The following is a 66,855-nucleotide window of genomic DNA, read 5'->3' as shown; positions in this document are numbered from 1 at the left end:
CCTTGCCAATTTTAAATGGAGGACAATATATTCCAAGCTCACAACAAATGACTGAATTTGGAGCAAACCTATATGTTATCCGTGTGACGGACAAACCACAGTTTTAAATACCTGGCCTGTAGGCAACTATTTTGAACAGCAAACTGGTGTCAATTGGTTCACTGACACACTGAAACAAATTTTTAATGGAGGTCAGAAATGGCAGTATTTTGTGAAAACGTATATGTGATCCGTGTGACAGAGAAAACACAGTTTTAAATAACTGGCCTGTAGGTAACTATTTTGATTTGCAATCTTGTGTCAATTGCTTCCCTGACACACTGAAACAAATTTTTAATGGAGGTCAGAAATGGCAGTATTTTGTGAAAATGTATATGTGATCCGTGTGACAGAGAAAACACAGTTTTAAACACCTGGTCTGTAGGCAACTATTTTGAACAGCAATCTGGTGTGAATTGCTTTACTGGCACACTGAAACAAATCTTCAATGGAGGCCAGAAATGGCAGTATTTTTTGAAAACGTATATGTGATCCGTGTGACGGAGATAACACAGTTTTAAATACCTGGCCTGCAGGTAACTATTTTGATTTGCAATCTTGTGTCAATTGCTTCACTGACACACTGAAACAAATTTTTAATGGAGGTCAGAAATGGCAGTATTTTATGAAAACTTATATGTGATCCGTGTGACGGAGAAAGCACAGTTTTAAATACCTGGACTGTTGGTAACTATTTTGAACAGCAATCTGGTGTCAATTGCTTCACTGGCACACTGAAACAAAATTTTAATGGAGGCCAGAAATGGCAGTATTTTCTGAAAACGTATATGTGATCCGTGTGACGGAGAAAACACAGTTTTAAACACCTGGTCTGTAGGTAACTATTTTGAACAGCAATCTGGTGTCAATTGCTTCACTGACACACTGAAACTCATTTTAATGGAAGTCAGAAAGGGCAGTATTTTCTGAAAACGTATATGTGATCCGTGTGAAGGAGAAAACACAGTTTTAAATACCTGGTCTGTAGGTAACTATTTTGAACAGCAATATGGTGTCAATCGCTTCACTGGCACGTTGAAATTTTTTTTTAAATGGAGGCCAGAAATGGCAGCATTTTCTGAAAACGTATATGTGATCCGTGTGACAGAGAAAACACCGTTTTAAATAGCTGGATTTCTAGCGCTGTAATATGGAAAGGACCTGGCTGTATTCTGCAGTGCCAACAAGCAAATGGCACAGAAAAACTGTGTTCTCTGGATTGCTTTATAAGCAAATAATGAGGATTAAGATCCCAAAAAAATTATTCCTGGCCCCTGAGACCTGGGCCTTTGTCTAGAAATATCTAACAGCAGCAGCAGACAGAACTGGGATGGAGCCTCTTGTCCTTTGTGCTCTGCAGTCTGCTATATACCCTGCCTGCCTATAAACACTGCCTGTCTGATATCTCTTCCGATGGATTAGTCCTCAGAAGGACTGTTTGTTGAGATGGATACGTGTCTCTAATATAGTTTGGTACACCTGCGCTAACTAAAAACAAGCAAATCTCTCCTTAGCTCAGCAGCACCTCTCCCTACTCTGTCTGATCCGGAGTGACTGTGACGAGCAAGGCGGCGCCAGGTCTGAAATACACCTGATGACACTGTGCGGCCAGCCAATCACTGAGTTATGCACATGCCCGTACTGACTGGCGTGTGCATGTTTAGTGATCCCACTGGACCATGAACCGGAGAGTGCCTGGAGGGGGGTAACTAAGTATCTACCCGATCCGACCAAGGTCGCACGACGGCATACGACGCCTGTGCACCAGGGAGGAACCGAGCAGAGGGACCAGGTGCGACTCCAGGTCAGACCCCGGACACGGATGTTGACCCACACCGGGGAATAGAGGAAGAGGAAGGTTAGAGCAAAGGCTGGGTAGGGTCCAGTACAGAATAGGAGACGGGTTCAGAGCCGCAGATGTGGTAATCAAGCAGAGTAAAGCGAAACCGCAGATGCGGTGAACAAAGCTGAGCAGAGCGAAACCACAGATGCGGTGGACAAGGCTGAGCAGAGCGAAACCACAAGTGCGGTGGACAGGGCTGAGCAGAGCGAAACTGCAGAGGCAGTGGACAAGGCAGAGCAGAGCGAAACCGCAAGTGCGGTGGACAAGGCAGAGCAGAGCGAAACCGCAAGTGCGGTGGACAGGGCTGAGCAGAGCGAAACCGCAAGTGCGGTGGACAGGGCTGAGCAGAGCAAAACCTCAAGTGCGGTGGACAGGGCTGAGCAGAGCGAAACCGCAAGTGCGGTGGACAGGGCTGAGCAGAGCGAAACCGCAAGTGCGGTGGACAAGGCTGAGCAGAACGAAACCACAGATGAGGCGGACAAGGCTGAGCAGAACTAAACCGCAAGTGCGGTGGACAAGGCTGAGCAGAGCAGGCAGAAACCACCAGAGCGGTAAGTAAGGCAGAGCAGAGATAAACCGCCAAAGCGGTGAGCAAAGACAGAGCAGAGGGGACAGGGCTCTGTTCACACGGAACAGACTGGAAAGGAAAGGCAGAACCAGATACATACAAGGTACTTGCAAAGAAGTAGAAAGTGGACTCCAAACTCACAAACAGAAGTACAGCGACAACGAGTAGGAGTTAGGTGCAGGTTCAGACTCTGCAGAAAAAGAGAGAAAACGGACACAGAGACAAAACAAGTAAGAGGCCAGGAAACAGTTCAGACAAGAACTGTACTGCAACGAAATACAGGAATGAGCCTAGGTAAAGCCAATTGCTGGTTCAGACACTGCAGCAAAAGGGAGGAAACGGACATAGAGACAAAACAAGTAACAGGTTAGGAGACAGTTCAGACAGGAACTGTTACTGCAACGAAATACAGGAACGAGCCTAGGTAAAGCCAAGTGCTGGTTCAGACACAGCAGCAAAAGGGAAGAAACAAACATAGAGACAAAACAAGTAACAGGTTAGGAGACAGTTCAGACAGGAACTGTTACTGCAACAGAATAAAGGAACGAGCCTAGGTATAGCCAAGTGCTGGTTCAGACACTGCAGAAAAAGGGAGGAAACGGACATAGAGACAAAACAAGTAACAGGTTAGGAGACAGTTCAGACAGGAACTGTTACTGCAGCGAAATACAGGAACGAGCCTGGGTATATGGCCCCCAGAGGCAGAAACGAACAGGCTAGGAGCGTGTTCAGACAGGCCTGGAAATACAGCCTCCAGGAAGGCAGACAAGCAGGGAAAAACAGAACAGGACCTGGCACATTCAGAGTCTAGAAGCACACTGAATGTTAAAGTTGCTCAGGCACCAGTTTGTATGTGGAGCTGGTTTAAATATCCAATGACTGACAGCAATAGGCTGAGGACGAATTAGGGGTGTGCCCACAGCAGCTACAAGAAACAGGAAGTGACCGGGCCGCCGCCATAAGCAGCCAGAACAGAGACAGACAGCTTGGAAAGAAGCCAGGCTAGCAGATTGGACTGATGAACAAGTTTGCGGTCTTGCATAGTGAGAGATGGTGCACCATGCAAGCCTGCCACCAGGTATGTTACAGTACCCCCCCCCCCTTACGCCCCCCTCTTCTTTAAGCCTGCAAGAGTGTTCCACAGAGAATTGGGAGACCAATCCTTCTCTTCAAGCGGATTACCTCTTCTGTCCACTAGAGGAAACAAAACTGGTCTCATCATCTTGGTAACTAGGATGCTTCCTCCCATCAAGCCAACCTCAGCAACAGATGAAGTGGGTGAAGTACCAGGAACAGCAAACAGGAAAGTCTCTGTCCATTTATTATCAGATAACACCCCGGTAGATTCTGGAGACAACTGGAGGTCCTCCGCCTGGTTAGAGGGGTGCGGAGACTCGGGGATCATTACTGCTTCGAAGTACATTTTGCCATGCTTACTAGATGAAGTAGGCGCAGTACCAGGTACAGGGTGTAAGAAAGTCTCACTGCAATTGTTACCAGGTAGCACCCCGGGGAATACAGGAAACAAATGGAGATCCTCCGCCTGGCCTGAGGGGTGCAGGGACTCGGGGGTAACCACTGCTTCGGAGTACACTTGGTCAAATTCACTGGAAGAAGTGGGCGAGGTATCCGATACAGGGTGTAGAAAAGTCTTTCTCTATTCGTTAACAGGCAGCACCCCGGAAGATTCAGGAGGCAACTGGAGGTCCTCCACCTAGTTGGAGGGGTGCAGAGACTCGGGGGTAACCACTGTTTCAGAGTACACTTGATCAAGCTCACTGAATGAAGTGGGCGAGGTATCCGGTACAGGGTGTAGGAAAGTCTCTCTCCATTCGTTAACAGGCAGCACCCCGGAGGATTCAGGAGGCAACTGGAGGTCCCCCGCCTGGTTGGAGGGGTGCAGAGACTCGGGGGTAAACACTGTTTCAGAGTACACTTGGTCAAGCTCACTGGATGAAGTGGGCGAGGTATCCGGTACAGGGTGTAAGAAAGTCTCTCTCCATTCGTTAACAGGCAGTACCCCGAAGGATTCAGGAGGCAACTGGAGGTCCTCTGCCTGGTTGGAGGGGTGCAGAGACTCGGGGGTAACCACTGTTTCAGAGTACACTTGGTCAAGCTCACTGGATGTAGTGGGCGAGGTATCCGGTACAGGGTGTAGGAAAGTCTCTCTCCATTCGTTAACAAGTAGCATCCCGGAGGATTCAGGAAGCAACTGGAGGTCCTCCGCCAGGTTAGAGGGGTGCAGAGACTTTGGTGTATCCTCCGCCTCGATGGATGTATCGCCAGATTCATTAAAGATGCAGAGTTCCTGCTCAGGGACCATCTTCAGTCTGGTTTCTGGGAGGGCAGCAGTTTCTTTGGGCAGGAGAACTGGTGCGCTACCCACACACATCACCCATCGGGGCTGCTCCGGGACACTGGGAAGGGCAACTTCAGCAGAGTCCCCAGGATTAGGGTTGTCCAAGACCATTAGAAAGGCCACCAGGAAGGCCTGCAGGTCAAGGACGATAGGATCCCATGCTTCCCATAGGGGGGTGACCCATTTCAAGTCATCACCCGCTAGGTAGGATAACATAAATGCCACTTTAGACCAATCGGTAGGAAAATAGAGAGGGTAGAACTTGAAATCCAGCATGCATTGCTCCACAAATGCACAGCTTTGTTTAGGATCCCCATAGTACCGTGGCGGATCCGCAGGAACGAGTGCAGAAAGCTCCATTTGAACTAGTGCATACATCGCCTGGGCCATAGTTAGAGAAAAAAAAAAAAAAATTTTTATTTATTTATTTTTAATGCACGTATTCGCTGGAAACAGATTCAAAATGTCTCAGAGAGCGAAGGGCCGTGGGGCTCAACAGGAACCATGGCCTGAGCAAACTGTTATGCACATGCCCGAACTGGCTGGCGTGTGCATGTTTAGTGATCTCACTGGACCATCAACTGGAGAGTGCCTGGAGGGGCATAACTAAGTATCTACCCGATCCGACCAAGGTCGCACGACGGCATACGACGCCTGTGCACCAGGGAGGAACCGAGCAGAGGGACCAGGGGCGACTCCAGGTCAGACCCCGGACACGGCTGTTGACCCACACCAGTGAATACAGGAACAGGCAGGTTAGAGCACAGGCTGGGCAGGGTCCAGTATAGACTAGGAGACGGGTTCAGAGCCGCAGATGCGGTAATCAAGCAGAGTAAAGCGAAACCACAGATGCGGTGAACAAGGCTGAGCAGAGCGAAACCGCAAGTGCGGTGGACAGGACTGAGCAGAGCGAAACTGCAAGTGCGGTGGACAGGGCTGAGCAGAGCAAAACCGCAAGTGCGGTGGACAGGGCTGAGCAGAGCGAAACAGCAAGTGCTGTGGACAGGGCTGAGCAGAGCGAAACTGCAACTGCGGTGGACAGGGCTGAGCAGAGCGAAACCGCAAGTGCGATGGACAAGGCAGAGCAGAGCGAAACCGCAAGTGCGGTGGACAGGGCTGAGCAGAGCAAAACCGCAAGGGCGGTGGACAGGGCTGAGCAGAGCGAAACCGCAAGTGCGGTGGACAGGGCTGAGCAGAGCGAAACCGCAAGTGCTGTGGACAGGGCTGAGCAGAGCGAAACTGCAAGTGCGGTGGACAGGACTGAGCAGAGCGAAACCGCAAGTGCGGTGGAAAAGGCTGAGCAGAACGAAAACGCAGATGCGGTGGACAAGGCTGAGCAGAACGAAACCGCAAGTGCGGTGGACAAGGCTGAGCAGAGCAGGCAGAAACCGCTAGAGCGGTAAGTAAGGCAGAGCAGAGATAAACCGCCAAAGCGGTGAGCAAAGACAGAGCAGAGGGGACAGGGCTCTGTTCACACGGAACAGACTGGAAAGGAAAGGCAGAACCAGATACATACAAGGTACTTGCAAAGAAGTAGCGAGTGGACTCCAAACTCACAAACAGAAGTACAGCGACAACGAGTAGGAGTTAGATGCAGGTGCAGACTCTGCAGAAAAAGAGAGAAAACGGACACAGAGCCAAAACAAGTAAGAGGCCAGGAAACAGTTCAGACAAGAACTGTACTGCAACGAAATACAGGAACAAGCCTAGGTAAAGCCAAGTGCTGGATCAGACACTGCAGCAAAAGGGAGGAAACGGACATAGAGACAAAACAAGTAACAGGTTAGGAGACAGTTCAGACAGGAACTGTTACTGCAACGAAATACAGGAACGATCCTAGGTAAAGCCAAGTGCTGGTTCAGACACTGCAGAAAAAGGGAGGAAACGGACATAGAGACAAAACAAGTAACAGGTTAGGAGACAGTTCAGACAGGAACTGTTGCTGCAGTGAAATACAGGAACGAGCCTGGGTATACGGCCCCCAGAGGCAGAAACGAACTGGCTAGGAGCGTGTTCAGACAGGCCTGGAAATACAGCCTCCAGGAAGGCAGACAAGCAGGGAAAAACAGAACAGGATCTGGCACATTCAGAGTCTAGAAGCACACTGAATGCTAAAGTTGCTCAGGCACCAGTTTGTATGTGGAGCTGATTTAAATATCCAATGACTGACAGCAATAGGCTGAGGACGCATTAAGCGTATGCCCACAGCAGCTACAAGAAGCAGGAAGTGACCAGGCCGCCGCCCTAAGCAGCCAGAACAGAGACAGACTGCTTGGAAAGAAGCAAGGCTAGCAGACTGGACTGATGAACAAGTTTGCGGTCTTGCATAGTGAGTAGTGTTGAGCCACCCCCGTAGTGTTCGAGTTCGGTTCGGTTCGTCGAACACCCGTGTGTTCGCCGAACTGTTCGTCGAACTGTTCGTCGAACACCTTCGAACACCGTTTAAACCAATGGCAGGCAAACAAAAACACATAGAAACACATAGAAAACACCTTCAAAGGTGTCCAAAAGCTGACAAACTGCTCAGAAGACATAACTAACACATGGAAAAGTGACAAGTACATATAGTCATGCGAAAATAAAAGAGGTGGAGGAGTGAAAGGAGGGGGAGACACAGATATAGGCATGTCATGCCCTTCTAAAATCCAAAAAGTGAGAAGCCGACACGGCCAGTCCGTTCCTGACCGTGCCACCTCCGTGTCGCCCGGTTTGTGCCAGAGCCGCGGTGGACCCTGACGGCCAGCCCCCTCTCCTAATACTGGTGCCTGTCCGCTGGTGGGTCGAGCCCCCCGCGGTGGGGGGGAGTAACATCTGCAGAAGAAAGACCATCTTCCAGCCAAACTAACATGTCGACTTCTTTTCGTGGACAATGTGATACGATCCCTTTGTTACGGACACGCCCATCGCTACAAATTCCAGATGAGGCACAAAAACAGCAGGTGCTTCAGCGGATATCAAGTGCTCCTTCAAGTGGGCTCTCCTCCACCTCAACTTCAACATCACAAATACTCCAGTCCTCAGAGGTGTCACCCCAATCGCACTTGCTTCCTCACAGCTCCCAAGTCTCCAGCTGCCCGTCTGAGTATGGGGTAACACAGATGGTTGAGTCTGCACAGCTGTTTACTCATACTATAGCCTGGGAAACGGAGGTCTGCTCCAGAGCTTCTGTTAATCCAGACGAGGAAATGATCTGCACTGATGCCCAGAATCTTTATAAGTCGGATCCAGGACCAGATGAAGAAGGTTCTGAGCATAATGTAGACCCTCGTTCCCAAACTTTAACTCCTGTTGGTGGAGACAATGATGAAGACGATGATGAGACTCAAATACCTGATTGGAGCGACAACTTGACTTTTCGGTCAGGGCAGGAAGAGGTTGGCTTTGAGGACGACGGGTGTGATAACACACAGGGTGATGATGACAATGTTGGAGATCCCACTTACTGTCAACCCACAGTCAGCCAGTCGATGAGGTCACCCGGGCCTTTGCCTGGCCTTTGGGATGTCGCGGTGGTCGGCTCCCTGGCCCGTACCCTGGGGTCACTCTTTAAAAGGGTGGATAATTGTTAATTTTATAAGAGTTTGTGACACCACCTGTGGTATCTGGTGAGAAGCACCAGCGCTGCAGCAGTCCACTGAGGCCCGTGATAAGGCAGCTCGATGGTATAGCTCCCCACAGGTGGAGCTAGGTCTCAGGGCAGCGTATGCAGGGGGAATGCAGGACAGGCGAGACCCAGCTGGGTCAGAGCAAGAACGGAAACGGACACAGTAGTCACTTCAGTACCTTTTACTGGAGGAAATTCAGACACATCCTGGAGCACTGTAGGGTGAAGGGTGCATATCAGGATCCTCCCCAATGAGCGGGTGTAGGGCCTCCTGTTTCTTGCCTCTGCGCAGTAAGTTTCTGACCTGCCTGGAGCTAGGCCTAACTTTGTCTCTGTCCTGTGCTGGCTGACCTTGTGGTAGGGCCTTCTCTTGAAGTTCACGCTCCCAGTATGCGGGGCCTAAGCGTCTCCTGGCTCTGTTACGTATCAGCACCATAGCGATCCTGGGACTTGTAGTTCTCCAGGGATTCCGGTTATGCCTTACTGGGTCATAGAGATCCCGGTAAGCTCGGATCCGGTGTCCGGTAAATGCTTCGGGGTGAGCTGGTTAAGCTCCTCTGCCCCTTATGTACTAACTCGCCACTCGCCTTCGGCCTACTCGGGCCCTCAATAGGCTATACACACTAACGGCAGCTTGCCGCGCTTCACCGATCTTATGACGCTGGCACACCTTAAGCTCTATCTGGGCTCCCTGAATCTAGCTAGCAGGAGCCTCGTGCTCCACTGCTGAACTATTAACTGAGTTCTCTAGACTAGACTGAGCTCCACTGCAGACTGACCTCTCTTAGGCTTCTCTACTGCAGGAACTCTTCAGAGGAACTGAACTGCCTAGCTCCACCTTCCCTATTTATATCCCTAACGGGCTCCCTCTGCTGGTCTGAGGTGGAAGGTGGAGATGTGTGAATGTTTATGGGGGCCTCTTGTGGAGGATTCCATCAATACACTCTTCTAGGATCTGTGATACCAAGCGCAGCGGGGCGTCACAGATGCTATTGACGACGAGGTTAGGTTGCGCCTTCCTGGACAGAGACGGAGTACTGGAAGCACGTCAACAACTGCATCCTCAACCACAACTCCGCCTCTGACCACAAGTCGTAGTGGCTCTTCAGGTCGCATGGACTCTAAGCCTTGCATAGCCTGGGCATTTATTCAGATCGATAAGGATGACCCAACTCGTGTTATCTGTAATATTTGTCACCAAAAGCTAAGTAGAGGCCAAAAAATCCATAGTTTGAGTACTTCATGCATGTACCGTCACATGGATATGAAGCATAAGTTGCAGTGGGAAGCTCACTGTGCTACAATGCGGCCTAGCAGGCTGGGCCAACCACCGTCTGCCCCATCTTGTGCATCCGCGGCCTCTTCATCCTCTGTGACTGGGGGGACAGCAGTCACACATGTTTTTGGACGCAGACCTGCCACCTCTTTACCTGCAACAGCCAGTGTGATTGGCAGATCGTCAGTTCATTGGGAAGTGGAAACACCTGCTGGTGTTGAGAGCTCTCTGACATCGAGAGCACCACCTTTGGATCAAGGCAACCTAACATGTCCGCCTGCATCTTCCTCACAGACCGGCAGTTTGCCAGGGACACCCTACTCAACCCCGTCAAAGCACAACAGCCAGCCCTCGGTCCCTCAGATGTGGACAAGTAAAAGACCATTTCCTCCTAGCCATGAGAAAGCTAAGAGGTTGAATTTCACCATCTGCAAGCTGTTGGCTACAGAAATGCTGCCTTTCCGCCTGGAGGACACAGTGGATTTTTGAGACCTTATGTCCGTCGCAGTGCCCCAGTACCAGATGCCCAGTCGGCACTACTTCTCAAAGAAAGGTGTGCCTGCGCTCCACCAGTATGTCGCACACAACATCACCGCTTCTTTGAGAAACTCTGTGTGTGACAGGGTGCATTTCACCACAGACACTTGGACGAGTAGGCATGGACAGGGGCGTTACATGTCGCTGACAGGGCACTGGGTAACTATGGTGACAGCAGGACAAGGGGCTGCTGTCCAAATCTTGCCGTCCCCGCGAGTTGTACATCAATCCTCTTTATCTAGAAGTTCCTCAACTGCTTCTGCCTCCTCAACCTCCTCTCGGTCCTCCACCTGCACCCAAAGCCTGTCTGGTAATGCCACCTGCTTTCTAACTGCGCACCTCCTTACTATGCTGGCAGCAGGGCTCAACGGCATCAGTGTTTACTTTGAAATGTCTGGGAAATGTGAGTCACACAGCTGAGGACTTGTGGTCAGCTCTGGAGACCCAGTTTCATGAATGGTTGTCTCCACTGGACCTGCAACCAGGGAAGGCCGTGTGCGACAATGCTGCAAACCTGGGTGCGGCCCTTCGCCGGGGCAATGTTACACACGTGCCTTGTATGGCTCACGTGTTGAACCTGGTTGTCCATAAATTTTTAGCCCACTATCCCGGACTAGATGGCCTTCTGCAGAGGGCACGGTCGCTGTGTGCTCACTTCCGCCGTTCGCGTCCCGCAGCTCAGCGACTTACATCTCTACAGAAGTCGTTGGGCCTGCCAGTTCACCGGCTGAAATGCGATGTGCCGACACGGTGGAATTCAACTCTGCACATGTTGCAGCGACTGTGGCAGCACCGACAAGCCCTGGTGCAATACTTTCTGACGTATAGCCTGGGCCAACGAGATCCAGAGGTGGGGCAAATCACACAGCAGGAGTGGTCTCAGATCAGGGACCTATGATGTTGACGCGCCCCCTGGGCTGTAGGGTACCCGGAGCCGGGCCGGTAGACGCTGGGGGTTGTAGTCACTGTGGCGGTGACCCGGTCCGTGACCCAGGGCGGTCAATCCAACGGTAATTTGTATATATGGATTTTATAATGTCCGACTACGCCACCTGTGGAGTGCGGCCAAAGGGGCCGCCGCTGCGGAACAGTCCTCTGAAGCTGGTGGTTTTGCTGCAATGGTATTATTACTAGAGATGAGCGGTGTTCGACTAGAACTGTTCGCCAATCTCAAATTCGAGCTGTTTTGGGCGGTGTTCGAGTTGTTCGACGAACCCGAACGATTTGCAAAAAATTCGGCTGTTCGAGGTTATGTTCGATAACTGTTCGTGCACCAAAAGCGTGTCCTGCATGTCTGGCGCTATTTAGAGCACCAATCATGCAGGGATTGTCTGCCACTCACTGTAATGCCACAGCCATGGTGGTTGTGGCATTACAGTGATTGCCCAAATCGATGGGAACAGTGCCAACAGTGAAACATGAAAAGCCGGCAATTCATCAGCGGCATACACCGGTACACGACAATTTAGAACCGAAAGAATAGAGCTTCACACATAGATTAGATAGATAGAAACATGTCAGTCACATATATACGAAGTACAGTGAAAGTGCTGCTTACTGTACTTGTCATTTAGTGTAAAGGATTTATCAAAAAAAATAATAGTGTTTTCATGCACCGTCTCTTTAAAAAAGCCGGCCGGCAATTCAGCATCTGGACCCGACAATTTATAACAGACAGAATAGAGCTTCACACATAGATTAGATAGATAGAAACATGTCAGTGACATATATAAGAAGTACAGTGACAGTGTTGATAACTGTACTTGTCATTTAGTGTAAAGGATTTATTAAAAAAAATAATAGTGTTTTCATGCACCGTCTCTTTAAAAAAGCCGGCCGGCAATTCAGCAGCGGTACCCGACAATTTATAACAGACAGAATAGAGCTTCACACATAGATTAGATAGATAGAAACATGTCAGTCACATATATATGAAGTACAGTGACAGTGTTGCTTACTGTACTTGTCATTTAGTATAAAGGATTTATTAAAAAAAATATTAGTGTTTTCATGCACCGTCTCTTTAAAAAAGCCGGCCAGCAATTCAGCATCTGTACCCGACAATTTATAACAGAAAGAATAGAGCATCACACATAGATTAGATAGATAGAAACATGTCAGTCACATATATAATAAGTACAGTGACAGTGTTGCTTACTGTACTTGTCATTTAGTGTTAAAATAAAGGATTTATTTAAAAAAAAATTGGCGTGGTGATCCCCATAATTTTAGGCTCTAGCGGAGGTTAACCAGACGGCTGGGGCAGATGTTTGAAGCCTGGGAAGGGGGTAATACCCACGGAGCTTCCCAGGCTACTAATATCAGCCCCCAGCGGAATACCTAGCCTTTACTAGCTATTAAAATGGGGGACCCCCCAAAAAAATGACGTGGGGTCCCCCCTATTTTAATAGCTAGCAAAGGCTAGGCAGACAGCTGGGGGCTGATATTAATAGCCCAGGAAGGGTTCCATGAATATTGGCCCCCTCCCAGGCTAGAAACACCAGCCGTCAGCCGCCCCAGAAATGGCGCATCCTTAGGATGCGCCAATTCTGGCACTTAGCCTCGCTCTTCCCACTGCCCTGTAGCGGTGGCAGTGGGGTAATAGGGTTGGGGTTGATGTCAGCTTATAATGCCAGCTGACATCAAGCCCAGGTTAGTAATGGAGAGGCGTCTATAAGACACCCCCATTACTAACCCCATAGTCAAAGTTAAAAGAAAACACAAACACTCAGAGTAAAGTCCTTTAATTGAAATAAAGACACAATTCTTTATTGTTCTAAATTAAACCATACTTACCATCACGCCCATTCCAGCTGAAGCCAACGATCTCCTGTAATAAAAGAAAAATAATAAAGCAACCTCATCCTCACCTTTCCATGGTTCCCACGACAGCTTCAGCTCTGCTACATCGAGATAACAGGCTGGACCGCAGCAGAACGCTGCCATCCAGCCTGTCATCCCGCAGACACTGAGAAGCGCAGGCATGCTTGCGCTCTGCAGTGTCTGGCTGTGACGGCATAAAGATGAGACGAGTTCATGTCCAATGAACTCGGCGCACCTCATGCACGTCACTGACAGCGTGGGAGAATTCTCCTGCACTCAGCACTTCAGCGTGAGAATTCTCCCACGCTGTCAGTGACGTACATGAGGTCAGCTGAGTTCATTGAACATGAATGAGCTCACCTCATGCACGTCACTGACAGCGTGGGAGAATTCTCACGCTGTAGCGCTGAGTGCAGGAGAATTTTCCCACGCTGTCAGTGACGTGCATGAGGTGCGCCGAGTTCATTGGACATGAGCTTGTCTCATCTTTATGCCGTCACAGCGAGACACTGAGGAGCGCAAGCATGCCTGCGCTTCTCAGTGTCCGTGGGATGACAGGCTGTATGGCAGCTTTCTGCTGCGGTCCAGCCTGTCATCTCGATGTAGCAGAGCTGAAGCTGTCGTGGGAACCATGGAAAGGTAAGGATGAGGTTGCTTTATTATTTTTCTTTTATTGCAGGAGATCGTTGGCTTCAGCTGGAATGGGCGTGACGGTAAGTATGGTTTAATTTAGAACAATAAAGAATTGTGTGTTTATTTCAATTAAAGGACTTTATTCTGGGTGTTATGTTTTTTTAAATACTTTACTAGAAATTCATGGTGGTCATGTCTAATATTGGCGTGACCCCATGAATTTCGGGCTTAGGGCCAGCTGATAATGCCAAGCTGGCCTTAACCCCTTTTTTACCCAGTGAGCCACCGCACCAGGGCCCTGGATGAGTTGGGTACAGCGCCAGAAGATGGCGCTTCTATGAACGCGCCATTTTCTGGGGCGGCTGCGGACTGCAATTTGCAGCGGGTGGGGCCCAGAAAGCTTGGGCCTCCCTGAGCTGCGGATTCCAGCTCCCAGCTGCCTAGTTGTACCTGTCTGGGCACAAAAATAGGGCGAAGCCCCACGCATTTTTTTTTTTAATTATTTCATGAAATTCATGGAATAATTAAGAAAAAAAGGGCTTCCCTATATTGTTGTGTCCAACCAGGTACAAATAGGCAGCTGGTGGTTGGGGGCAGCCCGTCCCTGCCTGCTGTACCTGGCTGGACACAAATATAGTGCGAAGCCCCACGTCAATTTTTTTTTAATTATTTCATGAAATAATTTTTTTAAAAAGGGGCTTCCCTATATTGTTGTGTCCAGCCAGGTACAAATAGGCAGCTGGTGGTTGGGGGCAGCCCATTCCTGCCTGCTGTACCTGACTGGACACAAATATAGGGCGAAGCCCCACGTCAATTTTTTTTAAACTATTTCAGGAAATTCATGAAATAATGAAAAAAAAATTGATGTGGGGCTTCGCCCTATATTTGTGTCCAGTCAGGTACAGCAGGCAGGAACGGGCTGCTCCCAACCACCAGCTGCCTATTTGTACCTAGCCGGACACAACAATATAGGGAAGCCCTTTTTTTCTTAATTATTCCATGAATTTCATGAATTTAAAAAAAAAATACGTGGAGCTTCGCCCTATTTTTGTGTCCAGCCAGGTACAACTAGGCAGCTGGGGGCTGGAATCTGCAGCGCAGGGAGGCCCAAGCTTTCTGGGCCCCACCCGTTGCAAATTGCAGTCCGCAGCCGCCCCGGAAAATGGCGCGTTCATAGAAGCGCCATCTTCTGGCGCTGTACCCAACTCATCCAGGGCCCTGGTGCGGTGGCTCACTGGGTAATAAAGGGGTTAGGGCCAGCTTGGCATTATCAGCTGGCCCTAAGCCCGAGATTCATGGGGTCACGCAAATATTAGACATGACCACCATGAATTTCTAGTAAAGTATTTAAAAAAAACACAAACACCCAGAAAAAAGTCCTTTAATTGAAATAAACACACAATTCTTTATTGTTCTAAATTAAACTCTACTTACCGCCACGCCCATTCCAGCTGAAGCCAATGATCTCCTGCAATAAAAGTAAAATAATAAAGCAACATCATCCTTACCTTTCCATGGCTCCCACGACAGCTTCAGCTCTGCTACATCGAGATGACAGGCTGGACCGCAGCAGAACGCTGCCATCCAGCCTGTCATCCCGCAGACACTGAGAAGCGCAGGCATGCTTGCGCTCCTCAGTGTCTGGCTGTGACGGCATAAAGATGAGCCGAGGTCATGTCCAATGAACTCAGCTCACCTCATGCACGTCACTGACAGCGTGGGAAAATTCTCACGCTGAAGCGCTGAGTGCAGGAGAATTTTCCCACGCTGTCAGTGACGTACATGAGGTGAGCCGAGTTCATTGTCGGCTCATCTGGATGCCGTCACAGTCAGACACTGAGGAGCGCAAGCATGCCTGCGCTTCTCAGTGTCTGCGGCATGGCAAGCTGGATGGCAGCGTTCTGCTGCGATCCAGCCTGTCATCTCGATGTAGCAGAGCTGAAGCTGTCCTGGGAACCATGGGAAGGTAAGGATGAGGTTGCTTTATTATTTTTCTTTTATTGCAGGAGATCGTTGGCTTCAGCTGGAATGGGCGTGATGGTAAGTAGAGTTTAATTTAGAACAATAAAGAATTGTGTCTTTATTTCAATTAAAGGACTTTATTCTGGGTGTTTGTGTTTTTTTTTTAACTTTGACTATGGGGTTAGTAATGGGGGTGTCTTATAGACGCCTCTCCATTACTAACCTGGGTTTGATGTCAGCTGGCATTATAAGCTGACATCAACCCCAACCCTATTACCCCCTGCCACCACACCAGGGCAGTGGGAAGAGCGAGGCTAAGTGCCAGAATTGGCGCATCCTATGGATGCGCCATTTCTGGGGCGGCTGACGGCTGGTGTTTCTAGCCTGGGAGGGGGCCAATATTCATGGCTCCCTTCCTGGGCTATTAATATCAGCCCCCAGCTGTCTGCCTAGCCTTTGCTAGCTATTAAATTAGGGGGGACCCCACGTCATTTTTTTGGGGGGAGTCCTCCATTTTAATAGCTAGTAAAGGCTAGGTATTCAGCTGGGGGCTGATATTAGTAGCCTGGGAAGCTCCGTGGGTATTACCCCCTTCCCAGGCTTCAAACATCTGCCCCAGCTGTCTGCTTAACCTCCGCTAGAGACTAAAATTAAGGGGAACCCCACGCCAATTTTTTTTAATAATAAATCCTTTATTTTAATACTAAATGACAAGTACAGTAACCAACACTATCACTGTACTTATTATATATGTGACTGACATGTTTCTATCTATCTAATCTATGTGTGATGCTCTATTCCTTCTATTCTAAATTGTCGGGTACAGATGCTGAATTGCCGGCCGGCTTTTTTAAAGAGACAGCGCATGAAAACACTATTAATTTTTTTAACAAATCCTTTGCAGTAAATGACAAGTACAGTAAGCAACACTGTCACAGTACTTCATATATATGTGACTGACATGTTTCTATCTATCTAATCTATGTGTGATGCTCTATTCCTTCATGTCTAAATTGTCGGGTACCGGTGTATGCCACTGCTGAATTGCCGGCCGGCTTTTTTAAAGAGACGGTGCACGAAAACACTATTATATTTTTTAATAAATCCTTTACACTAAATGACAAGTGCAGTAAGCAACACTGTCACTGTACTTCATATATATGTGACTGACATGTTTCTATCTATCTAATCTATGTGTGATGCTCTATTCCTTCATGTCTAAATTGTCGGGTACCGGTGTATGCCGCTGCTGAATTGCCGGCCGGCTTTTTTAAAGAAAGCGTCTTCTGAGCAGTTTGTCAGCTTTTGGACACCTTAGAAGGTGTTTTCTATGTGTTCCTATGTGTTTTTGTTTGCCTGCCATTGGTTTTAACGGTGTTCGACGGTGTTCTAAGGTGTTCGACAAACAGTTCGACGAACAGTTCCTCGAACATCCCGGTGTTCGACGAACCGAACCGAACCCGAACACTACGGGGGTGGCTCAACACTAATTATTACTCACCACAGGAAGAGTGTAGCTTCAGGGCAGTGTGGGTGGATGATGGTGGTTGTAGTGCAGGGAGTCAGTAATGAACACAGAGTCCGTGTGATGCAGTCCCAAGATCTTTACTCACAGTTGTTGCAGTCCAGATTACAGGTACCAGAGCTATCTCACCCGTCGTGCTGTGCGTACTCAGTGAGGGGCTCAGTCCACCCCCAGATAGCTCCGGAGTACTTAGCAGGACCCCCTTCTGTGTGTCCTTTCTCTGGCCTTCTCCCTGCACCTCACACCCAGTGACACTTCTATCCGGTATCCTCGGGCCTTGGCGGGCGACTTGTGTTCCGTCCCCTGGGTCCTATGTGGCTACCTTCTTAGTGAGACTGGTGTGGACTTTTGCCTGCAGTACATGAAATGCTGCAGCCTCCGGTTTCTAGTTGAGCCTTGCTGTTTCTCCTCTAGTTGAGGGACCGGATCCCCTTATCTGGCCTGACCCCTCTACCTCCTGGTAGCAGCGGGAGTACAGGTGGCCTTCTGCACGGCCCGTAGCCCTAGGGTCCCTTCGGTTCCTGGAGCCTTCCTGCTCCCACTCCTCTCTTCTCTCCTTCATTCCTGGGCCTCCCAGGCTAGGCCCGCCTCCGGAGCAGAGCTCATGCCGAGCCTCTGCTCCTGTCACTTTTCCTCCTCTGACTGGCTTGCTCTTTCTAAGATGGCTTCCTATTTATACTCTCCCTGTCATGTGCTCCCCTAAGCTGCTCCCCTAAGCACCCACTACATAGGATCCTCCCACCAGCTAGGGACCTGGGACTGTGCTCTCCCTTAGGAGCAATCTCGCCCTAACCCCACTGCGGGTATGTGTTGGATGCAGGTGTTAGGGTCCCGAGCCATACGCCTTCCTTACCTGAGGGTGAGATACCACACCTCTGGGTGAGATGCAGTAACTCTGTGGTGACTGCACCCTCAGGGGCGCCACACACCTTTCTGCACAGTTTTGAAATGGCGACGAAGATGTTTAGTGCTGACGACGATGCCATTATCAGCATAACTATTCCGGTGATTTACATGCTGGAGCACACATTAAACAGAATTCAGAGTCAGGTGGTCGGACAAGAGGAGGTGGAGGAAGTAGAGGAGGAGTCGTATGCGGAAGGGATAACATCTCCAAGGTCCAGATGGTTGGCAGCACCAAGGAGGCAGGCATGGTAGGGTGGGGGAGAGGGATTAAACAGGGCGCATGGTAGTAGCCAAACTGTTGAGGAAGGTGCAGGAGCTGAGGAAGAAGTGGAGGATGAACTGGCGATGGGCATGGAAGACTCATCAGATGAGGGAGACCTTGATCACATTTCTGTTGTGCGAGGTTGGGGGGAGAGGGCAGAGGAAAGAAGCATGATTCTTACCTCGCTACCAACACAACAAGGACTTGGTCCTCCTGGATGCGCAAGACACATGAGTGCCTTCTTGCTGCACTACCTGCAACATGACCCTCAGATTGCAGAATTCGAAGTAATCTCGACTACTGGGTTGCCACACTCTTAGATCCCCGGTACAAAAGTAAATTTGCCGAAATAATTCCTGCCATAAAAAGGGATTGACGCATGCAGGAGTATCTGCAGACGCTGTTGCAGAATCTTATATGTGCTTTTCCACAAAACACCAGTGGTGCACGAAGTGAATCTCACAGTTCTAACTTGCCAACCGCGGGACTGTCGAGTCTTCATCACTCAAACCGTAACAGTAACACAGTATCTGCTGGTAACAGCAATTTTGTGAAATCGTTTCACCACTTTTTTAGACCATCCTTTGCAAGGCCACAGGAGACAAGAAGTCTGACACATAGTCAATGCCTAGAGAGGATGGTGCAGGAGTATCTCCAAGTGAACATCGAAGCCATGACTGTGTCACTGGACCCTTGCTCATTTTGGTATTCCAATCTGGAAAAATGGCCGGAGCTCGCCACTCATGCCTTTGAGATCTTGTCATGCCCTGCAGCCAGTGTTCTCTCTGAACGTGTGTTCAGCGCTGCTGATGGTGTGCTGACAGATAAGCGCACGCGGCTGTCCACTGAGAATGTAGACAGACTCACGTTCATAAAGATGAACAAATCATGGATTCGCAAGGACTTTTCTAATCCTATGTTATCCTTGGGAGGCTAAAATCTTGAGGATTTGGTAATATCACCTCACCAACCGTTTTAAGCAACTGTGGGGCAATTGATGCCACTTAACCCTAGAACGCATGACCATAAAAATCTACACTTTCATATACCTGGGGCCTTTTATGCCCGTGTGCAAATAACATTGAATAACTCAAACTCAAATGACAAACAACTATATACATGAAGAATACCTAGAGTTTCAAAATTCTAACTAAAGTAATCTTGCAGAAAATAGAAAACAATTAACAGGGCGGGACTGCGAGGCCCCAGGTATGCGTTCTAGGGTTAAGTGGTGTCTGTGCCACAATTTTGGGAAAAAATGGAAACTCTTTTTGGAGTCCCCTTGCTGTGTCTTATGTGACGTTGGCATCGTCAATTCCAGGTGGGTTGGTTCGCTCCCCCCCCTTTTAACTGTAAGAAACTACATACACTATGGCTTGGAGTAACACAGATGATTGAGTCTGAAGAGCTGTTTACTCAGAGGTCTGCTCCAAATCTTCAGTGTCTGCTAGTCAGCGTAGAATTTTTAACTGCATCTAGCCTAGGCAATACTTTGGGCGTAGTAGCCCAGCTGCGAAGCAAGCTGCACCGCCTGTGTATCTAATAAGAATTTTTAAATGCATCTAGCCTAGGCAGACTGTGGGGACCCCCAACCAAACCCAACGCTCAGCCCCCCTACCACCCCCCTTTCCTTGACAATACAATAATGTAACTCTTACAACTGGATGGGTGAGGATCGGTCACAGCTTTATTAACTCTTTATACTCATTCCATTAGAAAGACATTTTATTTCTAAAATAATTCAGCTTGTTGCAGCATGCCCTGGGTCTCCACTCCCGCAACTTGGCCAACAAGTGTAACTCTCCAACATGTCCTTTCTATTTCCAGGCCACGGAGGATCCTGCGTACTCGTATGCAGGACTCTGACCCCCACCCATCACTCTTAACGCTTGTTCCACTCCGTCCTGGAGTCCTGACAGGAATATGTCCAGTCCAATATCCATTAAGTGAACACCGTCGGGCCGTATGAGGCCTGCTTTATCTCCTTCCAGTTGTCGGTGTCGTACCACTACACCGCCTCTGTCTCTTCTAAATTTTGCCATCCGAATATTTATTACCCGCCTTGTCCGTTCGATGGCCGTGATGTCTCGCGCACCTTGCCATACCGCTATCGGCACAATATCTGACCATACTATAGCTAGTTTTGTGAAAAATTCTCTGAAGCGCTCAGTGTCTAGTTTCATTATTGCTATTAGTTATGCGCTCTTGTGATGACCTAGGTTGTTTCCCCCGGCCTGTATAACTAAGATGACCAGACATCTTGCCTCTCTCCCTACCTTGATTACCTCCATTAGTACCTGTGGCCATAGCAGGCCTCTAATACCTCTCCAGTTGAAATATGTGTTATGAAACTCTAATTTCCTCCCGCCTGGGCGGACTTTCGCCCTTTAATCTGCCCAATATATATACGAGTGGCCTATCACCCACACTGTTGGCTTAGCGTCAGCTGTAAAAGAAACAAACCACGTTAGGATAACAAGTCCGGTCTTATGTATCTTGCCAAACACGTGGATCACCATCTCTCTATCCTCTGAACTTCCGTTTCTGACAGTCCTGCTCTTGCTGCTTCTGTGGCCGCGCCTATGCGGAATGAGTGTGTCCCGTAATCTTTGGGGTGGTTCCCTGCCGATGTTATGCATTTATTAAATATAGCTTGGAACTGGTATCTTGCTAATGGCGTCCCATCAATGTGTGATAGGAACAAATTACTTTGTGATCTGATGGTTAGATATGGTTTTACTATTGTTACCCGACTCAGTGTACCGTTTGTGGGTTGTAGAAGTACCCAAGTGCCCCTGCCCGCTGGAACCATTTTCGATTTGTGTATGCGTAGACGTATTGCATTATTGGCTATGACTACGTCCTGGTGTAATAAGCCTCCACTGGTGCTAATTTTGGATTGAGGGACTAATTCGCTTATGCATAGCGCCCCGAAGAAGGCGATCACAAATGCAGTAGACAGTAGTGTTGCTTCAAATTGTGAGTGTCATGTTAATGGTGTTAGGGATATGATGTGAGAAATCAGTTTTAGTGACACGGGACGGGACGTCTACACTCCTGACTTGGCTGACCCCTTTTCCACCCTTTTATGGATTGTCTGATGATGAATCTTTGTCACATCTCCCCAATTCAGTAGTTGGAAGTGAAATGCTACTCCGGTCAGACACCGCTGCGCTGACGCCCCTGATATGCCCCTCATCATTAGCTGGTGGAGAAATTCTATGGTGACTTGTGATCTGGCTTGTTCACATTGGTCAACCCGTCTGCCTGCTACTAGTCGTGTCCACTCTTCCCATGCCTTACCGTATGCTTGCCACGTCGACGGGGCAACTGACGCTCTGATTAATGGCATCAACTATTCGCCACTAGATCCCATAGGAAAGGTGGGCAACTGTTGTCCCGATGGGTGGGCATTGTGGAAGAGCTCTGTGAAAATCTGCCAATTGAATTGTTATAAAGCGTTAGCAGCAGCTTTAGACCCCTCAGCATAGTGGCTAGCGCGGACCTATACATTGTGTTTTAGGCACAGGAATGCTAGCCTGGGTAGTAGGCCTAGCACTGGGAGAGACGATGATGCCATCTTATTAATGCAGTGCGCTAAGCTGGTGTTTTTTGTTATGAAGCGTATATTTTTGTAAGCCAGGAGCGCGCCCCATATTTCTATTGCTACCACTATTGGGAAGAAAAATTATTTTCAGGGCTAGATGCAGCGAAAAATTATTATTAATTGAAAAGCTGGTGGAGCTTGGTATAGATGGCCTAATACAATGATACCCACACACTGCTAGAAGGCCAAATATTTTTTCAGAGGTAGGTGCAGAAAAAAATTATATTCAGTTTGCAACCTTATGGAGGTCAGTATAGATGGACTAATAGAATGATGCTATGCCCAAAAGATTTTACTTCACTAGGTGCAGTAAAAAAATTGGTATTCTATACACAGGTGGTATATCTTGCAACACAGATAGGCTACTCCACTGACTAACACACTCTGCAATAGGCCAAAAAGGATTAGCTTTGCTAGATTCAGCCAAATGCTGTGAAAAAAACTTGCACAGCACTGGCACAGACCTGCCTGGCAAAACTGATAGGAACTAATGTAACCTAGTCCTGAAAAGGACTCCAATTACAATTAGTCTTTACTCCCACAATCTATCTATTTAAGAGCACAGACCTGCCTGATAAAAGTCGTAGGAAATGCTGTAACCTAGTCCTTAAAAGGACTGCAATCACAACTATTCCCTACTCCCAAGCTATCTGTAGATTTGTGCGAAAATTGGCTTGAAATTAACAAGGTATAGCGCACACAGCAACAGCGGTGCCGTCTAACACGCAGCTGCAGCAGTGAGAAAATGGTGGCGACGGGGAAAATGGCTTGGTCTTATAGGGCAAGGACATGTGACATACACTGCCAATGACACATGCCCTTGCTTGTGTGAAAAAAAGCACTTCGCTCCGTGTGTGCGCTGCTGATAGGCTGACAGATTGCACCTCCCCACTGCAAATGCGGGAAAGAGAAAAAAAAATGGAGATCTTCATTGTTCCTGCAGAGATCCATCCCCTGCCCCTCCCCCCACCCTGCTGTACACTCAAACTGTGTATTAACATTAATTTTCATCATTACTGAGAAAAAATCCAGTTATGATTTTGGTGCACGAACAGTTATCGAACATAACCTCGAACAGCCAAATTTTTCTCAAATTGTTTGTGTTCGCCGAACGGCTCGAACACCGCCCAAAACAGCTTGAATTTGAGATTGGCGAACAGTTCGAGTAGAACAACGCTCATCTCTAATAGTGAGAGATGGTGCACCATGCAAGCCCGCCACCAGGTATGTTACACACTGTAATGCCACAACCAACATGGCTACAGCATTACAGTGAGTGGCAGGCAATCCCTGCATGTTCATTGGCTCTGTAAAGAGCGCCAAACATGCAGGGAGGAGACCCGAGCTCCCGCCGAGCAACCCCGGAAATACTCGGCATGTCGACCAGTGAGATGCTCGGGCGAGCACTGATCAGTAACGAACATGCTCGCTCATCACTATTCCTAACCCGCACACATTACTGTCACAGATCCCAGCGACTTCAAAATGTTTCATAGTAATTGTCCTGGCAAATGCATTTTTCTTGGTGCCCCTTCACCCTGACTGTCAGTACCTTTTTACCTTCACACATGAAGTGAAGCAGTACTGCTGGACAGTCTTCCCACAAGTAGGAATGAACTCCCCTACCATTTATTCATCAACAATGGCAGGGTCCCGGAGCAGTGGCAACCGCCTCATCCACAGATCGTGCTATTACAGTATGTGTTGACCTTTTGCTCTGCTGTCCGGACCAGACATCCTGCAAGGAAGCCACAGTTTCCATGCTATGTTTCTTAGCAGAAAAGGTTGTAAAGTCTCACGTGACAAATTACAATTTTGCAAACAAAAGGTGATGTTTTTAGGCCATTGTACTGCTGAAGGTACAAGACGCCTGACTAAAGAGAGAAAACAGGCAGTTTAAAATCTCGCCTTACCCAGGTTGCACCGACAGTTGCGTACCTTTTTAAGTTTGGTGTCCTATTGTAGGCCTTGGATAATGTCTGCTTCTTAAATGATGCAACCACTCTATGATTGTTTGTCCTCAGACCCCTTTGTTCTCTCTCAGGAAGCTATTGATTAATTTCACTTTCCCAAACTGCTCATTGTGTCAGCCCGGGCCTTAGGCATCCCAAACTATAACCAGCCATTTTTCTTGCTTTGGACGGAACAAAGAGGTAATGCGACAGCTGCACTGACACAACAGCATGGTGACTGACAAAGGCCAATAGCTTACTACTCAGCAAAATTAGATCCAGTGATCAGATGATCTCCCACGTGTATCCATTCTGTAGGTGCTGCTGCACTGCTGCTATTAAAGCCATGTGAGATCACATTGACTTAGCCTTTGACAATTTACCCCCCACATGACATCCATGCCATACTCATACAAGTTCAGCCGAAACACCTGTCTACAGCCAGACAGCTCAGACTTGAATTTGCTCTTCTGATTCCTGAGTATGTCACCCTCAAAAGATGGAATGTTTTGAATCCAGCCACCATTATGTCTGTGGATTCAGAAAAGGGCGAATTGGTGACAGTGTTAGCAAGTGAGGAAGAGTACTTTGACATGATGCACGAACATGACTGCATAGAACTAATGAGTCAAGAGACAGTGGGTTTTTCACATGTTCATGATAAACCTGTTCCTAATGCAGATTTTGAGTTTTTTGTAGATGGCTCCAGATACCACCAGGATAGGAGATTCTACCCTGGTTATGCAGTAGTATCCTCACATGAGGAAATCCGAGCTGAACCGCTCCCTCAACACATGAGGTAATCCAAGCTGAACCACCCCCTCCTCACATGAGGTAATCCGAGCAGATCCACTCCCTCCTCACACAAGGTATTCCGAGCTGAACCGCTCCCTCCTCACATGAGGTAATCCAAGCTGATCCACTCCCTCCTCACATGAGGAAATCCGAGCTGAACCGCTCCCTCCTCACATGAGGTAATCCGAGCTGAACCACCCCCTCCTCACAAGAGGTAATCCAAGCTGAACCGCCCCCTCCTCACATGAGGTAAACCAAGTTGAACCACCCCCTCCTCACATGAGGTAAGACGAGCAGATCCACTCCCTCCTCACACAAGGTATTCCGAGCTGAACCGCTCCCTCCTCACATGAGGTAATACAAGCTAATCCCCTCCCTCCTCACATGAGGAAATCCAAGCTGAACCGTTCGCTCCTCACATGAGGTAATCCGAGCTGAACCGCTCCCTCAAAACATGAGGTAATCCGAGCTGAACCGCTCTCTCCTCACATGAGATAATCCGAGCTGAACCACTCTCTCCTCACATGAGGTATTCCGAGCTGAGCCACTCCCTCCTTACATGAGGTTATCCGAGCTGAACCACTCCCTCCTCACATGAGGTAATCCAAGCTGAACCGCTGTCTCCTCACATGAGGTATTCTGAGCTGATCCACTCCCTCCTCACATGAGGTAATCCAAGGTGATCCACTCCCTCCTCACATGAGGTAATCCGAGCTGAACCGCTCCCTCCTCACATGAGATAATCTGAGCTGAACCACTCCCTCCTCACATGAGGTATTCTGAGCTGATCCACTCCCTCCTCACATGAGGTAATCTGAGCTGAGCCACTCCCTCCTCACATGAGATGATCTGAGTTGAACCACTCCCTCCTCACATGAGGTAATCCGAGCTGAACCGCTCTCTCCTCACATGAGGTATTCTGAGCTGATCCACTCCCTCCTCACATGAGGTAATCCAAGGTGATCCACTCCCTCCTCACATGAGGTAATCTGAGCTGAACCGCTCCCTCCTCACATGAGATAATCTGATCTGAACCACTCCCTCCTCACATGAGGTATTCTGAGCTGATCCACTCCCTCCTCACATGAGGTAATCTGAGCTGAGCCACTCCCTCCTCACATGAGATAATCTGAGTTGAACCACTCCCTCCTCACATGAGGTAATCCGAGCTGATCCACTCCCTCCTCACATGAGATAATTTGAGCTGAACCACACCCTCCTCACATGAGGTAATCCGAGCTGAACCACTCTCTCCTCACATGAGGTAATCTGAGCTGAGCCACTCACTCCTCACATGAGGTAATCCGGGCTGAGCCACTCCCTCCTCACATGAGTCATTCCGAGCTGAACCACTCCCTCCTTCCATGAGGTAATCTGAGCTGAGCCACTCCCTCCTCACATGAGATAATCTGAGCTGAACCACTCCCTCCTCACAAGAGGTAATCCGAGCTGAACCACTCTCTCCTCACATGTGGTAATCCGAGCTGAGCCACTCCCTCCTCACATGAGGTAATCCGAGCTGAGCCACTCCCTCCTCACATGAGTCATTCCGAGCTGAACCACTCCCTCCTTACAGGAGGTAATCTGAGCTGAGCCACTCCCTCCTCACATGAGATAATCTGAGCTGAACCACTCCCTCCTCACATGAGGCAATCCGAGCTGATCCACTCCCTCCTCACATGAGATAATTTGAGCTGAACCACTCCCTCCTCACATAAGGTAATCCGAGCTGAACCACTCTCTCCTCACATGAGGTAATCCGAGCTGAGCCACTCCCTCCTCACATGAGGTAATCCGAGCTGAGCCACTCCCTCCTCACATGAGTCATTCCGAGCTGAACCACTCCCTCCTTCCATGAGGTAATCTGAGCTGAGCCACTCCCTCCTCACATGAGGTAATTCAAGCTGATCCACTCTCTCCTCACATGAGGTATTCCGAGCTGAGCCACTCCCTCCTCACATGATGTAATCAGAGCTGAGCCACTCCCTCCTCACATGAGGTAGTCCGAGCTGAACCACTCTCTCCTCACATAAGGTAATCCGAGCTGAACCACTCCCTCCTCACATGAGGTAATCCGAGCTGAGCCACTCCCTCCTCACATGAGGTGATCCGAGCTGAGCCACTCCCTCCTCACATCAGGTAATCTGAGCTGAACCGCTCCTCCTCACATGTCAGCGCAGGAGGCAGAGTTGAAGGCACTCACTGAGGTGTGTAGAGCTGCTGCATGTAAAATCGCTAATATTTACACATATTCGAGTTATGGATGAGGAATTTCACATGATTATGGCATTATCTGGAGAAGCAGAGTGTAGTGTCGGCGTCCTTGCCTCCTGCTAGGCAGGGACGCTGTTCCCCTCACCTCTCCGCTCCGTGCCCGGCGTCTTCCTCCCGCTCTGCTGGCAGCGCGCGCTGCTTCCCGGCCACTGTGCTTAGGGCGCGTGCGCGCGCTCCCCCTCTCTTAAAGGGGCCGCGCGCGCCGTCCTAAGGAGTCCCCGGCCAATGGCCGGAGGACCTCACCATATATAAGGCACCTCCTCCAAAATGGAGGTGCCGGAGCAATGTTGTTGCATAGCCTATCACTCTGCTTCAGCCCTCAGGTCCCGTTACCAGATACCTGCCAGTTACCTGGCAGTTACCTGCCAGTTTCCTGCTTGATACCTGCCTGATACGTGTCTTTCTGCTGACATTCCTGCGGTCCGACAGTCTGCCTACCAGCCCTGCCAGTCTGTCTATGGACCTGTCTGCCCGCTCACCTGGGAGCGCTCACCTGCTACCTGCCTGCTAGCCTACCTGGAGGCTCTGCCGTCACGTGCTGTGACCACCTGCCTGTCCAGAGACTCTTACCCGCTCACCTGGGAGCGCCTACCTGCTACCTGCCTGCTAGCCTACCTGGAGGCTCAGCCGTCACTTGCTCTGACCACCTGCCCGTCCAGAGACTCTCGCCCGCTCACCTGGGAGCGTCCACCTGCTACCTGCCTGCTAGCCTACCTGGAGGCTCAGCGGTCACTTGCTGTGACCACCCGCCTGTCAAGAGACTGTCCCCGTCACTTGCCGTGACCTTCTGCCCTCTTACCCAGAGACTGTCCCCGTCACTTGCCGTGACCTCCTGCCCTCTTACCCAGTGACTGTCCCCGTCACTAGTCGTGACTGCCTGCCCGCCTTCCCTGGGAGCCACCCGCTTCCTTACAAGGACTGCCCCTTTGTATAGTTGCTCAGAGGTTCCACCTCCCAGACCCGTTACACAGAGATTTTCTTACATCAGCTCGGAAGCCCATTAAAAATTCAGAACTGGTGAAACAATTAATGGAGGCATTGATGTTACCAGTCCAAGTTGGCATAATCAAGGTGAAAGCACACACAAAATTTGATCGCTGAAAGTTAACAACCCAGCAAGGGCCCCCTTGCACCGCCGGGCCCCGGGGCAACTGCCCCGGCAGCACTGGCGGTAGGTCCGCCCCTGGTCCTGGTATGTGTAGATCTCTTCTCTGGCTGGCCAGAAGCTTATCCAGTAAAATTTGCCAATGCTAAAATGACTGCAGACAAACTGATGAAAGAACTGAGCTGCAGATATGGCGTTCGAGAAACCATAGAGAGTGACAGGGGAACACACTTCACTGGAGAAATAATGAAGGAAGTTATGCAGGCCCTGGGAGTAAATCAATCATTTCACACCCATATAAGTCACAAAGCAGTGAGAAAGTGGAAAGGTTAAATGGGACACTTAAACTAAAAATTGAAAAGGCCATGGCAGACCCAGGAGAGAACTAGGTAGAGCGCTTGCCTCTTGCACTTTTTTCAGTCAGACACACTCAAAATAGAAAGACAAACCTGTCTCCTTTTGAAGTCCTGTTTGGAAGTGTCCCAATGATGGGTCTGTACTTGCCACAGGTGCTACAAATGCAACACGGTACTATGACAGCCTATGTCCAGGCCTTGCATAAAAGACTTGATGTGATGCATAAACATGTGTTTTCATCCACTCCCGATCCTAATGCAAATACAGATGTGCATCAGTTGAATCCAGGTGATTGGGTGGTCATACGCAGACACGTGAGAAAGAGCCTAGATCCACGATTTGACAGCCCATTCAGAGCCCAGCTGACCACATCCACCTCAGAGTAGCTTGAGGCAAGGCCCACCTAGATCCATGTCAGTCATTGCAAAAAAGTCGGCAGAAGGACTGTCCTTTCAATCACCCTGCTGGGAGTAGCAGGATTATTGCACCCTACAGAGACTCTGGATAAAGTTTTAACTATGGACTGTGACAACAAACTTATTTGACATCATGCTTTTCCTATAAAGAGCATGGAAGGAAAAAAGCTCAAGGACTGTTGGATTTGCACACACAGCCCAGTATCTGCAAGGACTATGCCGTAGTTAGCCTTACCTCTGGAGCCACGGGAGGTATTAACACTAAACTTCATACACAATGAGAAAATGGACTCCATCTAAATTTTGGGGAAAGGATGTGCCCCGTGATTTATCTGCTTCATTGACTCTAGTCGGATGGGTCATCAATCCCTGGTTTCAGTTAAGTATAACACGACCTAAGGTACAGATGTGGTGGAGGGAACATGACTCAGAAGTTGGAGGTATGAGGTCCCTTGTTTAAATCCCTTGGACATTCCCATAAATCCCTTGGAAATTCCCATAAATACCTTGGACATTCCCATAAATCTAAATGTTCTCTGGATTCATATGTACTATATATGTATGTATAGATTTTTTTCTGTCCTTTTCTGATTTCTGTTGTGCCCCCCCCCCATCCCCTTGTCTTTTCTTTGCTTGTCTTTACTCTCCAGCTGGACATTCATCTTATGTCTGAATCACAACTGCAACCCAAGGGATTTCAAGAGATATCGTCCAATAAAGTCATGGTAACTATATATTTGTTATTTATGTGGAATGTAATTGATTGGAGCAGCATTGATATGATAAATTATTATAATATAAATTATTATGAATATATTTTGATAAATAATTTTGCAAGGATTGCAATGACATTTTAATAGACTGCATATCATACAATTGATAATTAATTTGATTCTATTTTATTTTTGTGTCATAGTGTTTGATAAAGGCCTGAGTGTATAAGGACGAAACGTCACATTCACTTTGGATTGCTTCATGAAATAATGAAATAAAAAGAAAAATTGCATCAATTTTGTGCATAATTTTGAGTGCCGAGTACTCTGATACAAGTGACAAAGGACATCATTCCTATTCTCTAAATATCAATTCTAGGAAAAACTCCTCAAATATCCCTGAGATTGGAATGAACCAAAAATGAGTGGTTAGCCAAGGTTGGCAGTCTCCCATAGATTTTATGTGTGTGAAAGGATGTATCCCACACCAGTCATCACAGTAACCTGATAATGGTTTGACAAGTAATTATTTTGACCCAAATGTCTGCAAAGTACCATATGTTTTTTACGCAATTTTAAGTAAGGAAGATAACATAAGCAAGAGTACAGAGAGGATAATCTGTAAAGCACGTTGTGATGAAAGGAGCAGACCACTACTTCTACCTTGTCTGCTGTCAGGTCGGGGTATGTGTGAAAATTATATGAGAGAGCAGCAGTGGTGGTGTTGTCTGACTGCTGGATCCAAGTTTCAGTGAGAGCCATGAGAATAAAGTAATGCGAAAGGAAGAAGTCGTTGCTATAGGGGGAGTTTGTTGCACGGTGACTGTGAGTTCCAGAGGGCATAGATAAATGATAAAGAAAAAAGCGAACAATGAATGTTAATAAGATTAGTAGGATATCTATATGCTGCAGGAAAGAGTTATAAATACTAGTGGAAGGAGGGCTGGGGTTAGGGAAGATGTCACCAGCAACTAGGAGAAGGAGAAAAAAAGAGAAAGAGCAGGTGGTTGAGTAATTTATGGGAGTGTTTTGTGCACTGTATGGTGGTAATGGATGGTTTGGAGAGAATGCAAAATCTCAGTAGGGCCTGGGCATTGTACATAGGAAAGGAGAGAAGAGAGGGACTGATGTGGAGAGAGTCCACAGAATGTGTAAAAGGGCGATCGATGTGATGAAAGGGTTAGAACATAGATGAAGCAAAGAAATATGGAAAATAAATAATATACTAGAACTGAAATGGAAGCATGTTTACTTGAGTATCTGGCAGTGCTTACCTGTCCCCTGCACTGTCGAACTGCCATGTTAAACTGCAATGCACTTTGAGAATATTGCACTTAGAAATATTTTGCACATGTGCTACCCCTAAGCCATATCTAAATATATAGCAAGCATCTGCTAGGATCAAGCACCAATTAACATTGTTAAATGATTAATCAATTAGCAAGAGACGAAAGCAGGCATTATTATGCAAGAAAGTTTCTATCTTTTGCTGGCTGCTCTTCCTCTCCTCTTTGTTTTACTGCCGGGGATCTTCAAAGATTAGTCCTATATCCTCCTTTCCTCGCCTTATATACTGCCTCTATTGGAAGAATCATAGGTAGATTCAGTTTTCAGTAACATTTCTATGCTGATGACAACAAAAGAAACACATTGTGTCTTGACATCACCCCTGCATTACTACAAAATACCAGTGATTATTTCCGCTGTCTATAACAATATGTCCTCTCTCTATCTAAAATGGAATCTTAGAAAAACTGAACTCCTTGTGTCTCCTCCCTCCACTAAACTATCTATGCCCGATATTGCCAAATCCGAGTCTGGTTCTACCATTAATCGCTAGCAACATGCCCGCTGTCTTGGGAACATATTTGATTCAGATTTTTCTTTTACCCAATACAACTGATCACTCGCTTGCTCATGTCATGTACACCTTAAAAACATCTCTAGAAATCAAACTTTTTTCTCATTGATTCTGAAAAATCTCTTATTGTCAATCTAATTCATTTTCATCTAGACTATTGCTACTCTCTACTAATCAGTCTCCCTCGAACTAAGATCGCCCCTCTCCAATTCATCCTGTATGCAGCAGCCAGGATCATGTTCCAGTAAAATTCTCTCAATTATTTTCACTTTTTTGCCAATAAAGTAACTAAACTGTTACCAAGAAAGAAAGTACACTATGAGCCTTAGCTCAAAAAGCTTACGAAGAGTCAACACCAGCACCAAATTACCCCTAAAGACCTCTGCCATTTTTGGCATTTTTAACACTAACTCTAAAGACTCTAAAGACAGAGGAGTTTTTGGAATCAGTTATGTAGCTTTTCCACCTCTGCCTACAAATTCTCTCAATTAGCTTTGCTTTTTGCCCACTAAGGTAGCTAAAGTGTTACCAAGAAAGAAATAAAAGCATAAGCCTTAGCACAGAAAGTGAAAAAGATTCTAAACACCACCAAATGTAAAAAAACAATGAGTTCTTCAAGAATTAAACTATGGCCTATTGTTTTAAAAGCAACTACACCCACCAGCATAACACCAATGCCAACCCTGACATTGCTTTCATATTGGAGACTAACCCTACAAAGTATTTAATCAACAACTGAAGAGCAGAAGATCAGTTAGATGAGACAGTTGAAAAAAAGCTAAGAAATATTCTCTTCAATTTTTTTCTCATTTTCGTGGTTGCTAAACTCTAAGAAGAAAGAAGAGCATGAGCCTTAACACGAAAAATTAAAACAGACTAAAAGCATCACCAAATGTGAAAAACAATTCATGCGTTGGCCGGGAATCGAACCCGGGTCAACTGCTTGGAAGGCAGCTATGCTCACCACTATACCACCAACACTTACAGAAGCCATGTTTTTTTCTTATATTTTCTGCACTAACAATACGAAATTATTAGTAAAAAGTAAGACGTGCCAGGAAAAAACCCACATAAGTATTGCATTGACCAGGAATCAATCGCAGGTCAACTGCTTGGAAGGCAGGTTTGCTCACCACTATACCAAAAATGCTTAAGGTACCCAGCATTTTTTTCACATTTTCTGCACTAACCCTACAAAATTGTTAGTAAAAATTATGACGTGCCAGAATAAAAACCCACATAAGTACTGCATTGGCTGGGTATCAAACAAGGGTCAACTGCATGGAATGCAGCTATGCTCACCACTATACCACCAAGATTTATTGGACCCATTTTTTTTGTTTTACCTTTTCTGCACTAACACTACGAAATTGTTTGAAAAAAGTATGACGTGCCAGAAAAAAAAACACACCCCTGTTTTGCATTGGCCCGGAATCGAACCCAGGTCAACTGCTTGAAAGGCAGCTATGCTCACCACTATACCACCAATGCTAACAGGATCTGCTTTTTTTTACATTTTCTGCACTAACATTACAAAATAGTTTGTAAAATGTATGATATGCCAGAAATAAAACTACATAAGTATTGCATTGGCTGGGAATTGAACCTGGGTCAACTGCTTGGGAAGCAGCTATGCTCACCACTATACCACCAATGCATGAAGCCACTTGACTGGTTTGGACTTATGGCTGTTAAATCTGCTAAAGTTTTACTTAAAAAAAGGAGGACTGAATATGTCTTGAAAGAGCCAATTACTAAAAAGTTTAAAAACAAGGCAAAGCATTGTCCAAAACTCAAAGATGAATTCTTGTGAATCAGCTATGTAGCTTTTCCAGCAATTCTTACAATTCTCTCAATTATTTTCACTTTTTTGCCAATAAGGTAACTAAACTCTTACCAAGAAAGAAAGTACACTATGAGCCTTAGCTCAAACAGATTACAAAGAGTCAACACCAGCACCAAATTACCCCTAAAGACCTCTGCCAATTTTGGCATTTTTAACACTAACTCTAAAGACAGAGGAGTTTTTGGAATCAGTTATGTAGCTTTTCCACCTCTGCCTACAAATTCTCTCAATTAGCTTTGCTTTTTGCCAACTAAGGTAGCTAAAGTGTTACCAAGAAAGAAATAAAAGCATAAGCCTTAGCACAGAAAGTGAAAAAGATTCCAAACACCACCAAATGCAAAAAAACAATGAGTTCTTCAAGAATTAAACTATGGCCTATTGTTTTAAAAGCAACTACACCCACCAGCATAACACCAATGCCAACCCTGACATTGCTTTCATATTGGAGACAAACCCTACAAAGTGTTTTATCAACAACTGATGAGCAGAAGATCAGTTAGATGAGACAGTTGAAAAAACGCGAAGAAATATTCTCTTCAATTTTTTTCTCATTTTCGTGGTTGCTAAACTCTAAGAAGAAAGAAGAGCCTGAAACTTAACACGAAAAATTAAAACAGACTAAAAGCATCACCAAATGTGAAAAACAATTCATGCGTTGGCTGAGAATCGAACTCGGTTCAACTACTTGGAAGGCAGCGATTCTCACCACTATGCCTCCAACACTTACAGAAGCCATGTTTTTTTCTTACATTTTCTGCACTAACAATACGAAATTATTAGTAAAAAGTAAGACGTGCCAGGAAAAAAAACACCACATAAGTATTGCATTGACCAGGAATCAATCGCAGGTCAACTGCTTGGAAGGCAGGTTTGCTCACCACTATACCAAAAATGCTTAAGGTACCCAGCATTTTTTTCACATTTTCTGCACTAACCCTTCAAAATTGTTAGTAAAAAGTATGACGTGCCTGAAAAAAAAAAACACCAATGTTTTGTATTGGCCGGGAATTGAACCCGGGTCAACTGCTTGGAAGGCAGCTATGCTCACCACTATATCACCAATGCTTAGAGGGTCAGCTTTTTTTTTTACATTTTCTGCACTAACATTACAAAATAGTTTGTAAAATGTATGATATGCCAGAAATAAAACTACATAAGTATTGCATTGGCTGGGAATCGAACCCGGGTCAACTGCTTGGGAAGCAGCTATGCTCACCACTACACCACCAATGCATGAACCAACTTGACTGGTTTGGGATTATGGCAGTTAAATCTGCTAAAGTTTTACTTAAAAAAAGGAGGACTGAATATGTCTTGAAAGAGCCAATTACTAAAAAATTTAAAAACAAGGCAAAGCATTGTCCAAAACTCAAAGATGAATTCTTGTGAATCAGCTATGGAGCTTTTCCACCAATTCTTACAATTCTCTCAATCATTTTCACTTTTTTGCCAATAAGGTAACTAAACTCTTACCAAGAAAGAAAGTACACTATGAGCCTTAGCTCAAAAAGATTACAAAGAGTCAGCACCAGCACCAAATTACCCCTAAAGACCTCTGCCATTTTGGGCATTTTTAACACTAACTCTAAAGACAGAGGAGTTTTTGGAAGAAAGTTATGTAGCTTTTCCACCTCTGCCTACAAATTCTCTCAATTAGCTTTGCTTTTTGCCAACTAAGGTAGCTAAAGTGTTACGAAGAAAGATATAAAATCATAAGCCTTAGCACAGAAAGTGAAAAAGAGTCCAAACACCACCAAATGCAAAAAAACAATGAGTTCTTCAAGAATTAAACTATGGCCTATTGTTTTAAAAGCAACTACACCCACCAGCATAACACCAATGCCAACCCTGACATTGCTTTCATATTGGAGACTAACCCTACAAAGTGTTTAATCAACAACTGAAGAGCAGAAGATCAGTTAGATGAGACAGTTGAAAAAAATCTAAGAAATATTCTCTTCATTTTTTTTCTCATTTTCGTGGTTGCTAAACTCTAAGAAGAAAGAAGAGCCTGAGACTTAACACGAAAAATTAAAACAGACTAAAAGCATCACCAAATGTGAAAAACAATTCATACCTTGGCTGAGAATCGAACTCATGTCAACTACTTGGAAGGCAGCGATTCTCACCACTATACCACCAACACTTACAGAAACCATGTTTTTTTCTTACATTTTCTGCACTAACAATTAGAGATGAACGGTGTTCGACTCGAACTGTTCGCCAATCTCAAATTCGAGCTGTTTTGGGCGGTGTTCGAGTTGTTCGACGAACCCGAACGATTTGCAAAAAATTCGGCTGTTCGAGGTTATGTTCGATAACTGTTCCTGCACCAAAAGCTTGTCCTGCATGTCTGGCGCTATTTAGAGCACCAATCATGCAGGGATTGTCTGCCACTCACTGTAATGCCACAGCCATGGTGGTTGTGGCATTACAGTGATTGCCCAAATCGATGGGAACAGTGCCAACAGTGAAACATGAAAAGCCGGCAATTCAGCAGCGGTATACACCTGTACCCGACAATTTAGAACCGAAAGAATAGAGCTTCACACATAGATTAGATAGATATAAACATGTCAGCCACATATATACGAAGTACAGTGAAAGTGCTGCTTACTGTACTTGTCATTTAGCGTAAAGGATTTATCAAAAAAAATAATAGTGTTTTCATGCACCGTCTCTTTAAAAAAGCCGGCCGGCAATTCAGCAGCGGTACCCGACAATTTATAACAGACAGAATAGAGCTTCACACATAGATTAGATAGATAGAAACATGTCAGTCACATATATATGAAGTACAGTGATAGTGTTGGTTACTGTACTTGTCATTTAGTATTAAAATAAAGGATTTATTATTAAAAAAATTGGCGTGGGGTTCCCCTTAATTTTAGGCTCTAGCGGAGGTTAAGCAGACGGCTGGGGCAGATGTTTGAGACCTGGGAAGGGGGTAATACCCACGGAGCTTCCCAGGCTACTAATATCAGCCCCCAGCTGAATACATAGCCTTTACTAGCTATTAAAATGGGGGACCCCCCCAAAAAAATGACGTGGGGTCCCCCCTAATTTAATAGCTAGCAAAGGCTAGGCAGACAGCTGGGGGCTGATATTAATAGCCCAGGAAGGGAGCCATGAATATTGGCCCCCTCCCAGGCTAGAAACACCAGCCGTGAGCCGCCCCAGAAATGGCGCATTCATAGGATGCGCCAATTCTGGCACTTAGCCTCGCTCTTCCACGCTGCCCTGGTGCGGTGGCAGGGGGTAATAGGGTTGGGGTTGATGTCAACTTATAATGCCAGCTGACATCAAGCCCAGGTTAGTAATGGAGAGGCATCCATAAGACACCCCCATTACTAACCCCATAGTCAAAGTTAAAAAAAACACAAACACCCAGAATAAAGTCCTTTAATTGAAATAAAGACACAATCCTTTATTGTTCTAAATTAAACCATACTTACCGTCACGCCCATTCCAGCTGAAGCCAACGATCTCCTGCAATAAAAGAAAAATAATAAAGCAACCTCATCCTTACCTTTCCATGGTTCCCACGACAGCTTCAGCTCTGCTACATCGAGATGACAGGCTGGACCGCAGCAGAACGCTGCCATCCAGCCTCTCATCCCGCAGACACTGAGAAGCGCAGGCTTGCTTGCGCTGCTCAGCGTCTCTCTGTGACGACATCCAGATGAGCCGAGTTCATGTCCAATGAACTCGGCTCACCTCATGCACGTCACTGACAGCGTGGGAAAATTCTCCTGCACTCAGCGCTTCAGCGTGAGAATTCTCCCACGCTGAAGCGCTGAGTGCAGGAGAATTCTCCCACGCTGTCAGTGACGTGCATAAGGTGAGCTCATGTCCAATGAACTCAGCTCACCTCCTGCACGTCACTGACAGCGTGGGAGAATTCTCCTGCACTCAGCGCTTCAGCGTGAGAATTCTCCCACGCTGAAGCGCTGAGTGCAGGAGAATTTTCCCACGCTGTCAGTGACGTGCATAAGGTGAGCTCATGTCCAATGAACTCAGCTCACCTCCTGCACGTCACTGACAGCGTGGGAGAATTCTCCTGCACTCAGCGCTTCAGTGTGAGAATTCTCCCACGCTGAAGCGCTGAGTGCAGGAGAATTTTCCCACGCTGTCAGTGACGTGCATGAGGTGAGCCGAGTTCATTGGACATTAACTCGGCTCATCTGGATGCCCTCACAGAGAGACACTGTGGAGCGCAAGCAAGCCTGCGCTTCTCAGTGTCTGCGGGATGACAGGCTACATGGCAGCGTTCTGCTGCGGTCCAGCCTGTCATCTCGATGTAGCAGAGCTGAAGCTGTCATGGGAACCATGGAAAGGTAAGGATGATGTTGCTTTATTATTTTTCTTTTATTTCAGGAGATCGTTGGCTTCAGCTGGAATGGGCGTGATGGTAAGTATGGTTTAATTTAGAACAATAAAGAATTGTGTGTTTATTTCAATTAAAGGACTTTTTTCTGGGTGTTGTGTTTTTTTTAAATACTTTACTAGAAATTCATGGTGGTCATGTCTAATATTGGCGTGACCCCATGAATTTCGGGCTTAGGGCCAGCTGATAATGCCAAGCTGGCCCTAACCCCTTTATTACCCAGTGAGCCACCGCATCAGGGCCCTGGATGAGTTGGGTACAGCGCCAGAAGATGGCGCTTCTATGAACGCGCCATTTTCCGGGGTGGCTGCGGACTGCAATTTGTAGCGGGGGGGGGGGGCCAGAAAGCTTGGGCCTCCCTGCGCTGCGGATTCCAGCCCCCAGCTGCCTAGTTGTACCTGGCTGGACACAAAAACAGGGCGAAGCCCCACATCAATTTTCTTTAAATTATTTCATGAAATAATTAAGAAAAAAAGGGCTTCCCTATATTGTTGTGTCCAGCCAGGTACAATTAGGCAGGTGGTGGATGGGGGCAGCCCATTCCTGCCTGCTGCACCTGACTGGACACAAATATAGTGCGAAGCCCCACGTCAATTTTTTTTAAATTATTTCATGAATTTCCTGAAATAATTTAAAAAAAATGAAGTGGGGCTTCGCACTATATTGTGTCCAGCCAGGTACAGCAGGCAGGAACGTGCTGCCCCCATCCACCAGCTGCCTATTTGTACCTGGCCGGACACAACAATATAGGGAAGCCCTTTTTTTCTTAATTATTTCATGAATTTCATGAAATAATTAAAAAAAATTGAAGTGGGGCTTCGCACTGTATTTGTGTCCAGCCAGGTACAGCAGGCAGGAACGGGCTGCCCCCAACCACCAGCTGCCTATTTGTACCTGGCCGGACACAACAATATAGGGAAGGCCTTTTTTTCTTAATTATTTCATGAATTTCATGAAATAATTAAAAAAAAAGTACGTGGGGTTTCGCCCTATTTTTGTGTCCAGCCAGGTACAACTAGGCAGCTGGGGGCTGGAATCCACAGCGCAGGGAGGCCCAAGCTTTCTGGCCCCCCCCCCCCGCTACAAATTGCAGTCCGCAGCCACCCCGGAAAATGGCGCGTTCATAGAAGCGCCATCTTCTGGCGCTGTACCCAACTCATCCAGGGCCCTGATGCGGTGGCTCACTGGGTAATAAAGGGGTTAGGGCCAGCTTGGTATTATCAGCTGGCCCCAAGCCCAAAATTCATGGGGTCACGCCAGTATTAGACATGACCGCCATGAATTTCTAGTAAAGTATTTAAAAAAAACACAACGCCCAGAATGAAGTCCTTTAATTGAAATAAAGACACAATTCTTTATTGTTCTAAATTAAACCATACTTACCATCACACCCATTCCAGCTGAAGCCAACGATCTCCTGCAATAAAAGAAAAATAATAAACCAAACTCATCCTTACCTTTCCATGGTTCCCACGACAGCTTCAGCTCTGCTACATCGAGATGACTGGCTGGACTGCAGCAGAACGCTGCCATCCAGTCTGTCATCCCGCAGACACTGAGAAGAGCAGGCATGCTTGCGCTCCTCACTGTCTCGCTGTGACGGCATCCAGATGAGCCGAGGTTATGTCCAATGAACTCGGCTCACCTCATGCACGTCACTGACAGCGTGGGAAAATTCTCACGCTGAAGTGCTGAGTGCAGGAGAATTCTCCCACGCTGTCAGTGATGTGCATGAGGTGAGCTCATGTCCAATGAACTCAGCTCACCTCCTGCACGTCACTGACAGCGTGGGAAAATTCTCCTGCACTCAGCGCTTCAGCGTGAGAATTTTCCCACGCTGTCAGTGACGTGCATGAGGTGAGCCGAGTTCATTGGACATGAACTCGGCTCATCTGGATGTCGTCACAGAGAGACGCTGAGCAGCGCAAGCAAGCCTGCGCTTCTCAATGTCTGCGGGATGACAGGCTGGATGGCAGCGTTCTGCTGCGGTCCAGCCTGTCATCTCGATGTAGCAGAGCTGAAGCTGTCGTGGGAACCATGGAAAGGTAAGGATGAGGTTGCTTTATTATTTTTCTTTTATTGCAGGAGATCGTTGGCTTCAGCTGGAATGGGCGTGATGGTAAGTATGGTTTAATTTAGAACAATAAAGGATTGTGTCTTTATTTCAATTAAAGGACTTTATTCTGGGTGTTTGTGTTTTTTTTAACTTTGACTATGGGGTTAGTAATGGGGGTGTCTTATAGACGCCTCTCCATTACTAACCTGGGCTTGATGTCAGCTGGCATTATAAGCTGACATCAACCCCAACCCTATTACCCCCTGCCACCGCACCAGGGCAGCGTGGAAGAGCGAGGCTAAGTGCCAGAATTGGCGCATCCTATGAATGCGCCATTTCTGGGGCGGCTGACGGCTGGTGTTTCTAGCCTGGGAGGGGGCAAATATTCATGGCTCCCTTCCTGGGCTATTAATATCAGCCCCCAGCTGTCTGCCTAGCCTTTGCTAGCTATTAAATTAGGGGGGACCCCACGTCATTTTTTTGGGGGGGTCCCCCATTTTAATAGCTAGTAAAGGCTATGTATTCAGCTGGGGGCTGATATTAGTAGCCTGGGAAGCTCCATGGGTATTACGCACTTCCCAGGCTTCAAACATCTGCCCCAGCCGTCTGCTTAACCTCTGCTAGAGCCTAAAATTAAGGGGAACCCCACGCCAATTTTTTTAATAATAAATCCTTTATTTTAATACTAAATGACAAGTACAGTAACCAACACTATCACTGTACTTCATATATATGTGACTGACATGTTTCTATCTATCTAATCAATGTGTGATGCTCTATCTTTCTGTTCTAAATTGTCGGGTACCGCTGCTGAATTGCCGGCCGGCTTTTTTAAAGAGACAGTGCATGAAAACACTATTATTTTTTTAAATAAATCCTTTACACTAAATGACAAGTACAGTAAGCAACACTGTCACTGTGCTTCTTATATATGTGACTGACATGTTTCTATCTATCTAATCTATGTGTGAAGCTCTATCTTTCTGTTCTAAATTGTCGGGTACCGCTGCTGAATTGCCGGCCGGCTTTTTTAAAGAGACAGTGCATGAAAACACTATTATTTTTTTAAATAAATCCTTTACACTAAATGACAAGTACAGTAAGCAACACTATCACTGTACTTATTATATATGTGACTGACATGTTTCTATCTATCTAATCTATGTGTGATGCTCTATCTTTCTGTTCTAAATTGTCGGGTACCGCTGCTGAATTGCCAGCCGGCTTTTTTAAAGAGACAGTGCATGAAAACACTTTTATTTTTTTAAATATATCCTTTACACTAAATGACAAGTATAGTAAGCAACACTATCACTGTACTTATTATATATGTGACTGACATGTTTCTATCTATCTAATCTATGTGTGAAGCTCTATTCTTTCTGTTCTAAATTGTCGGGTACAGATGCTGAATTGCCGGCCGGCTTTTTTAAAGAGACGGTGCATGAAAACACTAATATTTTTTTTAATAAATCCTTTACACTAAATGACAAGTGCAGTAACCAACACTGTCACTGTGCTTCTTATATGTGTGACTGACATGTTTCTATCTATCTAATCTATGTGTGATGCTCTATTCCTTCTTGTCTAAATTGTCGGGTACCGGTGTATGCCGCTGCTGAATTTGCCGGCCGGCTTTTTTAAAGAGAGTGTCTTCTGAGCAGTTTGTCAGCTTTTGGACACCTTTGCAGGTGTTTTCTATGTGTTTCTATGTGTTTTTGTTTGCCTGCCATTGGTTTTAACGGTGTTCGACGGTGTTCTAAGGTGTTCGACGAACAGTTCGACGAACAGTTCCTCGAACATCCCGGTGTTCGACGAACCGAACCGAACCCGAACACTACGGGGGTGGCTCAACACTACTAACAATACGAAATTATTAGTAAAAAGTAAGACGTGCCAGGAAAAAACCCCCCACATAAGTATTGCATTGACCAGGAATCAATCGCAGGTCAACTGCTTGGAAGGAAGGTTTGTTCACCACTATACCAAAAATGCTTAAGGTACCCAGCATTTTTTTCACATTTTCTGCACTAACCCTACAAAATTGTTAGTAAAAAGTATGACGTGCCTGAAAAAAAAAAACTCCGATGTTTTGTATTGGCCGGGAATTGAACCCAGGTCAACTGCTTGGAAGGCAGCTATGCTCACCACTATACCACCAATGCTTATAGGGTCAGCTTTTTTTTTTTACATTTTCTGCACTAACATTACAAAATAGTTTGTAAAATGTATGATATGCCAGAAATAAAACTACATAAGTATTGCATTGGCTGGAAATCGAACCCGGGTCAACTGCTTGGGAAGCAGCTATGCGCACCACTATACCACCAATGCATGAACCAACTTGACTGGTTTGGGATTATGGCTGTTAAATCTGCTAAAGTTTTACTTAAAAAAAGGAGGACTGAATATGTCTTGAAAGAGCCAATTACTAAAAAGTTTAAAAACAAGGCAAAGCATTTTCCAAAACTCAAAGATGAATTCTTGTGAATCAGCTATGGAGCTTTTCCACCAATTCTTACAATTCTCTCAATTATTTTCACTTTTTTGCCAATAAGGTAACTAAACTCTTATCAAGAAAGAAAGTACACTATGAGTCTTAGCTCAAAAAGATTACAAAGAGTCAGCACCAGCACCAAATTACCCCTAAAGACCTCTGCCATTTTTGGCATTTTTAACACTAACTCTAAAGACAGAGGAGTTTTTGGAATCAGTTATGTAGCTTTTCCACCTCTGCCTACAAATTCTCTCAATTAGCTTTGCTTTTTGCCAACTAAGGTAGCTAAAGTGTTATCAAGAAAGAAATAAAAGCATAAGCCTTAGCACAGAAAGTGAAAAAGAGTCCAAACACCACCAAATGCAAAAAAACAATGAGTTCTTCAAGAATTAAACTATGGCCTATTGTTTTAAAAGCAACTACACCCACCAGCATGACACCAATGCCAACCCTGACATTGCTTTCATATTGGAGACTAACCCTACAAAGTATTTAATCAACAACTGAAGAGCAGAAGATCAGTTAGATGAGACAGTTGAAAAAAATCTATGAAATATTCTCTTCAATTTTTTTCTCATTTTCGTGGTTGCTAAACTCTAAGAAGAAAGAAGAGCATGAGCCTTAACACGAAAAATTAAAACAGACTAAAAGCATCACCAAACGTGAAAAACAACTCAGGCATTGGCAGGGAATCCAACGCGGGTCAACTGCTTGGAAGGCAGCTATGCTCACCACTATACCACCAACACTTACAGAAGCCATGTTTTTTTCTTACATTTTCTGCACTAACAATACAAAATTATTAGTAAAAAGTAAGACGTGCCAGGAAAAAAAAACCCACATAAGTATTGCATTGACCAGTAATCAATCGCAGGTCAACTGCTTGGAAGGCAGGTTTGCTCACCACTATACCAAAAATGCTTAAGGTACCCAGCATTTTTTTCACATTTTCTGCACAAACCCTACAAAATTGTTAGTAAAAATTATGACGTGCCTGAAAAAAAAACACACCCATGCTTTGCATTGGCCAGGAATCAAACCCGGGTCAACTGCTTGGAAGGCAGCTATGCTCACCACTATACCACCAATGCTTACAGGATCAGCCTTTTTTTTTTACATTTTCTGCACTAACATTACAAAATAGTTTGTAAAATGTATGATATGCCAGAAATAAAACTACATAAGTATTGCATTGGCTGGAAATTGAACCTGGGTCAACTGCTTGGGAAGCAGCTATGCTCACCACTATACCACCAATCCATGAACCCACTTGACTGGTTTGGGATTTTGGCTGTTAAATCTGCTAAGGTTTTACTTAAAAAAGGAGGACTGAGTATGTCTTGAAAGAGCCAATTACTAAAAAGTTTAAAAACAAGGCAAAGCATTGTCCAAAACTCAAAGATGAATTCTTGTGAATCAGCTATGGAGCTTTTCCACCAATTCTTACAATTCTCTCAATTATTTTCACTTTTTTGCCAATAAGGTAGCTAAACTCTTACCAAGAAAGAAAGTACACTATGAGCCTTAGCTCAAAAAGATTACAAAGAGTCAGCACCAGCACCAAATTACCCCTAAACACCTCTGCCATTTTTGGCATTTTTAACACTAACTCTAAAGACAGAGGAGTTTTTGGAATCAGTTTTGTAGCTTTTCCACCTCTGCCTACAAATTCTCTCAATTAGCTTTGCTTTCTGCCCACTAAGGTAGCTGAAGTGTTACCAAGAAAGAAATAAAAGCATAAGCCTTAGCACAGAAAGTGAAAAATAGTCCAAACACCACCAAATGCAAAAAAACAATGAGTTCTTCAAGAATTAAACTATGGCCTATTGTTTTAAAAGCAACTACACCCACCAGCATAACACCAATGCCAACCCTGACATTGCTTTCATATTGGAGACTAACCCTACAAAGTATTTAATCAACAACTGAAGAGCAGAAGATCAGTTAGATGAGACAGTTGAAAAAAATCTAAGAAATATTCTCTTCAATTTTTTTCTCATTTTCGTGGTTGCTAAACTCTAAGAAGAAAGAAGAGCATGAGCCTTAACACGAAAAATTAAAACAGACTAAAAGCATCACCAAATGTGAAAAACAATTCATGCGTTGGCCGGGAATCGAACCCGGGTCAACTGCTTGGAAGGCAGCTATGCTCACCACTATTCCACCAACACTTATAGAAGCCATGTTTTTTTCTTACATTTTCTGCACTAAGAATACAAAATTATTAGTAAAAAGTAAGACGTGCCAGGAAAAAAAAACCCACATAAGTATTGCATTGACCAGGAATCAATCGCAGGTCAACTGCTTGGAAGGCAGGTTTGCTCACCACTATACCAAAAATGCTTAAGGTACCCAGCATTTTTTTCACATTTTCTGCACTAACCCTACAAAATTCTTAGTAAAAATTATGACGTGCCTGAAAAAAAAACACACCCATGTTTTGCATTGGCCAGGAAGAGAACTCAGGTCAACAGCTTGGAAGGCAGCTATGCTCACCACTATACCACTAATACTTACAGGATCACCTTTTTTTTTTACATTTTCTGCACTAACAGTACAAAATAGTTTGTAAAATGTATGATATGCCAGAAATAAAACTACATAAGTATTGCATTGGCCAGGAATCGAACACGGGTCAACTGCTTGGGAAGCAGCAATGCTCACCACTATACCACCAATGCATGAACCAACTTGACTGGTTTGGGATTATGGCTGTTAAATCTGCTAAAGTTTTACTTAAAAAAAGGAGGACTGAATATGTCTTGAAAGAGCCAATTACTAAAAAGTTTAAAAACAAGGCAAAGCATTGTCCAAAACTCAAAGATGAATTCTTGTGAATCAGCTATGGAGCTTTTCCACCAATTCTTACATTTCTCTCAATTATTTTCACTTATTTGCCAATAAGGTAACTAAACTCTTACCAAGAAAGAAAGTACACTATGAGCCTTAGCTCAAAAAGATTACAAAGAGTCAGCACCAGCACCAAATTACCCCTAAAGACCTCTGCCATTTTTGGCATTTTTAACACTAACTCTAAAGACAGAGGAGTTTTTGGAATCAGTTTTGTAGCTTTTCCACCTCTGCCTACAAATTCTCTCAATTAGCTTTGCTTTTTGCCAACTAAGGTAGCTAAAGTGTTACCAAGAAATAAATAAAAGCATAAGCCTTAGCACAGAAAGTGAAAAGAGTCCAAACACCACCAAATGCAAAAAAACAATGAGTTCTTCAAGAATTAAACTATGGTCTATTGTTTTAAAAGCAACTACACCCACCAGCATAACACCAATGCCAACCCTGACATTGCTTTCATATTGGAGACAAACCCTACAAAGTGTTTAATCAACAACTGAAGAGCAGAAGATCAGTTAGATGAGACAGTTGAAAAAAAGCTAAGAAATATTCTCTTCAATTTTTTTCTCATTTTCGTGGTTGCTAAACTCTAAGAAGAAAGAGGAGTAGTGTTGAGCCACCCCCGTAGTGTTCGAGTTCGGTTCGGTTCGTCGAACACCCGTGTGTTCGCCGAACTGTTCGTCGAACTGTTCGTCGAACACCTTCGAACACCGTTAAAACCAATGGCAGGCAAACAAAAACACATAGAAACACATAGAAAACACCTTCAAAGGTGTCCAAAAGCTGACAAACTGCTCAGAAGACATAACTAACACATGGAAAAGTGACAAGTACATATAGTCATGCGAAAATAAAAGAGTTGGAGGAGTAAAAGGAGGGGGAGACACAGATATAGGCATGTCATGCCCTTCTAAAATCCAAAAAGTGAGAAGCCGACACGGCCAGTCCGCTTCTGCCCGTGCCACCTCCGTGTCGCCGGGTTTGTGCCAGAGCCGCGGTGAACCCTGACGGCCAGCCCCCCTCTCCCAATACTGGTGCCTGTCCGCTGGTGGGTCGAGTGAGCCCCCCTGTGGTGGAGGCAGCTCTAAGCTTTTTAATTTAAATTGTCTCTCTAATTTGAATGAATACACTTTAAATCCATTTACAAGGATCTATTGGAGGGCAAGTCTCATGCCTGCAGCCGCGGTAATTCCAGCTCCAGTAGCGTCCACTAAAGCTGCTGCAGTTAAAAAGCTTTTATAAGGATCGAGCTCGGCTGTCCACCGCAAGGCATCCTACTGCCAGTCCCAGCCCCTATGCCTTGGGGTGCCTCCTGATGCTCTTCACTAAGTATCCCATGGTCCCGAAGCATTTCCTTTGAAAAAATTAAGTGTCTAAACTACAGGTGGTGTAGCTTGCTTAACAGCCGGGATAATCCGCTGACTAGCAGACACTGCTACTAGGCACAAAGTATTTCCTGGGCTAGATGCAGTTAAAAATTTGTAATTAGATACTCTCGTTGGATGCTGAGAAAGCATTCCATAGAGTCTCCTGGCACGCCATATATGATTCTCTTAAAGAGCTTGGGGTAGGGGTCTAGGGGACCCTTTTATAGCCAAAATCACGGCCCTGTATCGAAATACGTCACCTAGGCTGAAGATAAATGGAACTGTAGCACCCTGAGGGCTCGGTTGCTACAGACGTATTGCACCTCACCCAGAGGTGTGATATCTCACTCTCAGGTAAGGATGGAGTGTGGATCAGGACCCGACACCTGCATGCATTACACCACATTGCCGTGGGGCAGGGCGACCAATATGCCCCTGAGATGGGCACGACAGTCCCTGTCCCTGGCTGGAGTGGGGGGAGGGAACACTGAGGAAGGGGAACCCTGTAGTGCAGGAGCAGGGAGGAAGCAGTTCCTGGGTGCATTGAGAAGGGAGTATAAAAGGTGGGCACCATCTTAGTTCAGTGCAGAGAAGTCTGAGCAGAAGTGGCAGGGAGCAGGGGCTCTGCATGAGCTCTGCTCCGGGGGCGGGCCTAGTAACAGAGGCCCAGGCCTGCAAGGGGGAGAAGGAAGGAAGAGGAGCGGAGAAGGCTCCAGGAACGAGGAATGAAGGGATCCCAGGGGTGCGGACGGGCGAGTCGCCACCGCACGCCCGAATCCACCTGCGTGGAGGGGTCAGGCCAAAGGGGGAGACCGGTCCCCGAACTAGTGGAGGCAGGAAACGACCCTCAGCTAGAAACCGGAGTCTCTGACATTTTATGTGGCGCAGCCCCTTGCTCCACCCGCTAGGAAGGCACCACATAGGGTCAGGGAAACTGGCGCCAAGTTTACCAAGAGGAGGCCCGAGGCAGCCGGACAAAAGTGTTGGTAAGAAAGGCCAGACAAAGGACACACAAAGGGGGTCCTGTGAAGCGCTCCAAAGTTATCTGGGAGTTGTCTGAGCCCCTCACCTGGTGAGCACAGTACGACGTGGGCAGCCGTTACCTGCAGACGTGGTCTGGATAATAAGAACTGTGAGTAAAGGCCCTGAACTGCATCACTGACTCCGTGTCGTTACTGCTGCTGCCCTGCACCATCACCCCCATCCTCCGCATACACTGCCCTGAGGCTATACTCCTCCCGTGGGGAGTTATGCTACGCTCTGCTGCACCCACAACACCAGCCTTAGCGATCTGCCCTGTAGCGGCGGTTCACTCTGACCGCAATCCACGGGTGGCGTAGTCAGACATTTAAACATCAAAACCACATAAATAGTTCCGCCACTGGTTTGACCGCCCTGAGCCACGGAACCGGATCGCCGCCACGAAGACTACAACCACCAGCATCCACCAAAAAGGGTCCGGCTTCCGGGTGTCCCAAGGCCCAGGGGGTGCGTCAGAACATTTTCATCACCTTTCACAATCACCAATGGGACAAGGCAGGGATGTCCTCTGTCCCCTCTCTTATACATCCTAGTGACGGAGCACCTGCTCTCATCAATTCGCCATAACCCCAATATTAGGTGGATTGAGGTGGGAGGCACCGAGTACAAGTGCTCTCTATTTGCTGATGATGTCCTAGTATATATCACTCAATCACATATATCCATCCCTGCTGTTATGGCTGAAATAGATCACTTTGTTACATGGTAAAATTTTAAAATCAATGCAGCGAAGTCTGAGGCCCTTGATGTCTCCCTCCCTAAATCCATATAGGATTCCATCCAGTCCAACTTTCCCTTTGCCTGGCCCTCACAGGGTATCAAATACTTAGGAATTCCTATTCATAGAGACCTCTCCCATCTATGTTATCTTAATTTTGGGCTCTTTATTGAACAATTCCATACAGACCACCGTTGGCAAGTTAGAACTGTAAGATTCACTACGTGAACCGCTGGTGTTTTGTGGAAAAGCACATGTACACCGCGTTCCAAATTATTATGCAAAAAGTGTTTAGGAGTGATAAGGGAAGAATTTGTTTGTTTGTCAGTTAAACTCATTGATGGTGATGTGTGTCAGGGCTCTTTATATCACTGTAAGCAATTGCAGACACCTGTGCTAATTAGTTTGGCAGGTGTGTCCAATGAAAGGCAAGACTACTTAAGAAGGCTCTCTCACATTATTAAGCAGCCTACATTTTCTGCCAAAATGGGAAAGAAAAAGGATGTGTCGGCTGCTGAGAAGCAACAAATTGTGGAGTGTTTAGGTCAAGGCATGACTACAATCAACATTGTGCGATGATCAGGATGAAGTGTCTTGGCAATCAAGAAGTATGTAGCTGATTCACAGTACACACGTGTGCGTGCTGATAAGGGCAAATTGAGGACTCTTTCCTACAGGCAATTACGTCAGGTTGAAAGAGCAGCGGCAAAAAAGCCTTGTCATAGCAGCAGACAAGTTTTTGAAGCTGCTTGTGCCTCCAACGTCCCCCGAACAACAAGATGCAGGGTCCTTCAGAGGTTTGCAGCTGTGCATACGCCATCCTGTCGACCTCCTCTATCCACTTCACACAAGCAGAAACGGCTACAGTGGGCCAAACATTACATGAAGACTGATTTCAAAACTGTTTTGTTCACGGATGAGTGCCGTGCAGCGCTCGATGGTCCAGATGAATGGAGTGGAGGATGGCTGGTTGATGGACACCCCACGCAAACACGGCTACAGCGCCAACAAGGAGGAGGTGGAGTAATGTTTTGGGCTGGAATCATGGGGAGAGAGATTGTCGGCCCCTTTAGGATCCCTGAAGGCGCTAAAGATGAACTCCATAATGTATGTGGATTTTCTCAAACAGCACTTCCTGCCATGGTTCAAGAAGAAGAACCGTGTATTTCACAGCAAGATCATTTTTCTGCATGATAATGCACCATCTCATGCTGCACATAAAACATCTGCATCTCTGGCTGATATGGGCATAAAACGGGACAAACTTATGGTGTGACCCCCATGCTCCCCTGACCTCTACCCCATTCAGAACCTTTGGAGCATCATTAAAAGGAGTGTCTATGATGGCGGGAGGCAGTTCACATCTAAGCAACAGCTCTGGGAGGGTATTCTGTCCTCATGCAAAACAATTGAAGCAGAAACCATCCAAAACCTGACAAATTCAATGGACGAGAGAGTTCAGAAGCTCCTTTCGAACATGGGGTCCTATGTGAAAATGTAACATCACCTAGAATAAAGTTTTGAGTTGAAAACTGTTTGATTTCAGTTTCTAACAACCTGCTAATGCTTATAATTTCAAAAATGACCATTTTTTTGGTCTTTATTAAAATGAAAAGGTTGATCGAAAAGTTTGGGGGATCTAAGAGTGTGGCAACCCAGTAGTCATGATTACTTCGAATTCTGACAATATGAGGGTCATGCTGCAGGTAGTGCAGCAAGAAGGCACTTATGTGTCTTGCGCATCTCGGAGCCCCAAAATTATTTTCCGGGCTAGATGCAGCTAAAAATTATTTTTAATTTTAAATCTGGTGAAGCTTATTATAGATGGCCTAATAGGATCAGTGCTGCACACTGCTACAAAGCCTAAATTATTTTCCAGTCAAGATACAGATAAACATGATTAGTAATTTGAAAGCTTAAAACGGTTGGTAGGGTGATTTTAACCAATCATCAAGCTTTTACTCTCCCCAGGATGACACAGGGGTAGAAAAGTCGTTTCGGATCCATGATTTGTTCATCTTTATGAACGTGAGTCTGTCTACATTATCAGTGGAGAGCCGCGTGCGCTTATCTGTCAGCACACCACCAGCAGCGCTGAACACACGTTCAGACAGAACGCTGGCTGCGGGGCATGACAAGATCTCCAAGGCGTAAGTGGCTAGCTCCGGCCATTTATCCAGATTGGAAGCCCAAAAAGAGCAAGGGTCCAGTGACACAGTCGTGGCTTCAATGTTTACTTGGTGATACTCCTGTACCATCGTCTCTAGGCGTTGACTATGTGTCAGACTTCTTGTCTCCTGTGGCCTTGCAAAGGATGGGCTAAAAAAGTGGTGAAATGATTCCGCAAAATTGATGTTACCAGCAGATACTGTGGTTCTGTTACGGTTTGAGTGCTGAACACTTGACGGTCCCACGGTTGGCAAGTTGGAACTGTGAGATTCACTACGTGCACCACTGGTATTTTGTGGAAAAGCACATGTAAGATTCTGCAACAGTCTCTGCTGATACTCCTGCATGCGTGCATCCCTTTCTATGGCAGGAATAATTTCTGCAAATTTACTTTTGTACCGGGGATCTAACAGTGTGGCAACCCAGTAGTCAGGATTATTTCTAATTCTCACAATTCGAGGGTCATGTTGCAGGTAGTGCAGCAAGAAGGCACTCATGTGTGTTGCGCATCCAGGAGCACCAAGTCCCTGTTGTGTTGGTGGCGAGGTAACAATCATGCTTCCTTCCTCTGTCCTCTCCCCCCAACCTCGCACAACAGAAATGTGATCAAGGTCTCCCTCATCTGATGAGTCTTCCATCAGTTCGTCCTCCACTTCTTCCTGGGCTCCTGCACCTTCCTCACTAGTTTGGCTGCTACCATGCGCCCTGGTAAAATCATCTCCCCCACCCTCACATGCCTGCCGCCTTGGTGCTGCCGACCGTCTGGACCTTGCAGATGTTAGCCCTTCCGCATACAACTCCTCCTCCTCTACTTCCTCCACCTCCTCTTGTGCCACCACCTGACTCCGAATTCTGTTTAACATGTGCTCCAGCATGTAAATCACCGGAATAGTCATGCTGATAATGGCATCGTCAGCACTAAACATCTTCGTCGCCATTTCAAAACTGTGCAGAAGGGTGCATAGGTCCCTGATCTGAGACCACTCCTCCAGCGTGATTTGCCCCACCTCTGAATCTCGTTGGCCCAGGCTATACGTCAGAACGTATTGCACCAGGGCTTGTCGGTGCTGCCACAGTCGCTGCAACATGTGCAGAGTTGAATTCCACCGGGTAGGCACATCGCATTTTAGCCGGTGAAGTGGCAGGCCCAACGACTTCTGTAGAGATGTAAGTCACTGAGCTGCGGGATGCGAACGGCGGAAGTGAGCACACAGCGACCGTGCCCTCTGCAGAAGGCCATCTAGTCTGGGATAGTGGGCTAAAAATTGCTGGACAACCAGGTTCAACACGTGAGCCATACAAGGCACGTGTGTGACATTGCCCCGGCGAAGGGCCGCACCCAGGTTTGCAGCATTGTCGCACACGGCCTTCCCTGGTTTCAGGTCCAGTGGAGACAACCATTCATGAAATTGGTTCTCCAGAGCTGACCACAACTCCTCAGCTGTGTGACTCACATTTCCCAGACATTTCAATGTAAAAACCGCCTGATGACTTTGAGCCCTACTGCCAGCATAGTAAGGAGGTGTGCAGGATCCCTTCTGCGCAGTTAGAAAGCTTGTGGCATGACCAGACAGGCTTTGGGTGCAGGTGGAAGACCGAGAGGAGGTTGAGGAGGCAGAAGCAGTGGAGGAACTTTGACATAAAGAGGATTGACGCACAACTCGTGGGGACGGCAAGACTTGGACAGCAGCCCCTTGTCCTGCTGTCACCATAGTTACCCAGTGCCCAGTCAGCGACATGTAACGCCCCTGTCCATGCCTACTCGTCCAAGTGTCTGTGGTGAAATGCACCCTGTCACACACAGAGTTTCTCAAAGAAGCGGTGATGTTGTGTGCGACATGCTGGTGGAGCGCAGGCACACCTTTCTTTGAGAAGTAGTGCCGACTGGGCATCTGGTACTGGGGCACTGCGACGGACATAAGGTCTCGAAAATCCTCTGTGTCCACCAGGCGGAAAGGCAGCATTTCTGTAGCCAAGAGCTTGCAGATGGTGAAATTCAACCTCTTAGCTTTCTCATGGCTAGGAGGAAATGGTCTTTTACTTGTCCACATCTGAGGGACCGAGGGCTGGCTATTGTGCTTAGACGGGGTTGATAAGGTGTCCCCGGCAAACTGCCGGTCTGTGAGGAAGATGCAGGCGGACATGTTAGGTTGCCTTGATCCAAAGGTGGTGCTATCGATGTCGGACAGCGCTCAAGACCAGCTGGTGTTACCACCTCCAAAGAAAATGATGACCTGCCAATCACGCTGGCTGTTGCGGGTAAAGAGGTGGCAGGTCTGCGCCCCAAAACAGGTGTGACTGCTGTCCCCCCAGTCACAGAGGATGAAGAGGCCGCGGATGCACAAGATATGGCAGACGGTGGTTGGCCCGGCCGGCTAGGCCGCATTGTAGCACACTGAGCTTCCCACTGCAACTTATGCTTCATGTCCATGTGCCGGTTCATGCATGAAGTACTCAAACTATGTATTTTTTGGCCTCTACTTAGCTTTTGCTGACAAATGTTACAGATAACATGAGTTGGGTCATCTTTATCGATCTGAAAAAATGCCCAGGCTATGCAAGGCTTAGCACCCATGCGACCTGAAGAGCCACCACGACTTGTGGTGAGAGGCAGAGTTGTGTTTGAGGATGCAGTTGTTGACGTGCTTCCAGTACTACGTCTCTGTCCAGGAAGGCGCAACCTGACAACGTCGTCACTAGCATCTTCCTCCACCTCCTCTGCTGACCTCATCTCTTGGCTGACTGTGGGTTGACAGTAAGTGGGATCTCCGACCTCATCATCATCACCCTGTGCGTTATCACACCCGTCGTCCTCAGAGCCAACCTGTTCCTGCCCTGACAAAAAACTAAAGTTGTCGCTCCAATCAGGTATTTGAGTCTTATCATCGTCTTCCTCATTGTCTCCACCAACAGGAGTTACAGTTTGGGAATGAGGGTCTACATTATGGTCAGAACCTTCTGCGTCTGGTCCTGGATCCGACTCATAAAGATTCTGGGCATCAGTGCAGATCATTTCCTCGTCTGGATTCACAGAAGCGCTGGAGTCGACCTCTGATTCCCAGGCTATAGTATGAGTAAACAGCTCTGCAGACTCAACCATCTGTTCTACCTCATACTCAGACGGGCAGCTGGAGATTTGGGAGCTGTGAGGAAGCAAGTGCGATTTGGGTGACACCTTTGAGGACTGGAGTATTTGTGATGTTGAAGTTGATGTGGAGGAGAGCCCACTTAAAGGAGCACTTGATATCCGTTGAAGCACCTGCTGTTTTTGTGCCTCATCTGGAATTTGTAGCGATTGGCGTGGCCGTAAGAAAGGGATCTTATCACATTGTCCGCTAAAAGAAGTAGACATTTTAGTTTGGCTGGAAGATGGTCTTTCTTCTGCACCTACCCCACGGACACAACCTTTTCTCCCCTTCCCAACACGCCTATTCCCCTTTCCACCAGCAGCAGGCCTTTTTCCACTCATTTTGGTGGTTAACTAATTCACAACTCTGGAGTTGTTTGCACTAAAAAACAATGGATGGTAACCGAGCAGAGCTGAGTGGCCAAACTGTGGTATTAGGCCAAAACTATTGGCTGGGTTAGATGCAGAAAAAAATTATTTTTAATTTGCAACCTGATGGAGGTCAGTATAGATGGACTAATAGACCAAGTCCCACACACCGCTAGAAGCCCAAATATTTTTTCAGAGCTAGATGCAGAAAATTTTTTTATTCAATTTGCAACCTGATGGAGATCAGTATCGATGGACTAATAGACCAAGTCCCACACATTGCTAGAAGCCCAAATATTTTTTCAGAGCTAGATGCAGAAAAAAATTATTTTTAATTTGCAACCTGATGGAGGTCAGTATAGATGGACTAATAGACCAAGTCCCACACACTGCTAGAAGCCCAAATATTTTTTCAGAGCTAGATGCAGAAAAAAATTATTTTTAATTTGCAACCTGATGGAGGTCAGTATAGATGGACTAATAGACCAAGTCCCACACACCGCTAGAAGCCCAAATATTTTTTCAGAGCTAGATGCAGAAAAAAATTATATTCAATTTGCAACCTGCTGGAGGTCAGTATAGAAGGACTAATAGAACAAGTCCCACACACTGCTAGAAGCCCAAATATTTTTTCAGAGCTAAATGAAGAAAAAAATTATTTTTAATTTGCAACCTGATGGAGGTCAGTATAGATGGACTAATAGAGCAAGTCCCACACACTGCTAGAAGCCCAAATATTTTTTCAGAGCTAGATGCAGAAAAAAAATATTTTTAATTTGCAACCTGATGGAGGTCAGTATAGATGGACTAATAGACCAAGTCCCACACACCGCTAGAAGCCCAAATATTTTTTCAGAGCTAAATGCAGAAAATTTTTTTATTCAATTTGCAACCTGATGGAGGTCAGTATAGATGGACTAATAGACCAAGTCCCACACACTGCTAGAAGCCCAAATATTTTTTCAGAGCTAGATGCAGAAAAAAATTATTTTTAATTTGCAACCTGATGGAGGTCAGTATAGATGGACTAATAGACCAAGTCCCACACACTGCTAGAAGCCCAAATATTTTTTCAGAGCTAGATGCAGAAAAAAATTATTTTTAATTTGCAACCTGATGGAGGTCAGTATAGATGGACTAATAGAACAAGTCCCACACGCTGCTAGAAGCCCAAATATTTTTTCAGAGATAAATGAAGAAAAAAATTATTTTTAATTTGCAACCTGATGGAGGTCAGTATAGATGGACTAATAGACCAAGTCCCACACACCGCTAGAAGCCCAAATATTTTTTCAGAGCTAGATGCAGAAAATTTTTTTATTCAATTTGCAACCTGATGGAGGTCAGTATAGATGGACTAATAGACCAAGTCCCACACACTGCTAGAAGCCCAAATATTTTTTCAGAGCTAGATGCAGAAAAAAATTATTTTTAATTTGCAACCTGATGGAGGTCAGTATAGATGGACTAATAGACCAAGTCCCACACACTGCTAGAAGCCCAAATATTTTTTCAGAGCTAGATGCAGAAAAAAATTATTTTTAATTTGCAACCTGATGGAGGTCAGTATAGATGGACTAATAGAACAAGTCCCACACGCTGCTAGAAGCCCAAATATTTTTTCAGAGATAAATGAAGAAAAAAATTATTTTTAATTTGCAACCTGATGGAGGTCAGTATAGATGGACTAATAGACCAAGTCCCACACACTGCTAGAAGCCCAAATATTTTTTCAGAGCTAGATGCAGAAAAAAATTATTTTTAATTTGCAACCTGATGGAGGTCAGTATAGATGGACTAATAGACCAAGTCCCACACACCGCTAGAAGCCCAAATATTTTTTCAGAGCTAGATGCAGAAAATTTTTTTATTCAATTTGCAACCTGATGGAGGTCAGTATAGATGGACTAATAGACCAAGTCCCACACACTGCTAGAAGCCCAAATATTTTTTCAGAGCTAGATGCAGAAAAAAATTATATTCAATTTGCAACCTGCTGGAGGTCAGTATAGAAGGACTAAAAGAACAAGTCTCACACACTGCTAGAAGCCCAAATATTTTTTCAGAGCTAAATGAAGAAAAAAATTATTTTAATTTGCAACCTGATGGAGGTCAGTATAGATGGACTAATAGACCAAGTCCCACACACTGCTAGAAGCCCAAATATTTTTTCAGAGCTAGATGCAGAAAAAAATTATTTTTAATTTGCAACCTGATGGAGTTCAGTATAGATGGACTAATAGACCAAGTCCCACACACCGCTAGAAGCCCAAATATTTTTTCAGAGCTAGATGCAGAAAAAAATTATATTCAATTTGCAACCTGCTGGAGGTCAGTATAGAAGGACTAATAGAACAAGTCCCACACACTGCTAGAAGCCCAAATATTTTTTCAGAGCTAAATGAAGAAAAAAATTATTTTTAATTTGCAACCTGATGGAGGTCAGTATAGATGGACTAATAGACCAAGTCCCACACACTGCTAGAAGCCCATATATTTTTTCAGAGCTAGATGCAGAAAAATATTATATTCAGTTTGCAACCTGATGGAGGTCAGTATAGATGGACTAATAGAATGATGCTATGCCCAAAAGATTTTACTTCACTAGGTGCAGTAAAAAAATTGGTATTCTATACACAGGTGGTATATCTTGCAACACAGATAGGCTACTCCACTGACTAACACACTCTGCAATAGGCCAAAAAGGATTAGCTTTGCTAGATTCAGCCAAATGCTGTGAAAAAAACTTGCACAGCACTGGCACAGACCTGCCTGGCAAAAACTGATAGGAACTGATGTAACCTAGTCCTGAAAAGGACTCCAATTACAATTAGTCTTTACTCCCACAATCTATCTATTTAAGAGCACAGACCTGCTTGATAAAAGTCGTAGGAAATGCTGTAACCTAGTCCTTAAAAGGACTGCAATCACAACTATTCCCTACTCCCAAGCTATCTGTATATTTGTGCGAAAATTGGCTTGAAATTAACAAGGTATAGCGCACACAGCAACAGCGGTGCCGTCTAACACGCAGCTGCAGCAGTGAGAAAATGGTGGCGACGGGGAAAATGGCTTGGTATTATAGGGCAAGGACATGTGACATACACTGCCAATCACACATGCCCTTGCTTGTGTGAAAAAAAGCACTTCGCTCCGTGTGTGCGCTGCTGATAGGCTGACAGATTGCACCTCCCCACTGCAAATGCGGGAAAGAGAAAAAAAAATGGAGATCTTCATTGTTCCTGCAGAGATCCATCCCCTGCCCCTCCCCCCGCCCCGCTGTACACTCAAACTGCGTATTAACATTAATTTTCATCATTACTGAGAAAAAATCCAGTTATGATTTTGGTGCACGAACAGTTATCGAACATAACCTCGAACAGCCGAATTTTTCTCAAATTGTTCGTGTTCGCCGACCGGCTCGAACACCGCCCAAAACAGCTCGAATTTGAGATTGGCAAACAGTTCGAGTAGAACAACGCTCATCTCTAAAGAAGAGAATGAGACTTAACACGAAAAATTAAAACAGACTAAAAGCATCACCAAATGTGAAAAACAATACATGCGTTGGCTGAGAATCGAACTCGGGTCAACTACTTGGAAGGCAGCGATTCTCACCACTATGCCACCAACACTTACAGAAGCCATGTTTTTTTCTTACATTTTCTGCACTAACAATACGAAATTATTAGTAAAAAGTAAGACGTGCCAGGAAAAAAAAACCCACATAAGTATTGCATTGACCAGGAATCAATCGCAGGTCAACTGCTTGTAAGGCAGGTTGCTCACCACTATACCAAAAAAGCTTAAGGTACCCAGCATTTTTTTCACATTTTCTGCACTAACCCTACAAAATTGTTAGTAAAAAGTATGAGGTGCCTGAAAAAAAAAAACACCAAAGTTTTGTATTGGCTGGGAATTGAACCCAGGTCAACTGCTTGGAAGGCAGCTATGCTTACCACTATACCACCAATGCTTACAGGGTCAGCTTTGTTTTTTACATTTTCTGCACTAACAGTACAAAATAGTTTGTAAAATGTATGATATGCCAGAAATAAAACTACATAAGTATTGCATTGGCTGGAAGTCGAACCCGGGTCAAATGCTTGGGAAGCAGCTAGGCTCACCACTATACCACCAATGCATGAACCCACTTGACTGGTTTGGGATTTTGGCTGTGAAAACTGCTAAAGTTTTACTTAAAAAAAGAAGGACTGACTATGTCTTGAAAGAGCCAATTACTAAAAAGTTTAAAAACAAGGCAAAGCATTGTTCAAAACTCAAAGATGAATTCTTGTGAATCAGCTATGGAGCTTTTCCACCAATTCTTACAATTCTCTCAATTATTTTCACATTTTTGCCAATAAGGTAACTAAACTCTTACCAAGAAAGAAAGTACACTGTGAGCTTTAGCTCAAAAAGATTACAAAGAGTCAGCACCAGCACCAAATTACCCCTAAAGACCTCTGCCATTTTTGGCATTTTTAACACTAACTCTAAAGACAGAGGAGTTTTTGGAATCAGTTATGTAGCTTTTCCATCTCTGCCTACAAATTCTCTCAATTAGCTTTGCTTTTTGCCCACTAAGGTAGCTAAAGTGTTACCAAGAAAGAAATAAAAGCATAAGCCTTAGCACAGAAAGTGAAAAAGATTCCAAACACCACCAAATGCAAAAAAACAATGAGTTCTTCAAGAATTAAACTATGGCCTATTGTTTTAAAAGCAACTACACCCACCAGCCTAACACCAATGCCAACCCTGACATTGCTTTCATATTGGAGACTAACCCTACAAAGTGTTTAATCAACAACTGAAAAGCAGAAGATCAGTTAGATGAGACAGTTGAAAAAAAGCTAAGAAATATTCTCTTCAATTTTTTTCTCATTTTCGTGGTTGCTAAACTCTAAGAAGAAAGAAGAGCCTGAGACTTAACACGAAAAATTAAAACAGACTAAAAGCATCACCAAATGTGAAAAACAATTCATGCGTTGGCTGAGAATCAAACTCGGGTTAACTTCTTGGAAGGCAGCTATGCTCACCACTATACCACCAACACTTACAGAAGCCATGTTTTTTTCTTACATTTTCTGCACTAACAATACGAAATTATTAGTAAAAAGTAAGACGTGCCAGGAAAAAAAACCCCCACATAAGTATTGCATTGACCAGGAATCAATCACAGGTCAACTGCTTGGAAAGCAGGTTTGCTCACCACTATACCAAAAATGCTTAAGGTACCTAGCATTTTTTTCACATTTTCTGCACTAACCCTACAAAATTGTTAGTAAAAAGTATGACGTGCCTGAAAAAAAAAACACCGATGTTTTGTATTGGCTGGGAATTGAACCCAGGTCAACTGCTTGGAAGGCAGCTATGCTTACCACTATACCACCAATGCTTACAGGGTCAGCTTTTTTTTTTACATTTTCTGCACTAACATTACAAAATAGTTTGTAAAACGTATGATATGCTAGAAATAAAACTACATAAGTAATGCATTGGCCGGGAATCGAACCCGGGTGAACTGCTTGGGAAACAGCTATGCTCACCACTATACCACCAATGCATGAACCAACTTGACTGGTTTGGGATTATGGCTGTTAAATCTGCTAAAGTTTTACTTAAAAAAAGGAGGACTGAATATGTCTTGAAAGAGCCAATTACTAAAAAGTTTAAAAACAAGGAAAAGCATTGTCCAAAACTCAAAGATGAATTCTTGTGAATCAGCTATGAAGCTTTTCCACCAATTCTTACAATTCTCTCAATTATTTTCACTTTTTTGCCAATAAGGTAACTAAACTCTTACCAAGAAAGAAAGTACACTATGAGCCTTAGCTCAAAAAGATTACAAAGAGTCAGCACCAGCACCAAATTACCCCTAAGATCTCTGCCATTTTTGGCATTTTTAACACTAACCCTAAAGACAGAGGAGTTCTTGGAATCAGTTATGTAGCTTTTCCATCTCTGCCTACAAATTCTCTCAATTAGCTTTGCTTTTTGCCCACTAAAGTAGCTAAAGTGTTACCAAGAAAGAAATAAAACCATAAACCTTAGCACAGAAAGTGAAAAAGAGTCCAAACACCACCAAATGCAAAAAAACAATGAGTTCTTCAAGAATTAAACTATGGCCTATTGTTTTAAAAGCAACTACACCCACCAGCATAACACCAATGCCAACCCTGACATTGCTTTCGTATTGGAGACTAACCCTACAAAGTATTTAATCAACAACTGAAGAGCAGATGATCAGTTAGATGAGACAGTTGAAAAAAATCTAAGAAATATTCTCTTCAATTTTTTTCTCATTTTCGTGGTTGCGAAACTCTAAGAAGAAAGAAGAGCATGAGCCTTAACACGAAAAATTAAAACGGACTAAAAGCATCACCAAATGTGAAAAAAAATTCATGCATTGGCCGGGAATCGAACCTGGATCAACTGCTTGAAAGGCAGCTATGCTCACCACTATACCACCAACACTTACAGAAGCCATGTTTTTTTCTTACATTTTCTGCACTAACAATACAAAATTATTAGTAAAAAGTAAGACGTGCCAGGGAAAAAAAACCCACATAAGTATTGCATTGACCAGGAATCAATCGCAGGTCAACTGCTTGGAAGGCAGGTTTGCTCACCACTATACCAAAAATGCTTAAGGTACCCAGCATTTTTTTCACATTTTCTGCACTAACCCTACAAAATTGTTATTAAAAATTATGACGTGCCTGAAAAAAAAACACACCCAAGTTTTGCATTGGCCAGGAATAGAACCCAGGTCAACTGCTTGGAAGGCAGTTATGCTCACCACTATACCACCAACGCTTACAGGATCAGTTCTTTTTTTTACATTTTTTGCACTAACCTTACAAAATAGTTTGTGAAATGTATGATATGCCAGAAATAAAACTACATTAGTATTGCATTGGCCGGGAATCGAACCCGGGTCAACTGCTTGGGAAGCAGCTATGCTATCCACTATACCACCAATGCATGAACCAACTTGACTGGTTTGGGATTATGGCTGTTAAATCTGCTAAAGTTTTACTTAAAAAAAGAAGGACTGAATATGTCTTGAAAGAGCCAATTACTAAAAAGTTTAAAAACAAGGCAAAGCATTGTCCAAAACTCAAAGATGAATTCTTGTGAATCAGCTATGTAGCTTTTCCACCAATTCTTACATTTCTCTCAATTACTTTCACTTTTTTGCCAATAAGGTAACTAAACTCTTACCAAGAAAGAAAGTACACTATGAGCCTTAGCTCAAAAAGATTACAAAGAGTCAGCACCAGCACCAAATTACCCCTAAAGACCTCTGCCATTTTTGGAATTTTTAACACTAACTCTAAAGACAGAGGAGTTTTTGGAATCAGTTATGTAGCTTTTCCACCTCTGCCTACAAATTCTCTCAATTAGCTTTGCTTTTTGCCAACTAAGGTAGCTAAAGTGTTACCAAGAAAGAAATAAAAGCATAAGCCTTAGCACAGAAAGTGAAAAAGAGTCCAAACACCAACAAATGCAAAAAAACAATGAGTTCTTCAAGAATTAAACTATGGCCTATTGTTTTAAAAGCAACTACACCCACCAGCATAACACCAATGCCAACCCTGACATTGCTTTCATATTGGAGACTAACCCTACAAAGTGTTTAATCAACAACTGAAGAGCAGAAGATCAGTTAGATGAGACAGTTGAAAAAAAGCTAAGAAATATTCTCTTCAATTTTTTTCTCATTTTCGTGGTTGCTAAACTCTAAGAAGAAAGAAGAGCCTGAGACTTAACACGAAAAATTAAAACAGACTAAAAGCATCACCAAATGTGAAAAACAATTCATGTGTTGGCTGAGAATCGAACTCGGGTCAACTACTTGGAAGGCAGCAATTCTCACCACTATACCACCAACACTTACAGAAGCCATGTTTTTTTCTTACATTTTCTGCACTAACAATACGAAATTATTAGTAAAAAGTAAGACGTGCCAGGAAAAAAAAACCCACATAAGTATTGCATTGACAAGGAATCAATCGCAGGTCAACTGCTTGGAAGGCAGGTTTGCTCACCACTATACCAAAAATGCTTAAGGTACCCAGCATTTTTTTCACATTTTCTGCACTAACCCTACAAAATTGTTAGTAAAAATTATGACGTGCCTGAAAAAAAAATACACCCATGTTTTGCATTGGCCAGGAATCAAACCCAGGTCAACTGCTTGGAAGGCAGCTATGCTCACCACTACACCACAAATGCTTACAGGGTCAGCTTTTTTTTTACATTTTCTGCACTAACATTACAAAATAGTTTGTAAAATGTATGATATGCCAGAAATAAAACTACATAAGTATTGCATTGACCAGGAATCGAACACGGGTCAACTGCTTGGGAAGCAGCTATGCTCACCACTATACCACCAATGCATGAACCAACTTGACAAGTTTGGGATTATGGCTGTTAAATCTGCTAAAGTTTTACTTAAAAAAAGGAGGACTGAATATGTCCTGAAAGAGCCAATTACTAAAAAGTTTAAAAACAGGGCAAGGCATTGTCCAAAACTCAAAGATGAATTCTTGTGAATCAGCTATGGAGCTTTTCCACCAATTCTTACAATTCTCTCAATTATTTTCACTTTTTTGCCAATAAGGTAACTAAACTCTTACCAAGAAAGAAAGTACACTATGAGCCTTAGCTCAAAAAGATTACAAAGAGTCAGCACCAGCACCAAATTACCCCTAAAGACCTCTGCCATTTTTGGCATTTTTAACACTAACTCTTAAGACAGAGGAGTTTTTGGAATCAGTTATGTAGCTTTTCCACCTCTGCCTACAAATTCTCTCAATTAACTTTGCTTTTTGCCAACTAAGGTAGCTAAAGTGTTACCAAGAAAGAAATAAAAGCATAAGCCTTAGCACAGAAAGTGAAAAAGATTCCAAACACCACCAAATGCAAAAAAACAATGAGTTCTTCAAGAATTAAACTATGGCCTATTGTTTTAAAAGCAACTACACCTACCAGCATAACACCAATGCCAACCCTGACATTGCTTTCGTATTGGAGACTAACCCTACAAAGTGTTTAATCAACAACTGAAGAGCAGAAGATCAGTTAGATGAGACAGTTGAAAAAAAGCTAAGAAATATTCTCTTAATTTTTTTTCTCATTTTCGTGGTTGCTAAACTCTAAGAAGAAAGAAGAGCCTGAGACTTAACACGAAAAATTAAAACAGACTAAAAGCATCACCAAATGTGAAAAACAATTCATGCGTTGGCTGAGAATCAAACTCGGGTCAACTACTTGGAAGGCAGCGATTCTCACCACTATGCCACCAACACTTACAAAAGCCATGTTTTTTTCTTACATTTTCTGCACTAACAATACGAAATTATTAGTAAAAAGTAAGACGTGCCAGGAAAAAAAACCCCACATAAGTATTGCATTGACCAGGAATCAATCGCAGGTCAACTGCTTGGAAGGCAGGTTTGCTCACCACTATACCAAAAATGCTTAATGTACCCCGCATTTTTTTCACATTTTCTGCACTATCCCTACAAAATTGTTAGTAAAAAGTATGACGTGCCTGAAAAAAAAAAACGTTGATGTTTTGTATTGGCCGGGAATTGAACCTGGGTCAACTGCTTGGAATGCAGCTATGCTTACCACTATACCACCAATGCTTACAGGGTCAGCTTTTTTTTTTACATTTTCTGCACTAACATTACAAAATAGTTTGTAAAATGTATGATATGCCAGAAATAAAACTACATAAGTATTGCATTGGCCGGGAATCGAACCCGGGTCAACTGCTTAGGAAGCAGCTATGCTCACCACTTTACCACCAATGCATGAACCAACTTGACTGGTTTGGGATTATGGCTGTTAAATCTGCTAAAGTTTTACTTAAAAAAAGGAGGACTGAATATGTCTTGAAAGAGCCAATTACTAAAAATTTTAAAAACAAGGCAAAGCATTGTCCAAAACTCAAAGATGAATTCTTGTGAATCAGCTATGGAGCTTTTCCACCAATTCTTACAATTCTCTCAATTATTTTCACTTTTTTTGCCAATAAGGTAACTAAACTCTTACCAAGAAAGAAAGTACACTATGAGCCTTAGCTCAAAAAGATTACAAAAAGTCAGCACCAGCACCAAATTACCCCTAAAGACCTCTGCTATTTTTTCCATTTTTAACACTAACTCTAAAGACAGAGGAGTTTTTGGAATCAGTTATGTAGCTTTTCCACCTCTGCCTAAAAATTCTCTCAATTAGCTTTGCTTTTTGCCAACTAAGGTAGCTAAAGTGTTACCAAGAAAGAAATAATAGCATAAGCCTTAGCACAGAAAGTGAAAAAGAGTCCAAACACCACCAAATGCAAAAAAACAATGAGTTCTTCAAGAATTAAACTATGGCCTATTGTTTTAAAAGCAACTACACCCACCAGCATAACACCAATGCCAACCCTGACATTGCTTTCATATTGGAGACTAACCCTACAAAGTGTTTAATCAACAACTGAAGAGCAGAAGATCAGTTAGATGAGACAGTTGAAAAAAAGCTAAGAAATATTCTCTTCAATTTTTTTCTCATTTTCGTGGTTGCTAAACTCTAAGAAGAAAGAAGAGCCTGAGACTTAACATGAAAAATTAAAACAGACTAAAAGCATCACCAAATGTGAAAAACAATTCATGCGTTGGCTGATAATCGAACTTGGGTCAACTACATGGAAGGCAGCTATGCTCACCACTATACCACCAACACTTACAGAAGCCATGTTTTTTTCTTACATTTTCTGCACTAACAATACGAATTTATTAGTAAAAAGTAAAACGTGCCAGGAAAAAGCCCCCCACATAAGTATTGCATTGACCAGGAATCAATCGCAGGTCAACTGCTTGGAAGGCAGGTTTGCTCACCACTATACCAAAAATGCTTAAGGTACCCCGCATTTTTTTCACATTTTCTGCACTAACAATACAAAATTGTTAGTAAAAAGTATGACGTGCCTGAAAAAAAAAAACATTGATGTTTTGTATTGGCTGGGAATTGAACCTGGGTCAACTGCTTGGAATGCAGCTATGCTCACCACTATACCACCAATGCTTACAGGATCAGCTTTTTTTTTTACATTTTCTGCACTAACATTACAAAATAGTTTGTAAAATGAATGATATGCCAGAAATAAAACTACATAAGTATTGCATTGGCCGGGAATCGAACCTGGGTCAACTGCTTGGGAAGCAGCTATGCTCACCACTATACCACCAATGCATGAACCAACTTGACTGGTTTGGGATTATGGCTGTTAAATCTGCTAAAGTTTTACTTAAAAAAAGTAGGACTGAATATGTCTTGAAAGAGCCAATTACTAAAAAGTTTAAAAACAAGGCAAAGCATTGTCCAAAACTCAAAGATGAATTCTTGTGAATCAGCTATGGAGCTTTTCCACCAATTCTTACAATTCTCTCAATTATTTTCACTTTTTTTGCCAATAAGGTAACTAAACTATTACCAAGAAGGAAAGTACACTATGAGCCTTAGCTCAAACAGATTACAAAGAGTCAACAGCAGCACCAAATTACCCCTAAAGACCTCTGCCATTTTTGGCATTTTTAACACTAACTCTAAAGTCAGAGGAGATTTTGGAATCAGTTATGTAGCTTTTCCACCTCTGCCTACAAATTCTCTCAATTAGCTTTGCTTTCTGCCAACTAAGGAAGCTAAAGTGTTACCAAGAAAGATATAAAAGCAAAAGCCTTAGCACAGAAAGTGAAAAAGAGTCCAAACACCACCAAATGCAAAAAAACAATGAGTTCTTCAAGAATTAAACTATGGCCTATTGTTTTAAAAGCAACTACACCCACCAGCATAACACCAATGCCAACCCTGACATTGCTTTCATATTGGAGACTAACCCTACAAAGTGTTTAATCAACAACTGAAGAGCAGAAGATCATAGAATCATAGAATCATAGAATGGTAGAGTTGGAAGGGACCTCCTGGGTCATCTGGTCCAACCCCCTGCTCAAAGCAGGATTCACTAGATCATCTCAGACAGATGTCTGTCCAGCCTCTGTTTGAAGACGTCCATTGAAGGGGAACTCACCACCTCTCGTGGCAGCCTGTTCCACTCATTAATCACCCTAACTGTCAAAAAGTTTTTTCTAATATCTAATCTGTGTCTCCTCCCATTTAGTTTCATCCCATTGCTTCTAGTCTTTCCTTGTGCAAATGAGAATAAAGATGATCCTTCTACAATGTGACAGCCCTTGACATATTTGTAGACAGCTATTAAGTCTCCTCTCAGTCTTCTTTTTTGCAAGCTAAACATTCCCAAATCCTGCAACCGTTCCTCATAGGACATGGTTTGCAGACCAGTCACCATTCTGGTCGCTCTTCTCTGAACTTGCTCCAGTTTGTCTATGTCTTTTTTAAAATGTGGTGCCCAAAACTGTACACAGTATTCCAGATGAGGTCTGACCAAAGAGGAGTAAAGACCGATAATGACTTCACGTGATCTAGACTGTATGCTTCTGTTAATACATCCCAGAATTGTATTTGCCTTTTTTGCTGCTGCATCACACTGTTGACTCATGTTCAGTCTATGATCTATTAGTATACCTAAGTCTTTTTCACATGTACTGTTGCTTAGCTCTATTCCTCCCATTCTGTATATGCTTTTTTCATTTTTATTGCCCAGATGTAGTACTTTGCATTTTTCCCTGTTAAAAACCATTCTGTTGGTTGCTGCCCACTGCTCCAGTTTATTTAGGTCTTTTTGAATCCTCTCTCTCTTTTCTCTAGTATTAGCTATCCCTCCTAGCTTTGTGTCATCAGGAAATTTAATCAGCTTACCCTCAATTCCTTCATCTAAATCATTGATAAAGATGTTGAACAATACAGGTCCCAGGACGGAGCCCTGTGGTACCCCACTTGAGACATTCATCCAGCTGGATGTGAAGCCATTTACAACCACCCTTTGAGTCCGATCACTAAGCCAGTTATGAATCCACCTAACAGTTGCCTGGT

The 66,855-nt window shown here is 44.8% G+C and overlaps 11 non-coding genes across 11 annotated transcripts; all 11 read right to left on the bottom strand.

The window, feature by feature from the left end:
• Positions 1-32,326: 32,326 nt before the first annotated feature.
• Positions 32,327-32,398, bottom strand: TRNAG-UCC (transfer RNA glycine (anticodon UCC)). The gene has a single exon. It is a non-coding gene; the product is annotated as a tRNA-Gly (tRNA).
• Positions 32,399-32,836: 438 nt separating this feature from the next.
• On the bottom strand, positions 32,837-32,908 carry TRNAE-UUC (transfer RNA glutamic acid (anticodon UUC)). The gene has a single exon. It is a non-coding gene; the product is annotated as a tRNA-Glu (tRNA).
• Positions 32,909-34,256: 1,348 nt separating this feature from the next.
• Positions 34,257-34,328, bottom strand: TRNAG-UCC (transfer RNA glycine (anticodon UCC)). Its single transcript has one exon. It is a non-coding gene; the product is annotated as a tRNA-Gly (tRNA).
• A 96-nt stretch (positions 34,329-34,424) lies between these two features.
• Positions 34,425-34,496, bottom strand: TRNAG-CCC (transfer RNA glycine (anticodon CCC)). Its single transcript has one exon. It is a non-coding gene; the product is annotated as a tRNA-Gly (tRNA).
• A 7,303-nt stretch (positions 34,497-41,799) lies between these two features.
• Positions 41,800-41,871, bottom strand: TRNAG-UCC (transfer RNA glycine (anticodon UCC)). The gene has a single exon. It is a non-coding gene; the product is annotated as a tRNA-Gly (tRNA).
• Positions 41,872-57,748: 15,877 nt separating this feature from the next.
• On the bottom strand, positions 57,749-57,820 carry TRNAG-UCC (transfer RNA glycine (anticodon UCC)). The gene has a single exon. It is a non-coding gene; the product is annotated as a tRNA-Gly (tRNA).
• A 1,350-nt stretch (positions 57,821-59,170) lies between these two features.
• TRNAG-UCC (transfer RNA glycine (anticodon UCC)) lies at positions 59,171-59,242 on the bottom strand. The gene has a single exon. It is a non-coding gene; the product is annotated as a tRNA-Gly (tRNA).
• A 96-nt stretch (positions 59,243-59,338) lies between these two features.
• TRNAG-CCC (transfer RNA glycine (anticodon CCC)) lies at positions 59,339-59,410 on the bottom strand. The gene has a single exon. It is a non-coding gene; the product is annotated as a tRNA-Gly (tRNA).
• A 1,349-nt stretch (positions 59,411-60,759) lies between these two features.
• On the bottom strand, positions 60,760-60,831 carry TRNAG-CCC (transfer RNA glycine (anticodon CCC)). Its single transcript has one exon. It is a non-coding gene; the product is annotated as a tRNA-Gly (tRNA).
• A 2,771-nt stretch (positions 60,832-63,602) lies between these two features.
• On the bottom strand, positions 63,603-63,674 carry TRNAR-CCU (transfer RNA arginine (anticodon CCU)). The gene has a single exon. It is a non-coding gene; the product is annotated as a tRNA-Arg (tRNA).
• A 1,351-nt stretch (positions 63,675-65,025) lies between these two features.
• TRNAG-CCC (transfer RNA glycine (anticodon CCC)) lies at positions 65,026-65,097 on the bottom strand. Its single transcript has one exon. It is a non-coding gene; the product is annotated as a tRNA-Gly (tRNA).
• Between the last annotated feature and the right edge of the window lie 1,758 nt (positions 65,098-66,855).

Source organism: Phyllobates terribilis, unplaced genomic scaffold, assembly GCF_046119375.1.
Source record: "Phyllobates terribilis strain yellow unplaced genomic scaffold, ASM4611937v1 Scaffold_3__8_contigs__length_932513732, whole genome shotgun sequence".
Taxonomy (NCBI): Eukaryota; Metazoa; Chordata; class Amphibia; order Anura; family Dendrobatidae; genus Phyllobates; species Phyllobates terribilis.
Note: the sequence above shows the minus strand (reverse complement) of the source record. Positions and strands in the feature narration are given on the sequence as shown.